The 72,089-nt window shown below is 40.7% G+C and overlaps 3 protein-coding genes across 4 annotated transcripts in view; 2 read left to right on the top strand and 1 right to left on the bottom strand.

The window, feature by feature from the left end:
• Positions 1 to 1,604, top strand: part of arsb (arylsulfatase B) — an 18,440-nt gene extending 16,836 nt beyond the window's left edge. The window contains exon 8 of the mRNA XM_079256638.1: positions 1,317 to 1,604. Within this exon, the coding sequence (XP_079112764.1) occupies positions 1,317 to 1,582 (266 nt within the window). The 3' untranslated portion in view covers positions 1,583 to 1,604. The remainder of the gene's footprint in view (positions 1 to 1,316) is intronic.
• Positions 1,605 to 14,325: 12,721 nt separating this feature from the next.
• lhfpl2a (LHFPL tetraspan subfamily member 2a) lies at positions 14,326 to 62,524 on the top strand. 2 transcript variants are annotated; one of them, XM_079256499.1, is made up of 4 exons: positions 14,326 to 14,531; positions 32,599 to 32,686; positions 49,706 to 50,488; positions 61,426 to 62,524. In XM_079256499.1, exons 3-4 carry the CDS (start codon positions 50,068 to 50,070, stop codon positions 61,680 to 61,682), a joined length of 678 nt encoding a protein of 225 aa, XP_079112625.1. In that variant the 5' UTR covers positions 14,326 to 14,531; positions 32,599 to 32,686; positions 49,706 to 50,067; the 3' UTR covers positions 61,683 to 62,524. The 2 variants fall into 2 exon arrangements, with proteins under 2 accessions (XP_079112625.1, XP_079112626.1); XM_079256500.1 differs by lacking the exon at positions 32,599 to 32,686.
• Positions 62,525 to 64,881: 2,357 nt separating this feature from the next.
• LOC306768727 (secretory carrier-associated membrane protein 1-like) overlaps positions 64,882 to 72,089 on the bottom strand; it is a 15,336-nt gene continuing 8,128 nt past the window's right edge. The window contains exons 6-9 of the mRNA XM_079257146.1: positions 70,439 to 70,598; positions 70,255 to 70,356; positions 67,597 to 67,714; positions 64,882 to 67,512 (exon numbers count right to left, since the gene is read on the bottom strand). Coding sequence (XP_079113272.1) covers positions 67,363 to 67,512; positions 67,597 to 67,714; positions 70,255 to 70,356; positions 70,439 to 70,598 — 530 coding nt within the window. The 3' untranslated portion in view covers positions 64,882 to 67,362. The remainder of the gene's footprint in view (positions 67,513 to 67,596; positions 67,715 to 70,254; positions 70,357 to 70,438; positions 70,599 to 72,089) is intronic.

Below are 72,089 nucleotides of genomic sequence, written 5' to 3'. Positions count from 1 at the left end.
GCTACAAAATTGTCTCATAGACATAAAGACTTGGATGTCTAGAAATTTTCTCCTCTTAAACTCAGATAAGACTGAAGTAATTCTCGTTGGATCTGAAAAACTCAGAGCTAAATTTTCCGGTTTTGTAATGAACCTGGATGGCATTACTTTAGCTTCCAGTGCTACAGTGAGAAACCTTGGAGTAATATTTGACCCTGACCTGTCCTTTGGCCCACATATTAAGCAGGTTACTAAAACAGCCTTCTTTCATTTACGTAATATAGCCAAAATTAGGGACATTCTGTCTCAGAGTGATGCAGAAAAACTGGTTCACGCTTTTGTTACTTCGAGACTAGATTACTGTAACTCTCTATTACTGGACTTTCCTAAATATGCCCTGAAAAGCCTTCAGCTGATCCAGAATTCTGCAGCCAGAGTCCTGACCAGAACCAGCATGAGAGATCATATTTCTCCAGTTTTAGCCTCTCTTCATTGGCTGCCTGTTGAATCTAGAATAGAATTTAAAATCCTTCTCCTTACATATAAAGCCCTCCACAACCAGGCACCACTATATATCAAAGACCTCATTGTTCCTTATATACCAAGTAGAGTACTTCGTTCGCAGACTGCAGGCTTACTTGTGGTTCCTAGAGTCTCAAAGAGCCGAGCAGGAGGCAGAGCCTTTGGTTATCAGGCCCCTCTCTTATGGAATAAGCTCCCAGTTAGTGTTAGGGAAGCAGACACCCTCCCCACCTTTAAGACTAGGCTGAAGACTTATCTTTTTGATAAGTCCTATAGCTAGGGATGGTTAGCATCCCTTAGTTATGCTGCTATAGGTTTAGACTGCTGAGGGACATTTCCTGATACACTGAGCTTCTTTCTTTTTCTCTTTATCTCTTTCTTTTACCCCCCCCCCCCCCTCCCCCCCCATAACAGTGTTGCATCATTAACATGTATGTTTCCTGTCTCAGCAGGTCTCCCTGGCCGGGAGTAGCAGTTCCTGTTGTCTGTTGTCTTTCTGTCCTCTTCCCCCCACACAGCAGAGGCAGATGGCTGCCTGTCCTGAGCCGGGTTCTGCCGGAGGTTTCCTTCCTGTTAAAAGGGAGTTTTTTCCTTCCCACTGTCGCCAGTGTGCTTGCTCAGGATGGGAGATTGAGTTGGACTCAACTCAATCTGTTGGTTTCCTTATATAGGCTGTTATGAATTGGCCTTCATTATGTTTTCCCCTCTGTCTGTAAAGCGTCTTGAGATGGCATTGCCGTGATTTGACGCTATATAAATAAAGTTGAATTGAATTGAATTGAATAGAATTTCCCTTCATCTTATCCGCCATGCAGGCTGCGACTTCTGGTTCCCCCGGCCCGGCCACAACAGCTCCGAGTCCGGCCCCTCTCAGATGGACCCTGTGAAGTCTGTGATGCTGTTTGACGTAGAAAAGGATCCAGAGGAAAGGAATGAAGTGTCAGCTTGGTTCCCCACAGTAGTCGAGTATCTCCTCAACAGACTCCAACACCACCAGAAAACTGCTCTGCCCATAAACTTTCCCAGTGATGACCCCAGATGTGACCCGGGCCCCTCTGGAGCCTGGGGGCCCTGGGCTTAGAAAGAGGAGGCACTGACATGATGAAGGGTCTTTTACTTTAACTGTGAATAATAATAGCAGGGAGTATTTTAAAGATAAATAAGTTTTTATAGAGATTTTACTATTTAATAAGAATTTTATATTTGTATATTAAAATGATTTTAATTTGGTTCATAATGATTTAAGGAAAATATTTAAATTCAGGTTTTTTGTTACTGTTGAGGCCGAAACTCTGCTATCACCATTGACCTCTGATTTGCAGTCCTGTTGGGCGTTTTCATTTGTAAGCTGCACATGGGTTTGATTTGTAAAAACTATCTTTCAGGTTTTTGCACGTCATTTATCTGCTGTTGAGAAGCTGCAGGCCTGCATATGTTTCACAAACAAAACCACACAGAAGGCATGTTTAACCTGGTTAATGTTTCACTGATTAAACATAGCTGTTCATTAATGTTTAGGTTAAACATTTTCAGTAATTCTACTGTGTGAGGAGGAGAAAAAGTAGGTGCACATCGTGCCAACTTTAGCCACGTTTGTTAATCCATCTCAGGGTCTATTTTTATTTTATATCCATAGTGAGATGACTAGATTATAAAAGAGGCGGTGGCTTCATATGGCCAGGTTCCACAGAGCAATCGTGTCTAAAGAGCATTTTAGCCTCTTTTAATTTTGCTTCTTGTTACTTGGACTGTGACATCAGCAGTTTGTTTTACTCTTGAAAGTGATTAAATGCCTTATTCATCCCATTTTTTAAAATCTTTTGAATAATTGCTTGTTTTCCAGATGTAGAGCCATAGCAATTTTCTTTCGCTTCCGGTGGTTGTTTCCTGATCATGTTATGAGTCTTGTGCAGAGAAATGATGGAACAGGGATCCCCAGTCCTGGTTCTTCAGAGGCGGAGTGTTGCAGTGTCCCTGCTGCTTCCCATCTGACTCAAATCAATTGGTTATTGATTGTAAAAGCTTGACATCAAACTCTGTACAAGTCGCAGTCTGAATCAAGTGTGCCGTTGCAGGGAAACATCAAAAACACGTAGGATATTGGCCCTGAATGACCAGGATTGAGGATCCCTGCAAAAGAAGCTCAAAAGCTTCAGTAAACTGGGAAATTTGTAGTTTTAACTTATGTAAATTGGATTGATGATCCCTGATCTAAAGAAAATGAGATGATAACATCAAAACTAGAACTACCTAAAATAAGTCATTTATTGATTAATAAAATCAAAAAAAAAAAAAAAAAAAGGAAAATGAGAGCCTGAAGAAGCAAAAAAACAAAACAAAATTACAACGTTGAAATCAACCAATCAGCAGTTGGTCTGACTAAAAAAAGAATTTCAATTTACACAAAGGCACCGTAACTACAGTAACTTAAAGCTTTCCACAAGTATTAATTTACCCAGTTAAAAGACCAAAGTCTTCAGCTAGAAAGCTGCTATAGTTCACCTGTGATGTCTGCAGCACAGATGGGATCAGTCAGTCAGTCCATAGCCCAGGGTTGAGAATGTCTAGGCCTTGAGATCTATTATCCTGCAACTTTTAAATGCATCCCTTCTCCAGCACACGTGAATCAAATGAACAGCTCGTTACCAGGCCTCTGCAGAACAGGATGACATACAGATGAGGGAATTCAGTCACTGGATTCATGTTTGTGGAGAAAACTTGGAACTAAAAGTTGCATGATTGCAGTTCTTGTAGACCGGACTGCAGCCAATCATCAGTTTCAACCTCACTAAAACTTAAAATGTGCCTCAACCAGGGACCGTCACCCAGTTTACATGAGCAATCACCTGATCTGCTACTGCAAGATACATATATGTTCTGCACATGCATGAAAGAATCATTACAGCACACAAAGGAAAAACTAAAGAACCTCAAGACCCCATGATCAATCTTTCTTACCTTCATGTTTGAGATACTGGTTTAGTTTGGGTAAACGTGGAGGAGGGAAACAAACTTTAACACATTATTTACAACCACGGATATTGTAACAGGAGTTGCTGAGAAGCTAAAGTTTGAATTATTTTCATCCTACAAGCACAAAAATATAAACTAAACATAAAAAAAGTAGCATGCCGACTCCATAATGAAGTTCACCTTTAATGTCAACATAATTATGTTATTCTGCTTTTGCTTTTTTTAGTTAATTGTTCAATCCAACTAAAGGTTGGGTCCCGAGGAAACATTGGATTTATGGGAAATGGACAAATGTACAGATGCCACAGTGGCTGGCATTATCACACCAATTATTTTTACTGCCTGGCAGAAGGCAAGACCTTAGGGCTCCTGTGTGGACTCGTGTGACTGCATGGTGGAATAATGGTCAGCACTGTGGCCTCACAGCAAGAAGGTCACTTGTTTGATCCTTGGCTGGGAAGGGGTTTGGTCAGTGGCCTTTCTGTGTGGAGTTTGCATGTTCTCCCTGTGTGTGCGTGGGTTCTCTCTGGGTACTCCGGCTTCCTCCCACCGTCCAAAGACATGCATGTTAGGTTAATTGGTTACTCTAAATTGCCCATAGGAGTGAGCATGAGTGGTTGTTCGTCTCTGTGTGGCCCTGCGATGGACTGGCGAGCTGTCCAGGGTGTACCCTGCCTGTCGCCCAAAAGCCAGCTGGGATAGGCTCCAGCTTCCCCGCGACCCTGAATTGGATTAAGCGGTTCAGAAAATAAATGAATGAATGAATATTCATTGAATCACACAAACGTTTATTAATATTTACTGATGTATGTAATTTGTCTGTGGAAGAAAAGAATTGATGTTTAATAACAGATATGTGTAAATGTGAAGATGTGGTAGATGGTAAAATGGCATTTAGCCATTCCCCAAGGACACTCTTTAAAGGTTCCAGGAGAGGCCATAAGACAGATGGGTGGGGCTTAGACGAAGGTTCGGGGCTTTAGGTTGGGGAAATGGTTTTAGGTTTAGTTATGTATATTTGTATTATGTGTGGGTATTTTTTAATATATTTATAAAATCTGTTTATGGAGTTATTTTTATAATGTAATAGAATGTAGGTTTTTTTTTTTTTTTAATTTTTTTTATGGGAAGCACCTCTGTTGGGTGGAAGATGGTTTGACCCAATCAGCAGCAGAGGATATAAAATGGGGCCATTTGCCTCATTGGTGAGGGCTGCTGGTGGAGGCTAAGCTGCTCCATAACAGTCTAGTATGATCCCATGGTCTATTACTGACCCCTGCACAAATGAAGACTTTCGGATTGGAGTCTTCGCGTGGGTTACACTGATTCAAGCCGCTCACACAAGCAAGCATTCTTCACAGAGATCTTAAGAGGCACAACTTGTTATTCCCATTTTATGAACTGAATTAGGAATAATCTTATTCACTGATACAAACACCTTTAATGATAAGCTGGCAGAAGTCAAGAAATACAGCTGTTTGTTATCACAAACCAATAATCAGATGAAGAATTTGTCAGTTGAAATTATTAAGTACACTTTATTTTAGATTTGTAGCTGTTTTGAATCCTCTCTAAGGATTGTCATAATCAGCCAGGCATCATTAAGATGCTTTGTTTGGTGGGAGGAAATGGTTAAAATCTTAAACTCAAGTCATCATTTTTACATGATAATCTGTTTTATGACATGCCCTGTTATTTAAAATAATTGTAATTCATTTAATTTCTTTTGCAAAATGTTACTTTTTAAAGATATCATTTTCTCTTTAATTTGCTCCCAAATGTAATGAAGCGGTGTCATAAAACACGAGCAATCTGTTTCCACTTAGATGCTGCCAATGTGAAAAATTTCATCTACACTTTAGGTTTTTGATAATGTGACTTCAAAAATAACCTCCACATACCACACATTCATGGATTGTTACCCTGGAGATAGGGTGATGTTGCCTTTGGGTTGTTGTGAAGTATTGCTCTATCCTATTTTTTTTATTAAAAAAATAATTTAAAAAAAAAAAGATGCTGAAGGATAACAAGGAGATGAATGTAAAAAAAAGGGGGATAATTAACATACGTTGAATGTGATGGAAAGAAACTAATTTCCTTAATTCTTACACATTTTTTGCCCTTTAGACCTCTGATGTTTGACCTCCCATTGGTAGCAGCATGCAGGCTACCACAGGAAATGCTCCCTGCGGAGAGTGGGTGGCACCGTCCTAATACAGACTGTGACCTATTAACCTGCCATGTGTGCTGATTGACAGGAGAGCAAGTTAAGCAACAATGCTTCTACAAAAAACAGCAGAGATGTGGAGTCATTAGTCACATTACTGAAACTTGTTTGCTGCTGAATGCATATTATCAGACAGATCACATTTAGCTATTTGTTTTGTATGAGAGTACACGTACCAATAAGTCAGTTTTGTGGTAAATAGTTTTCTTCAAACTCTTATAGTTAGATGAGGAGGCTGACAATTCCCTCATGTTTATGTAGAAGCTTGAGTCACTAACTGATTAGCTTAGTTTAGTTTAACACAGCTGCTGAATTAGAGATGTTAGTTTAGTGCAGTCACTGGTAAACTGAGATGGTTAGCATAGGTTAGCTTAGATCAGCACAGTTACTGTGCTAAACTGAGATGGTTAGCATGGGTTAACTTAGCTCAGCACAGTCACTGTCCTAAACAGAGGCAGTTAGCATGGGTTAACTTAGCTCAGCACAGTCACTGAGCTAAACTGAGATGATTAGCATAGGTGAGCTTAACTCAGGAAAGTCACTGCTAAACAGAGACAGTTAGCTTAGCTTAGCAGTCGCTGCTGAATTGAGCTGGTGAGCTCACCTTAGCTTAATTTAGAAATGTAAGGGTATCACTAACTTAAATATATATATATATGTATATATATATATATATATATATATATATATATATATATATATATATATATATATATTTATTTATTTATCCTGGAGGGAATTTTGGGACTCAGTTGAAAATGATAAAGACAATAATAGATACAGAAATCAACATAAATATAAAAATGGTCATAAAGTGGAAAAAAGTGAAGAGAAATAAAAGTTAGATAAGGTAAAAAAAAAAAAAAAAAAAAGGAAAATAAAAAAGTAAACATAGTGACTTGATATTAGGCGAACTGAATGTTACAGCAAGTGGCACAAGTCTATGTAAAGTGACTGGTTACTATCATTACCAAGTACTACTCAAAACGGACAGGATTGCTGGAAAGCAAAAAAGCATTTTTAGCAAATTCTCTCTCATGGAATAATTTTTTCTTGTTGCATATGGGCTCATTTTCAAAATTTTGGGACTTTATACTGACTTTAAACCAACATGTCTTTTCTAACAACATGACTTCAGTCATTTATTGTTGATATCTTTCAGTTACATCACATAGTTTTTCTCTTGAAGTTACCCTTTGACATCAGGTTAGTTCTAAAAACTAAAAATTAGAAAAAGGGATTTATAGTGGTAAAAGTTTAGTGACCTTAATATTTAAAGCTCTAAACTGAGCTGGTTCCTTGTTAATGTGCAGCCTTTGAGGTTTGAGGCCAGAATTTAATTAATGATTTATTTACTAACAGGCAGTGCATATGGTTTGCCTTTGGCAAATGTATGATGCCAATTACTTGCTTAAATTTCAAACTCATAGATTATTTGCATGCTTGCATGAAGAATATTTCTTTCCAATGTTATTAAATGTAATTTAAAGAGACTTTTTCTGTCTGAGTGGCTGTGAAATGAGTTTTAATTTGGGAGTCAGTAGCAGTGAATACCAGAAAACCACACAATTATTTTATGTTTCTGAGAAAGGCCTTTCCAGTTACTGTGAATAAGACTATGAATTTATCACTTGCCTTCGCTGTTAACGTACCCTACAATCAAAATGTTGGAATTTCAGGATGATGGAGTGTTTCATTTAATTAAAAGTTGCCATTCATGTAAAACAAGCACATGTACTGTAAGTTTCTCCGGTCTTTTGCACTTGAGATGTCTTTCCTGTGATGAATGGAACCTCCTGTGAAGTTACTCCATGTGATTATGAGCATCTCACTTTTTACTCTTCAAAGTGGTTTTGATGTGTCTTTAGTACTTGACTCTGCATTTTGACTCATCCCTATCATACTCTTTGGCTCTGAAGTCCCTTTGCTGAATCAACACCAGATTTGGTGGGCCTGATGTCGTCCCAGATTTTTTTTTTTTTTTCAGCCTTGGAAAAACCTATGTTTGACTCCTGCTTGATGCTCCTTAAAGATTTGCCAGCGTAGGCCTACCATAACCATCATGTCACTTGAATGTTTTCTGGTTGAGCAGGTCATTGCAGACGTACAAAACAGCTGCCATCCTTGATTCCCTCTGGTATGTCCACAAGGAGAGACATTGAAGGTCTCAACTCACAGTGAAGAGGGACTGGAATTCCAAACAAGATGGTGTCTGTCTGTGCCGCCTGCTTGTGAAAACAGATTAAAATCATACTGACCACTGCAGCCTGGAATGTGTTGAACCTTGAGCCTTGAAGGGGGAAATCCGACAGCTCATCACACCTCATAAAAATTAAAATCCCTGACAGCTTTTGACAGTGCTGGGAGACCACCTCTGAGCAAGAACTGATAAAGCACAGAAACCACCGCAGAGCAAGAGCTGATAAAAAGTGCAGGAGGCGTTTTTAGACTGGACCTTTAAATTGCTATGTTAATGAAATAATGAGGCTGTTATGTAGCTGCATGCAGACAAAGAAAACCCAACCCACTGCAGTTGTCTTTCTCGTTGTTTCTACTAACAATAACAGATTTTTTACATAGGATGTCTTTTAGTCATTTAAATACTATAGAGAATGGAAAGTTGATGGTACTGGTAAGTTTAGTCTCTCCTTGAGCTGTGTTTTCTCTGAATGTTGACTTCAGGATCCTGAAATTTTAGGATAAATCTCTGAAATACATTACAGTCCATTTCCACCCTTTAAAACAAAACACTAAACCGGACTAAAACAAATGCACTTTCTGGGTATGACTCCATTAAATAACCATTCTACTGAATGGATATTGGTGTGTTATAATATGTTTCTGTTACATGACAGCTGATCATCCTGAAAAAAAACATCTATGTTAAATGAATTTCATGTAGACTTGAAACTTTGTACAGCAGCTGTTCTCTGGCATCATATTGACATGAGAACATAACTTCATGTTTACTGCTGCAGCTGCAGGCTACAGCTTTTTGTAAAATTGCTTAACTGTAATCCAAGTCCACAGTGAACACCACAATGATGATTATTAGGCTTAATCTTAAAATGCCATCAAAACATAAAACATACGTATTAGTATGTACACATCTAAATACATTTCATAAAAACATTTCATAATGAAAATATTTTTCTGTAATCTTAACTTCTTATCTGTCCCATTTTTACACTGTTCAGTTTTTTAATCAAAAGCCAATATGTGCTGACTAAATCAGCTCTAACCTTGTTCGGTCTCATTTGAAAAGAAAATATCTTAATTTAACTTGTTGATTTTTTACCTGAAAGTCAGATTTTGCACCAGAAAGACAAAAATCCAGTTTAATTCTCTTGATCTAATGCTGCAAAAAATTTGGTCATCTTTTAAAAAACAGCCATGACGCTTTAGCACAAACTCAGATATGACTTTGGACAGTTGTCCACAATCAAATACACATAAAAACACACACACTCATATAATTGAAAGATAATTACCCATATGTGTAAAATGTAGGCCTGTAGAACAATTCTACAAAGTGAAAATATTCATTCACTATCCTAACCACTTAATCCAATGAAGGGTCGCGGGGAAGCTGGAGCCAATCCCAGCAGTCTTTGTGCAAAAGGCAGGGTACACCTCGTTCAGCTCCCCAGTCCATCGCAGGGCCTCACAAAGACAAAAAACCACTAACACTCACACCTCTGGCCAATTTAGAGTAACCAATTAACCCAACATGCATGTCTTTGGATGGTGGGAGGAAGCCAGAGTAGAGAGAACCCACACATATACAGGGGAGAACATGCAAACTCCACACAGAAAGGTCACTTTCTGTCCTTGCCCCAGCCAAGGATCGAACCAGTGACCCACAGTGCTAACCACTATTCCACCGTGCAGCCCTGTGAAAATATTACTGTGGACAAATGCACCAAAAATAGTGAGAAATCAAACTATAACAGAGGCATTGATAAACTATTAAAAGAAAGAAAATGGATGATTATTTCTTTGTTGGAACACAAATGTTCTTACTTTTTGTGCTAAATATGTGTTAAGGGATTTTAGCAAAGGAAATGTAGCACATTTTTTTTTAAACTGAAATTATATTATTTGAGTTTTAAAAATGTAATATCAGATGTTTTCTACATGTTGTATCCAGACATAAGGTCATGGTACTATAAACATGACATGATCAGCAAGGCTCACTCAAGACTTGACAGACTCCAGAGGTTTAAACTCCACTTTGATCTTGAAGAGAGAAGCTAATCTATAGCTTTAATTACATTTGTGGGATGAATCATCCATTAAAAGCAGCTTAAGTATTACTGCTGCAGACAACTGTGCTTTCAGTCTGGCCATCAAACCGAAGGTCAGTCAGGGTAACAATGATCCGAGGAATTGGGTGGATAACATCAGGGCCGCTGTTATTGACAATAACAGTAATTATTCAGCCAGAAACTCCACAACCAAGTCATAAGACTTCCCTTGTGTTTCCACCCCATACAAGTCTCAGTTGACGGACCAAGAAGCGCGTACAAGAGGGCAGTGAGGGCCTGGCACCAGCTGCTCCCTTCCTAGTCACAACACTCTCAAAATACTCCATTCACACTCCCTCTACGCTGTGTAAAATGTGCAAGAACATACAAAAGCTGTTGTTTCTAACCATTTCCATTCTTCTAGTGAGCTGCTTGCACATCCTGATGAGCAGGCGCCATGTAGTTCTATTGAATTAGGCTAAAAAAGAGAAGTGAGATGCATAGACACATGTCTGGAAATAAAGCTAAATTTGGCTTTCTCTTTTGCAGACAGACTCAGACAGACATGTTGGACTTGAACAGATTGTTGTATTGACAGTATGTGAACAATCTGCCCTGGCTGGTGTTGGGTCTTTATTTCAGCTGTTAGATTCCCAATAAAGGATAAGACTCAGGTTTAGAGAGAGAATGTGACCTGAAGCCTACTCCGATTTTCATGTAATACTGCATAAGCAGGTTGTCTCGACATTGTGTGAGTGATGATGATATGCAAAGTAACATGTGGGGACAACTGTTTCACATAGATTAAATGAAATTAGATATTGATGATTGCCTTGCAGACACAATTCAAACTCCAAAGAGAGAAAGTACTGGACTTTAAGTCATTGGACTGGGAACATCCTATCCTGCGTTAAGTCTGTCATGCCGGTGACAACATGATGTGTTTTTCCCTTCAGCTCAACAAATAGCATAGAGGTGCAGATATAAGCATTTTAAAGAACATAAATATCTATACAAATGGTCATGATGTGGACACCACGGTGCAAAAGACAGTAACTACCTCTGCAGGTTTACTGATGATGATTCAAAGACACTCAAGAAGTCGTGAGTTCAAGTTCAAGCATAATCAATGAGTGGATTCTCTCATCTCTCCAAGGGGACAAGTGATGGTTTGAATTGCAGACTTAAGGTAAGTTTGTAATGGAGGTGGCAACCTATAGGCCTGATGATGCAAATGTAGAAGTGCATTCCTTAAACATCCACAAGAGGCTGACTCAAAAGCAAGCCAATCTTCATAAACTCCCTCCTTAAAGCAATAATCATTTAAAACTCATATGTATTTGACTTATTTTCCATGTACAATCCTAAAGCTGTCATTGCCCGTCACCTTCCCGAGGCTGAAAAATGGCACTTTAAAACCTTTTTTTGAAGTCTGGGGCAACATTTGACAGCTGTGTTTTGCTGTAGGACAGTGCATCACATACCAGCAACTGAATATCAGCACACTGTCGGGTTTGAACCGTGACTGATTTAGCAAAGCAACCCAAGAGAACATGACTGAAGGAAGCATGGTGTCACGGTCAGAGACCGGGGTGGAGGGGTGGACCCAAAAGCAGAACGTACAGATGAAGAGGTAAATGAAGTATTTATTTAGTACTCAGATCCTGTTGGTCTGGTCCAGGGAAGAACTTCTCAAATAATTGGAATTCTGATGATAGTGGAGGTTGCTGGGGGGGTGGCCTCTGGTTGTGGTGGTTGGCCTAGGTTTGAGGCAGAACAAGCAGGCAGGCATAAGCAGTTGGTGAAGTTGGCTGAGGAAAAGGATCTTGATCCAGGAGGATGTCTGTAATGGTCTTGACATGCATGCAGTAAAGAGAGACAATCTGGCGAAGACTGGAGCTCCAGCTTGTCCTTAAATAGCAGGATAAATCAGGAAGATGAGCTCCAGGTGGTTGTAATTGAAGCTCCAGACTCCGCCTTGAGTCCCCATGGCAACCTGCACAGACTCAAACAGCAAACCATGACACATGGAAGAGAAATACAGACAGAAACCGAGCAAGAGAAAAGACAAGAATAGAGATCAGACTGACTTTTACTGGCTGGAGAGCTCTCACAGATGAAACAGGATGCAAAAATCTGCTGAATTTCAGCAGTGCAGCTTTAAAATGTATAGCAAAATTAAACATATTCATAACAACTTTGTTACAATTGCTGACGTTTCCTGTTGTGATAATTTTTTAATCACCATGTTCAATTTCATCAAAGGATATTTCTGCATTATTAAGCGGAGTTGGATGACTGATGGATGAGTGGTGATACTGCTTCACAATGAGCATTTACTGTTCTCAGACTCTCAGTGAGATCCATCAGTTTCATAGTATCGATGGCCATATTTACCTCTGAAGGATAATTAATAAAGCAGTGGCTGAAAATATAATGATTACACCCCTATTTTATATACAATCAATTGTGAATTCTGAAAGTTTTGAAAAAAGTACAACATTTAAAAATGACTTAATTCATACAAATGGCAAGATTAATATTATTAATGTTATTTCTTTTTGCATTGATTTGTATGTTTCTGTTGCTTCTACATTTCTATCTAATAGAATAAAACTTGTTCCTCTGGAAGTTCTTTGAACTTTGTAAAAGAGAAACAAAACACCAAAAGTAACTCATTTTAAATGCTTTTTATTAAAGTTTTTCAAGCCTGGCAAAGTAGTTTTTAATTCTAACATGGCAGCAAACTGCTATTTACTGACTAAAGACATGTTGGTGTAACTATGACTTTATTAGAGCATACATCATTCTTTATAATATGTGTTGCATGTTTTCTTTATTCTGGATTAACACACCTCCAAAATCTATTTACTTATTCATGGACATGTACTTATATTGTCATACTGACCACTCAAAGTACTTTACACCACATGTTACATTCACAAGCACACTCATGTCCCAACAGGCACATTGGGGGGCAATGGTGTCTTGTCTTGCCCATGTAGTCAAGTGAAGCCCTGAATAATTCCACTAACTTTCCAGTAGAAAGACAACTGCCCGTCTTCCTGAGCTACAGCTGTGCAAATAAAAAAAAAAAAAGCTGCAAGGACACGTTGTAGTTGGCATCTGGTTGACACAAAATGGAGGAGAATGTACAAACTGGTTTGAGATTATAAAAAGACAACAGGGACTCCATTAAGCACTGGTTCCAACTGCTTGCAGATTAGCATCTCAGAACACACAACACGTCCAACCTTGAAGCAGATGGTCTCCATCAGCAGAGGACCACAGCGGGTGCCACACCTATCAGCTAAGAACAGGAAACTGAGGCTACAATTCACACAGACTCACCAGAACTGGACAATAGAAGATGGAGAAACATTGCTGGTCTGATGAGTCGTCATTTCAGCTCCATGTTCACATGGTAGGATCAGAATCTGATGGAAACACCATAAAAGCACTGGTGTAACAGTGTGGCAGTGGGCCTTTTAGTGCATTTTGCCAATAAAGGGAACAATTTCTACATCACAGCCTTCCTGAGTATTGTTGCAGATCAAGTCCATCCTTTTTATGACCACAGCGTAGCATCTTCTGATGGCTACTTCCAGCAGGACGATGCACCGTGTTGCAAAGCTCAAATCATCTTCATCTGGTTGCTCAAATATAATAATGCGTAACTTTACTCCAATAGCCTCCACAGTCGCCACATCTCAATCCAGTGGAGGCCATTTGGGTGGTAGAACGTGAGATTGTCATTGTGGATGTTCAGCCAACAAATTTGTAACAACTGTGTGATGCTATCTTCTCTGAGGAACCTTTCCAACATCTTGTTGAATTCCTGAAGAATTTAGGTAGTTCTGAAAGCAAAGGGGGTTCAAATAGGCAATAGCAAGGTGGACCTAATAAAGTAGCCAGTGAGTGTTAAGGCATTAATATTAATGTGGCTGAACTGTGTTAATAATTTATACAGTAATTGGTAATGCTATGTATTAACCCCATTATTGTAACCTGCTTGTATTGGATTATGATCAATTTAACAAATGCTGATTTTGCTACAAATTCTTTCTTGATTTTATGTCCTCCCCCTGACCTCCCACCCAATATTTTTTCTGTTGAGTTATGACTACATATCCTCAAACTGGAGAAGTTTTATGCTTGCAAAAATAGATAAATGCACTGGTTGGATGGTTTTTCTTTCTCTGCACCGCCTTTTTCACATGACACAGCAATAAATCAGTGATTCAATAAATAATTGATCCCCATGAGTCCAGGTCGAGGCTGGGCAGGAGAAAGGGAAGGGTCTGGATGGGGGGAGGGCGCAAACGGGGCAGTCACTCCCATCCCAGCCGAGCAGAAGTCTGTCCGGGCTGAGAGGAGGCGGACGGAGCCATTCATTCTTCTGCGTGCCGGAGAAAACGTGGAAGAGGATGAACAGACCCCGAAGAGAGAAATAAATAGCCGAATAAAGCAAGATCGACATCAGTAGTTTAATATAAAGCTTTCAAAGGGGGAAAAAAAACAGCAAAAGAGTCATCCCACTCAGGATTTCAGCGCGTCACATTCCGCACAGCCAGCAGTTCCACGTAAGTATCTGTGCGTAAAGGAAAACGCTTTAAAACTTCTTTTTGTGCAAACAATGGAGGACTTTATTCCTCACTGAAAAAAAAATCTCTTCAGCTGTGTCAGATGTGAGTTCACACCACATTTCTTCTCCTGTCTGGTTGCTTTGCTCTCACTTGGAGCTGTGCAGGGAAACTCGTGGCAGGAAAAGCCAAACAGATTGATGCTTTTGCCAAGCAATGCAGAGACAAACACCCTGAATATGTGGCAGTTTATTATATTTATGTGTCTTATCCGATCTACATAAACAAAACATTTATGTTTTGTCCAATTAGACCATATAAAAACCTCTTTGATTATACACTTTATAAAGTTATTGCGCAAAAATTAATCAATGAGGGGTTAGTTTGATTAACCTGCAACTTTTCGAGCTTAAAAATTAAACCTCAAACACATTCTCTTTTTCATATAGTTTTACATTTTGGACTGTTATTAAGTGTGATGAACAAAAGACCTATATAAAACATCTAAACTTGCGTATGAGTGATAAAGTTTATGATGACGATTAGAAATGCCAAAGCAACACTAATGGAAACAAGCTGAATGTTTCCATAAGAACTTCCCATCAGACATTATTTACCTGAGACACCTGAGCTTGGCACTGACTTCCTGTGTTACAGGGAATATCCAAGGTTTAAGGTTGCTGGGCTGTTACGACTTGAGGAGAAAGCCTGTCAGCACTCATGACAAAGTGCAACACAGGTTCTTGTCTTGTCCAGTGTTGAGTTTCAACATTAAACCTGAGAACCGGTTTTCTCTAAACTGGTGTTTGTGTATGACAGAGAAAGAGGGACAGGCACATTTTTTAAAGTAGCCTTTACGAATAACTACTGTGTAACAGTAGAATGGATGGATATGGTGCCTTCTAGTAAAAATGCCACCCTTTGTTGTGATTAAATGTGTGAAATAGTTGCTTTTTTTCACTGCGTCGTCGTCGCTTTCACAGCTGTGAAGTTGCAGCATTGCAGCAGCTGTGTGGTCTTGAGTTAAAATCTGCAATTAGCAGCACACAATTAGTAATTTTTCATTTTAAAGGCATGCAGCTGAGCTGTAATGATGTTTAGATCATCACTGAGTGGGCGAAAAGCTTTAAAGATAGTGCTGTCAGAGTTTACCAGTAGTTGCAAGCCCATGTGTCAGCACACGTGGAGCCTTAAGGCTCTGTTTTTGACCCATTAAAAAAAAAACCTCATAGCTTCATTCATTACGACCACGCTGAGCACTCCTCCATTTTAAGCCACAAAAAAAGCTAAAGTACTTGCATTTTTCTTTCCCTCAGCAGCCTGGAGGTGCAGATGCTTTGGAACAGTCCTTTAAACTCCCCCTTTTTTTCCCTTCTACTTAACTAAATGGTTCAAAGCATGGAAAAAATATTGCCATCTTCTCTTTTTGCCCAGTGCAGACGATGCAGTTGGCAATGCTTTTAATGCACGTTACAAAAACATGAAACAAAAGTTTAACTGCTAACCCATTCGTTCAGACCACATCTTCTGCCTTTCGTGCCTCCCTGAGCTTTGGTGGCAAAGCTGTTGTCATTAGTCCAGGATCCTGGTTGCAGTTTATGAGATTGGTCAGTACATGTCTGCAGGAAAGGAGGGGCTACTTTTAATGGAGGATTTGATCCACGTCTGCATTTCTGAATGCACACTTACACGTCTACAATACTAAATATTATTACTGAAGGAAATTAGAGCTGAGCATTATCAGTGCCTGCTTGAAACCAAAGTCAGAAACTGGGTGTCTCCATGACGTGAGTGTGAAATTCACTAATTGAATGGCTGCTTCTGTGTCAGAGGTTAAACCAGATGACTCTAGGTGGCTTGGACGAACATCTGGAATACAGTTTGCAGCAAAGTCCCACAGTGGATATCTTCTAGTGTAGATGGTCCAGATTACTAGGATTCTTTATTTACATTGTACTTCCACAAACTTCTGCTCCTGCATCTGTACATAAAGTTGGATCATTGACTCTCACATCTGGTTTTCACAATCAGCACTTCTTTTGGTCATTATTTCACATTTGTGCCTCAGCAGATGCAGTCAATAAAATTTTAACAGGCGTAAGTCCTCTAAGGAAACAATCATATCACAGATTTTATTTAATATGTGTGACCCTGGAGTTTGTTTATTTGGCCATAAAAATTGACGTGATGCAAGGAAGACTTAAAATCCAGACAGTTTCTAACTGGGTCACATTATGATTCTGGGTTTTCCATTCCAGACTTCTAAGAAGAGTGTTTGAGTAGTTTAAAAGCAGTCTTTTGTCTGAATTTGTGCCTTGTTTTGTGAAATGGCATCATAGATGGGCTGTTTGACCAGTACTGGAAAAGTCTGTCTCACTATTTACATGGAAAAAGAAGATGAAAGCATTGGCGAGGCTTTGTTACTGGATAATATAGGATGTCTTAAAAAAGTTTATAACTAATATTTAGTTATGTCTGATAACCTAAAACAAACAATTAAAGATCCAAATTCAGTTTAATCCAATGACAAAGTAACATTGAGCTGAAATAAGAGCTTGGCTGATGTTACTATCAAGCTAATGCTAACTGATCAAGCTAACTGCAAAAAAAAAAAAAAAAAACTAAAGCTAAAAGCTAACTGTTATGTTGAGTTTTAAAATGGCTTTTTGTCACAATGTGAAACGTCAGTGTCTCAATAACTTGTTGTGTTAGGTGTTGTCTTGGTCTGGTGATGATTGTGAACGGTATGATGAAGAGGACGGATTGGATCAAGCGGTAACCTGCGGCAGTTAAAAGTGAAGCCAATATGGAAGTGCCATGAATGCAGTTCTCTCCTCATCCACTAGGGGCTCCAATACAAAGCAAATCACCATAGAGATGCTAAAAAAAAAACCAACTTCACAGCAGAAATAAACATGTTTACAACCTGGTACAAAATAACCGTTTTACATGACTTTCTGATAATACACTGCCCAGCAGCGTCTCAAAACTGAAAAAACGCACTATGCAACTCTATCATCTGGGACGCTACATGAAGTTGCAGCAGAGTTTCGCTTCATGCTAGAAAACGTAATGACTGCTCTGAACATGATTCAGCAAAGAAACACAAGATTAAGATTAAAAGAGAGAAAGGGACAAAACAAGAGTCATCATAATATCATCTTTTGCTGGCTGGAGAGAGCTAACAGGTCAGGTAGGATGCAATATGGATACAGAATTAATCGTCGACAGGTGGCGCGTGATGGAGAAAATGCTAAAAGTTCTGCAGTGCGTCTTTAAGTTTAATAGGTCAGGTGTACATTCATGACAACTGTGAGGGGAGTGACTTGTTTTTTTAATAACTCATCCCTTTAGAATTAATTTAACCTTGAAATTCTGCATAGTTAGGGATGTTTCCTTTTGATTGACAGGTGCCTGATATCCGGCTGCACAAAGACAGAATGAAAACTTGGCATGAGACAACAGCTACATTAACAGGAAATTTGCCAAAATTAAATTTACAAGACTTTGACCTTTTCTGTTGCATCCTCCTTTAATGTTCTTGCTCCAAATAATCTCTCCAAAACCTCCAAATGTTTGACAAAACTTTAATACTTTCAACCCCCCCCCTCTCCTTTCTCTCCCTCCTTCAGTGCTCCACTCCAAGGCAGTCATGCACACTGATTAGATTAGGCAGCACTGGAGCTAATCACCCTTCTCTCTCCTCTCCCCTGCCATTCTTTACTCCCTTGGTCACTCTTTTTATCCTCAGACTTTCCATGTCAACCGGACCTCCCTCTGGTTTCTAGAGATGAACCTCCCCTGGGGGTACATCTGCTTCCAGTAGCAATGCAGCCCAGCGTTTACTAGGAAATCCGCTTGGTGGGATCCTCACAATAACAAAACCCTCGCTCTACACTTGTCTGGAAAGAAAGACTTCCACAGAAATGAATGACTTGTGGAGGGAGGAGAAGAGGGAGGGGTGGGGGATCGGACCCTCTTGTCGGGTGAAATGAGGAGAAAGAATTTGCAGTGGGTTTTGTTCATTTGTGGTGAGCTGGGGGTCAGTCTCAGGGGAATGGACAGCAGACAGACGGTTGGTTTTGCAGCTGCATGGCCTCCAGCACTCCCATCTAAATCCCTGAGCAACAGCAGACTCATTAAACTGGTTGTGTTCAGCATTTAGTCCAGTTTATGTCTCCGGTTTTCCTCCCTGTCATCCATCCTTTGTCTTTATTGGCAAATGTCGTATGAGACATGTTTGAATATTGATTAGGCGGGAACAGCAGCCACTCGGGGATCCAGCCCTACAGCTGTATGCTAATGATGAAGGCTGTGACCTTGCAGCACACGCAGGCTACATGTAGTGTGTGATAAGGCGATAAGTTCTGCTCACTTTGGCACAGGTCATGGAAAAAGCTGTAAGGCGAGAGAGATAACACCAGATTGAGTTGTGTTTGTGTGACAGATAGATGTTAGATTGCTGTCATGTTCCAACTGGTTTCCAGTTCAGAAACAGTATTATATTTTACTGGGACAGTTGCTGCAGCACAAAGTCATTAACACAACCTAATTATTTTGTGCAGGAAGGTGAATGAATAGCTGGTAAAAACTAACTAACTAAAAAAATAACAGGCTCGATAATGGGTATTTATTTACCAATATTTCTTGCATTTTATGTGTTTGTGTTTACAGAAATGAAAAGAAATGTTGGTTTCACTTATTGGACCTGCTATTGATTTTATTATTAATGCCAAACTGTTGATAATAACCAATAACTTATTTTGTGACTCACAGTCTCTTTGGCTTTTTTGAGAGACATTCAGTGTGTTTGCATGGGAGATTTAATTCCTCTTTAATTCCGAATAAAAGTTAATTCCGCTTTAAACTGATGAAAAATTACCATGTAAACACCAAATTCCTTATGCTGATTTTTATTTGGAATCAAACTAAATTTTGATGTAAGCGGCTGGTTTATTCACATTTTATTTCCAATCTATTTAATTCCTCTGTCATATAAACTTTAATTCCGCTCTAAGTTAACTCCGGTCGTTCTGAGCATGCTCGTTACCCTGTCCTGTCCCGATGACGCACGTTGTTTTGCCTCCCGTGTTCGGTGGTCTATCTTTCCTTTTCTTCTCAGTTGCTGCAAAAAGTGAAGTAGTATGCTCGTATTGAGCTGGTACTTCAAATTTATAATAAAAATAGCAGCGAAACTGGTTCTTATTATGTAGTTTTTACAAGTTATGACTGAGAAGACGAGAAGCAGGGAGCTAACTTTGTTTATTTCTGGTATACGTCATACGTCATGTGCACCCTCTGTCCAATCAGAACCCTTCCCAACCCGCCGCTCTAAAGAGGAATTAAGTGAGGACGTGTTTTATGTAAACCTTCATTGGGAATTATTATCTTCATGTAAACTCGTAAGAGAGTACCTTAATTTCGAATGATTTAATTCAGAATAAAAAACATCATGTAACCATACCCATTATCCTTCCCTTTCACTGTCTGTGTTCTCCCTTAGGACACAACAAACTCCTGACTGTAATTTGCAATAAGATGCAACGTTTGTTGAATGTTTGTGTCGTCCGTGAGGAAGGCATGCTTTGATTTATGGCTGAACGGTTGTAAAAGTCGACGTTTCTGACTGTTGTGCTTTTTGTTTCTCCTTCTGTGTTAAGGGCACAGTTTGTTCATGCTTCCTGAGCACGTTGTTTGGATGCATATTTCCCTGCAATGATGTGCCATTCATTCAAATACAAAGCAAACATTTCCAGAGATTAGAACCAATAGCAGCTATTTCCCAGTTTATAAAAACCGATTGATTAAAGACTGAATAATCCTTGTTATTAGGTCATTAGGTTTCATTCCTGTTCCAGCTGGTTTCCAGTTCAGTTTAAGGCCGGCAGCTTGTGAAGTCAGTTAGCTGAGCATCTCCATCGTAACCCCGCTGGAATTTTTCATCACGTCACCGGACTTCATCCTGTTTCGTTTTGAGCTTTGCTCAGAATTTTCCCAGCTTGGCTCTGACACGATCTGGTCGACATTCCTTTCAGTTTCACTCACATTTACTGCTAAATCCCAGCACAGCTGAAAGGTTGTCCAGCCAGTCTGAGGGCAAGCATCTTACAGCTGCAGGTCCTGCTTTCCTTGTTTGAGTCCTAGTTTCCCTAGCACCATGGTAACGGTGTTTTGGTTTGGACTGGCAGGCGGTCACCCATCATTATTGCCGCTGCATGCTGGTGCCAGACTACAGTAGCTTTGTAACGCTCTTCCCCTCTGCAGCCGCCTCGTCAACCTGATTTTAATAGGGGTGACTCATACCACGAGGCAGGTCACTGGTTTGACCCAATGCTGTTTAACTTTACCAACTGTACTCACAAATAAAACCATTCCAGTCTTTTATAGCTGTTAATGTGCCTAAACTTTCCATTTTATCATGGTAATTTAGCATTTTACAGCAATTTACCACTTTAAAGTTTTTACACAGTAACCTTTTAAAGTAATTTCCAGCCAGTAAATCTGTATTTTTGCCAGGTTTCTGCACCACTGATGCATATGTAGCACTTGTAATGATCCAAACATTCAGGAAAGAGGTTAAAAAAATTCAGTGAGTGGACATCATTGACAAACACAGGCTGATTGATGCTTCTGTTGAAAGGCTGAAATAGGCATTATAAAATAAAAGGGAAATATATGGTAAATTAGCTTGGCCAACATCCTTTTTTTTTTTTTTTTTTTTTTTTTTTTTTTACAGTGAAACAATCATTTAATTTGTGTGTCTGCTAATGGAAATGTTAATGGAAATGCCTGACAAAAGAAATAAAAAATAGAAGATTTAGATTAACTTGATGGTAAATTTTGTGCAAATTTTGGAACTTGTCTGACTGTCATCACTTATCTTTCCGGAGACCGACAAGCCCTGCTCACCCAGCTGACGTCAGCCTAATGATCTGTGCAGCTGTGAATTGATTTGTAGGGTGAAAACTCTGCAGGTGAAGGTGACTACTCTGCTAGACTGCAAGGGGGATAATATTACAGCACCTGTGGGACTGCACAAGACACGCACGCTTCGGTACAAAAAGTTAACCTCTTCCAGGGTTGGTTTTTTTTTTTCCTGTCTCAATAAATTTGTGGGTAACTTAAGAGATTTTATCCAAAGAAGAAAGGCGCAGTCAGGATATGACTTCAGACGAGATTATCAGCATACCCTAAAGTTCCAGCCGACGTCCCGAACTGATACGAACAGGCTCAAGTGAATCTAAGCCAGGCTGGTTTTTCTAGCCGCAGGCTCATTATCAGATGCATCCTGTTAGATTCAGTCTCAGGTATGATTAGCAGTGACATGGCTTTGGTTAAACAAACACCGACACAGTCTGGGGTTCAGATCAGAGTCAGCTTTTCCACTCATTTCTCCATGAAAACACTTTTGCAGCATACTTTGCAACCACTTACAGGTTTAAATGAGTTTTATTTTAACCCCAAAGCCAGTGTACAACATGTCAAGCTTTAGAGAAAGCAGAAAGGATTCAGTGCATGAAGCATTTCTTTGTTTGCTGTTGTCATTTGTGACGCGTCACCACAGCTAAGTGGTATTTACCATCTTAAGATAGAAGGGATCATTTTCTCGCTTGCTGCATGGGGAGAGTACAAGTAGGAAGGAGAGAGAGGAGTCAGAGAGGCATGAAGGGGAAAAACTGTTTTAAGAATAGGAAAGCGGGTAACAAAAGGGAGCACATCGAGGAAAACGATGTTAAAGCTTGTGTTTCAGTTAGACTGGTCAGACATCTGTGCTCCATCTCCCAGAGGAACACGCCCCCACCAGTGTCCTGACTTCCCTCTGAAAACCCCACTATCTGTCTCAGAGATCACTGACTGAAGGGTGCCTCTTTTTAATAGCTGCCTCTGACCTCCATCCATTCACCCGTCCATCTGTCAGCAACGCTAGAGATGCACATGCAAATGAGCTTAAGGAGAAGCTTTTTAAGTTTAAGGAAAAACTAAGCGGACATTTTTTATTTACCTTCCAGAGTTGATGCTTTTTGCAACTTCTCGCGTGTCGACGTGGCACAAATCAGGCAATGCAAGTGCAAGGAATCACTCAACCCGATCATGTAAACACTTAACCTCCTCCCAGGTTGGTTAGACACATTAAAACTGCTTCTGTGGCTGCTGAACCATCAGATTCCAGGTGGTAGATGGACTGTCACGCTGAGAGGAGCCCTGTCACTGCAAGCCAGACAGAAAAGATGGTGGCGCTTTAGCTTTTAGACATAACACAATTTGCTGAACATAAGCTGGGCTGCTGCTTGCATGCAGTCATGTGGGGAAGCCAAATGAATGTGTGTGCCTGAACTCTTGCACCCATTATGTCTGTCATCATGTCTGGAAGAGACCTGGCTCGCGTCCAATCCAGAGAAATTACCCTCCTCTCCACATTAAGAGGGCACTTATTACACCTGTCTTTTATCATGTAGAGAAACCTCAGTGATGACTTCACCACATCTGAAAATAAAAGACACACACACACAAACTCATAAAGTCCTAACTTATGCTTTGTTTAAAGCTTTAGTAATAATTACACACAAGCTGAAAGGCTGTATGATGGAGCTGCAGCTGTCTGTGATGTTTTACACTGATCGAGTGCTTTGAGGTGATGTCATCTGTGTGTGGTGTGTCATCAGCGTGCAGCTGGGACACACAGGCAGACACAAACACACACATGCATGAAAGCAGGCATGCATATACGTGTTCACACACAAGGAAATTGGATAGAGTGTGGATAATCGCTACATTAGTGCAGTGTACAATCACCGTGTGTTTGTGGCTGCAACACACACCTTGAGTTTTCACTTTACAAGCCCAGTGCTGGCTGTAATGGCTCAGCTTGACTCAGCAAGCTGGCACTGGGGAGGGCTGGATGTTTGTGTGAGGGGGATATATGGATTATTTAAAGTGTATCTATCATGCACATTTCAGTCTAATTTATTTTAATACGCAAGTCCAGAAGGGTAAGAAATAATCATGCATTTTTCACAAACCCCTTTAGTCATTTTGTATTGATCTTCTCAGATCATCTTCTACCAGAAACAAGCGAACAGAGAAAGCTCTGCCCTCTATCTTGCCTGCGTCTGATTGGTCAGCTTCGAGTAGTCGTACTGAGCAGTGAAGGTGGGCGTGGCTTTCTTTTCGTGAACGTGCACAACCTAGAGAAGATGACCAATCCCAGAGTCCCTCCGCAGGACGTCACTAAAATTTCAGAGTAGAAAAAACTTTCTAAAACTAATCGTTTCCGTCGCCATGGAAACCGAACGGATAGAGTGCTGGAAAACACACGCGTTTAGGTGATAAAATACGGCACCGTTCATACATCTGATGAGTTTTCAACACTATAACACTGTAGAAAGCTCATAAAACTAGAAATAGAATCATAATGAGATGCCATCCCAACAACAGCTGTGTGATGTCGCAGAATTTCCATGTTAATATTTGTTTTAAGGAACTCTACGAAGCAGTAAATGATTATAATCTACTTTTTTAAAATTATTTTTAATGTGTGTTAAACTGTCAGCAAGCACAGACTACTACGTTCAAAGCAGCTCTAATGATATTTGGCAGATTTTTGTACATAGTTCCATCATGCATCCAGTCTCTTCTTTGAGCTCTGTCTTGTCTTGACTTCCATGCCATCGCCCTATCATGTGATTGTCTAGTACAGTGAATTGTGTAAAATTCAGTCACCAGAACATTTAGTTGCCTACCATAATAAATCCAGGATTTTTCAACCTCAGTAATACTTGTGATGTGTTTGTTGGCATTGATGCCAAGATGCCAATGTTCCAGTATGAGCATGGGTCTTAACTAGCAGTTACCAGCGCCATCGTGGTTACATTTGCATTAGTCCCATCAAGGAGCATTTTCATAACCTAGCTATGTTTTAAAGATACAAGTCTATATGTTATGTATGACTGAAAGCACCAATCCCACCTTTGGTATGGATATCTATTGATAATAGTTTCAGCTTCTCTCCTCTACCAGAGAAACGCTGAAGACGAGACTGAGGGAATATTTCCTTGAACTCTCCAGTCAAAGTTAAGAAATCTTTTACTTTTTCCACAAATATTTGTGTGTATTTTGCTTGAAAAGGAGAAAATGTAATCATTTTAAGTTTGAACACACAGTTTAATGATTTATTTAGTTTATTTAATTCCAAAAGCTTTGGATGAGAAGCTTGTGCTTTCCACATGCAGCATTTGACAAACCCTGCCTGGATCTTGACAAAGGATGGAGTGCAATGTACATGATGAATTGCATTTTTCTATTTGGTAATATTAGGAACATGCGTATCTGTTGTTTGCTGAAACATTTACATCATTTTATTACATCTCACTGGTTCAGCATTTCAGGAATGACAGAAGATTTAGGAGTTGAGCGCATGCCGAGTTGCAGATGTGCAGCTGTCATTGTGGTCTGCTGGGCATAAGCTGCTTTATGAGGCTCGCTGTGGAAGTCAACCGGCATTCTCTCTTTTCGGTTGCCATGGGCAGGAACTTGCACCCAAACCCAAAGCGGAAGCTGCACAGGCACCAGTTTTCCTTCTTCTCTTTGAAGAACTCCTGGCAAAACTTTCAAAGCCCCGTCTTTCTCAGAGCAGGCTCCTAAAATAATGTGCGGTAAATGGAGTGCAGCTGCTCAGCTGAACAGCCACAGACAATCCTTATGATTCTCAACAAGTGATTTTATAGATCCTTTCATGTGTTTTTACCCTTCCTATGTACGATCAATGTCCTTTACACAACCAAAGGTCCCGTCATCAGCGATGAAACGTGTTTAACGCAAGATTCACTGTGCTGCCACTGAGCGTTTCTGAGATGCTGATGCAGCATCAGTTTCCTGGTCATGTAAAAATGTTCCAGTGCCACACACACACTTCTACACATACACAATGATGAGGTCATCGTTTGTTAAATCTGTTTTGTATTGTAAAAATAAGACAGCTGTAATGCCCATTCAGTTCCAGTTTTAGGATGGGGGGGGGGGGGGTGCTGCTTATATAACCTCTGCCTACACTGACAATATGTATTGTGTTTTTGTAAACTCCAGAAACAGATGTTCCTACTTGCTTAACAATTGCAAATGCAGTTTTTACTGTTCACACACACTCAGTATAAACAGGTTCTGTTTGACCTTCCAGACGAGATGAAAGCGGAGGTGCAGCTTCCAGTTAGAGACCAGTCTCTTTAACTGCCTGATCTTTGGTGCTTTCTAAACATTTGCTTGCTGACTCCCTCAGCGATCTGTCCTGATTGCTTTGCAGAATCAGTGCAGCACCATGATTATGTGTGAGGAGCGTGAATATGGCTGCTTCCTGACACCTGTGTTGTGTTTACCTGAAGGATGAAGCTTCCGAGCTGGTTATTTCAATGAGAGCGCTCTCCTTCCAGCCTCACATGCCTCTCATTACGGCCCACAGGCCGGGAGAATCAGCAGAAGAAGACAGGATGGAAGGGCTAAATACATAACAGCTTGCCCCTTTTTTTCTTTCTACATGTCCAGATACAGTTAACCTTTGATTTCGATTAAAGTAATCCACATTTGGCTCCTGCGTGTGCATCTACAGTAACATGCGAGGAACAGATTTACAGCTTGTTTGTTGCTCAGGGTTAGATTGGAAAGACTTAACCACCCTCATACCTTTCTGGGAAATATAAAACTTGTGCCAGTAGAGAGTTGCTTAGTGCAGCAGAATGACTGGAAACGGAGGGAGAGGACTTGCATGGCGAAGGCTGGAGAAGAGGAGCAGCTAGTTGTTGATTAATATGGTAATTTCTCCTTTTTTTAATCCGGTATTCTTTGTAAAATATCAGAATGAATGTGATCACAAGAATATGTATTTTCTTCACATCATTAAGACCCTTTGCAAGACATGAAAAACCTTCAGCACAAACCTAAAAATAATAAACAGCAAGGTAAGACTTAGTATATGCAGAGAAACTCAGTACCTGAGTGGAAAACAAAGCCACAGACCCAAATGTTGTTTCTCTTAACTTATTTCCCTAACATACCTGAAGTAAATTGACAAAACCACATAGTAAATGTTTGACTTTTTTCCTTACTTTTTGGCATTTGTGATCCATTAGGTGGAAAACACGATCAGACCACAAGCTGAACCTGTAGCAAATCCCAGTCCAAATTGATTTTAAAAAAAAGAAGAAAAACAACCAAAACAAAACAAAATAAAACGAAAGTTGCTCCCTTTGCTGAATAAATTCTCCCTAAATTCTTCAATGTAAGAATGGCTGCATGTCTCCTCTTCATCTTACTGTGTAGATTTATTCTTTCTGAACATTATGCCATCTCAGAAACTTCCAGAGATGCTTTTTATGCCTGTCAGACACAGCATGCCAAGTGGGCTTGTTTCTTCAAGCTTGGCATTTATTTCAATGTCTGAAATGATAAATCCATCATGTTGTTGTTTTAGACTTTCATTGGCTGGTTGAAGAAGCAGGTGAGTGTGCACATGTCAGAAAATAAGCGCATGTCTTTTCTTGTAATTTCAAATGATGTGATGATCAGAAGCTGACTGAACTGAACTTCTTGTAACACTGATCTGAAGGATAGCTAAAAGTCTGACTGGATAATTTGGACTCTTCTCAAAGGAAAAAGATTTTTTTGTTTTTACCAGAAATATGTTGATAAGTCAACCATCAGCTTTTAAATTTAAGAGAAAACCATAGACCATATATAAAGCCTCTGTGACGTCACCCGTAGGTTTCTGAAGAGCTGAATTGAAGCTCGGTGGGCGGTTCCTACCGTCGCCATGTTGGCAGCGTAATACGCGTCGTCTCGTCCGGAAAATACAAATATGGGCAAAGAGGCGGAGCTGAGAGGGCGGCTGTGAGCGTCATGGCGGATGATTGACATCGAGCGAACTCCGAGCTTTCTGTAGCTAAAAGCTAACCAACCTAACCCCGAGATATTGGGAGCTAACCAGCTAACGGAGGTAAGTGGGCTAAAGCTAAGTCACGTTGTTAACCGGCTAAAAACCGCGGTTGTTCTACGTTCTTCTTACTTGAAGCCGGAAATCGCTACCTGTCAATCAAAAGGACACGCCCCTAAATATGCTGAATTTTGAGATTAAATTACTTTTAAATGGGCGAGTTAGAAAAAAAAATTCACTCCCCCCACAGTTGTCATGAAGGTAAACCTGACCTATGAAACTGACAATGGATTTTTGAACCAGGCTGTAAACATGTTTATTTCTGCTGTGAAGTTGGTCTTTTTAACATGGGAGTCTATGGGGATTTGCTCTGTTTTGCAGCCCCTAGTGGATGAAGGGGGAACTGCAGTTTTATGCACTTCCACATAGGCTTCACTTTTTACCGCCGGAGGTTTCCGCTTGGTGTATATGTAGGCTATGTGTTTATGCACTTCCTTTTTTCTTTTTAAATACACGGTGCCCCTGCCTCGTCGCGCCGGGTGGCGCCTGCCTGGAGGCTTCCACTGCTCTGGGCTCGGGGGACGGAGGCTCTCTCTGCTTTGCCTGCCCAGGCTCCGTGCGCGGTGGGCTTGCCGGGCCCTGGGGGCCTTGGGTTCCTCCCCTACACCTCGGGTCGTGGTCGTGTTCCCCTACAAGCACTCAGCTGATCTTTGATTGCATGATCACAGGTTGAACAGTCACACGTGCACGCCCACAAAGCGCTCATCTTCCCATCTGCTTCCTACTAAATGTTGCTGATGACTCTCTGTAGGGATGTTTAATAACGGTTGGTATTGTAATTGTTATTTTATTCATTCAATTACTTTTTTTACTTTTATTTTTCATTTTTTTTGTCTGTTTTTGAATATTGTCACTATCTTACTTATGTCTTGTTGTATTTTTTCAGTACTTTATATTGTTTTGCAAATACTGTAACTTTAGCAGCTTAGACACGCCTTTCTTTTCTGTCTCTCTTTTTCCTCCTTTCATTTCCTCTTTTTTTTTTTCCTCTTTCCCTGCCAGGTCCAGCTTGGCCATATCAAGACTGACGATGATTGCAAAATGATAAAAGGAAAATAAATAAATAAATAAAATAAAATAATTATCATAATAATAAAAATATTCAGATTATCAAGGGCAGCTATTTACATGAGATATCTCCCTTGACAGAGCAAATCTGTCTGGCAAAAATATGGCACGCAGATTGTTGTTCTGTATGCTGAGATGCTGGACAGGACAGGTTAAAAAAAATAAATAAATAAAAAAAGTTTTATGCACTTCCACATAGGCTTCACTTTTAACTCCCGGAGGTTTCCGCTTGGAGAAAACCTTTATTAGTTTTTCATGATAAAATCTATCTCTTCATCTTTTTATTGGCTAATTAAGGATCAACAGTAAAAGCACATGAAAGGTTCATGAATTAATTTACTTCATCATGTTTGTGTCTAAAAATAACAATCAAGTTACCAAATTTAACAGGCAGATGGTCAAAACAGTCTTGTATAACTCCACAACTGTTCGTTCTTCTAATCTGACTATGCGTGATGACACAACGACCACAAAAACGTGGTTCCACTACTGTTTCACTGAATGAAACCCCTTCCAACATGCACCCCTTCCACCCAACTCCCCTGTTCCCAAAGCCCTTAAATACTAAAAGAAAGACCCTTTTGTGGTGTGCCTGGCTGCAGCGAACATACCTACAATCGCCACATAAAAGCCTGCCCCCCAGCTGTGGAGGGTCTCAGCAGCTGAACTCTTAACACTGGCATCTAACACTGCTTTACTTGAGAGGCATTACCAAGTTTAATGCACTTTGGGGCATTTTTTGGCATCACATTAGAGGACAAAAATAGTAGTTGGATTGTAACATTTGGGGAAAATCCTCTCAGCTGTGGCAATTTGGAAAATAGCCAACACGGATTTACACTGCTGAGGTTCCCTCGAGGACAAACGTAAACTTGGAGCACAATGCGTAGCCTGTATTTTTTATTTTTTTTTTTTTTTAATGCAGATGCTACAGCTGTGTCCATCCATGGAACAAATAAACTAGATCACAGCCAGGATGATATAAGTGTTCGTACAATTGGTGCATGATTACAGATTTTAAAGGCCGACTGCTCCATGGTTTATTAGTAGTTGAAATCACAGCGATCCCACCGAAGCTGCTGGGTAAATCATGTATTATTTCAAGCTTATTCCAAATGTTCCTGCTTGTTTTCCAGCTATTCATGCTGCTGATTTTAGTGTCCATTAGATGTTTTTCTGGTTATATTTGCTAATCAGAGAATCAGGTTAAATAGAAACACAGTTTTGACAAACTCAAGGGAGTTTTCCTCTCTGTGTGCTGCTGTTCAAGACCTTTTTTACAACAAAAAAGTTTGTAAGAAATGTAAAAATATTTGTTTTTGAAATTTTACACGACCATGTACTAACATAAGGGACATTGTCATGCAAACCTCTTGTTAAAACAACCAGTAAAGATGGTCTTTACATTATGGTAGCAATGGAAATCAAACGCATGCATTGCTGCAGAAACACAAAGTACTGTTGCAGCAGGAGGAGTGTTTTCCTCTGGAGAACTTTTTAAATAAAGTGCTTTTAAAAGCCAAGAACCCGTCTTTACCGTGCATTAACTTGTTGGAGAGTCCATAAATATTGAAGGAAGGAATTTGCCTTTAGCTTTGTTGTCTTGAACAGTTTTCACAGTTGCTGCTTTGATGCTACTTGGGAACATTAGTGTGGCTGGTTCATCCTGTGTTTTGCATACACACTTCATTTGCACATGGTGTGTGAAAGAACTTTTAAATGAATGCTTTTGTGGGAATTTTTGTCCATTGAGCCTGAACAATTCAGATGTTTTATCAGTTGGAATCCAGCAAACACAAAGTGGATTTACAGGCCACTTTAAGGATCACAGACAGATTAAGAGCCTTCACCAAATAAAGCACTTGTCACTGTTACGTCTCGTTCTCCTGTCTTTATAAATGTCCTGAAATCTGTAGCTTTGCTTTAGTTACCTTAATCTATTTTAGGTAAGCAGACATCACCATCGGATCCGCTGCACTCATGCCGTGAAGTCGGATTATTGACCCGATAGAGTGCTGCTCTCGCTGGACAGTATGCATTAAAAGGCCTGAACAGAGTTAAAGGGAAGCGGTTCGGCCATTAGTTAATTATCTACAGCTTGACTTATGTGTGCCATTAGTTTGAAGCAGGCAGAGTAACCTGAATCTGCTACTGACAGCAGAAACATGTTGACTTGTAATTTGTCACTTTATACTGGTGGTTGGTTTAATGCTGGATTGACCGATTAATAGCTTCATCACACGTATCGTATTCCCGCTTGCTCTGAGGTTCAGACTAAACCTGAAATCTTACTTCAGGACTGTCTGTGTGCTCAGAGCTGAAGAATCATCTGAAATGTCAGCCTCTTGAATCCTTATCAGGAAAATATCAATATAGTCACTAGAAAAAAACCAGTTGTCAGAGATGACGAGGTCATTTCTGACATCAGGCGGGGATTTTGTCCCAACATGCAACTGTTACGGTTTAGGAAGCCAGAACTCAGCCAACAAAGAAGTTTAAACAGATTCATTGAAATAGTGATTGTGCTGACGATGGTCTTGCTTAGTCTGATCATAAGGAAGTCTGGAGCACAAAAAAAAGGGTGAGATGCCTCTGGAAAGGCCAAGAAATGAAGGTTTACCAGGAGATGGGAAATAGGCAGCATCAGAGTAGTCCTCCAGAGCAGGGAAACAATCTCCATAATCCAGAATCTCAAGGTCCAATAACAGTCCAGGGTCCACACCAAAACACACGAGCAAGCAGGAGAAATCTGAAGAGCAAGCAAGAGGCAGGGTCAGAACCAGGCGGGGTTCAGCAACAGGTGATCAGCTCATACCAATAAGGGCGTAGCAAAGACGGTGGTCGGGGACAGACAGAGTCAAACCAGGTTTTCTCTCAGAGTCAGGTACATGAACAATGCTTGAAAGCTGTGGAAAAGACGGACGATCTCCCACTGAGCAGATCTAGAGCTTGTGTTTAAATAGAGGGCAGAACAGGCGATGGTAATCGGCAATCAGGCCAGGGAAGAGTGCAGCTTGTTACGGGCAGAGCAGAAACCATGACAGCAACATGATGTGACGTATCTCGTCTCTGAATATAAGGAATAAAGACTTTTTCATTTAATTAAATTCTGTGTTGAGAAGGTTTAATCCTTAGCAGAATCATGTAAACTTGTAAACTTCCAGCGGATCAACAGCAACATTCCTAATGGAGTCATTTTTCTGCCACTTAATGGACCAAATCCACTTCTTATCCTTCTGGAATCACTGGGAATAACATTTATCTCTAAGCTGCTGAATGCTCTACAACAAGCTGCTAACTTCTTTTCTTTTTGAGGGGGGGGACAGCTGCCTGCTGTGACTGGAAATGATGTGAGCAGAGATAACTGAATCCAAACTGTAAAGCTGCGTAGGCTGTAAAGCTGAAACGCTCCATAAAGCAGAGGGGGGCTGCAGAGACAGGTGGTGATTCTCTGTGGGTTTATCACCATGGGCAAGACCCTTTTAAATGACCTGCAGCCATTTCATTCTCTGTTGGTCTAAATATTGATTTGGTGCTGCTTTAAATTTAGCAAGGAAAAAGCAATTAGATAAATAGAACTGGGCTTGGTTTTGTGGATAAATACACACAACATAATACAGAAAATCTATCATCATTGCAGCAGCAGCATGCACAACATGAATATTATGAAGAAATTCCATGGATCTGAAGTCGGCCATCGAGCTGTAATTTACACCTTGCTTTCGTTTTTAATCCAAAATGTTTCTTGTGTTAATTATGCACTTTGCCACTGTTTTCCTAACGTTGGATGCAAACATCAGCGTCTCTTCCCGTTTTTATGAACATGTGAAACCATTTAGGTCTCTTCGGGTGCAGCTGCTCTGCTGTCTCACGTTTAGATGGAAAATACCAATGAGGAATGAGAAAAAGATGCTCATTACTGCCGGAGAGCCAACGATGACTGAACTGTTGCCCTCTGGAGAGGGTATGTTTTTGTGATTTGGACTCAACGCTGCTCTGGTCTTTGCCGTTTCTCCACAGGTTGTGCGGCGTCGAGAGAGGAGCCTTACATCATCTGGCTTGAACCGAAGACCTTTGTGTGCGTCCAGCTCCAGATTCCACACATGAGGTCGGTTTTGTGCAATCGCAGCTACACTTGTTAATCCACTTCACATGTGGCTCCAGACTGAAGCTTTTCCTCTGGAAGACAAAACTAACAAGAACATGGTTCCTGTTATTCTTAAGACGACATCATTTAACTTTGGTCCGGGAGGAAAAACCAGTTGTTTGAATGAATAGCTCAAGCAGGTGTTGAAGATCCTGCCAACCTTTACATGTCTGCTTCTTGTCAGCAAATGACTCCAAACACACACTTTTGCTGAAGTTCAGTTATTTAAGTTCGTGACTTAAATAGACTTTAATCTTTCCTTTTTGGTTTTGACACCTTTTGTTCATCATGCCTGATACAGTTTTTCTGCTAAATAAAAGCAATATTTTTAAGATTTTGACATATTAGTAAATAATGTTTAGCGCATACGCTGCAGTTACCCCCGTCAGCCGAACAAGATACCCAAGACTTGTTATTTTGAGGTTTTCTACTCACTGCAGATGATTTGTTGTGGCTTTTCAAAGATCTTTTCCCTCTTTCCCATTTTTATTTGCCATGAAATTATGCATTTTGCTGTTGCTTGTTCCATCTTTACCAGAAATACACTGGTCACATGACACCTTATGTGACATCTGGGGACATGTAAATGCAAAATACGTGTTTTCATTACACTTTTTTATATGATTTTATATTGAAACATCTAAAAAAAGATGAGAGTAAAATATTTCCAGTGTATTTTTTCGAAATGTGAGTGTTTGTGTTACCAATTTTTTATCACAATATTTAAGTTTTGTGCAGTTCTAGGTGTGATGGAAACACAGCCATGGATCTCCTTCACCTTTCTTTACCATGTCCTTTAAGTAAATAGTGTTCGCCAATTATTTGCACAGGTGAAAGATAATGATCATCTCAAGGGAAAGTTTTCCACTGAGGATATTGTATGGCTTTGGTAATAAAACTAAAATATTGCATTAGTCTGACCAAGATCAGACTTTTCTGAAGCATCATCTTTTTAAAATCATAAAACATCCTGATAATGTTGAAGGCTGAATAACTGAGCAAGGTTTAAATTGTCCTATGTAGGTGCAAGTCCTCCAAAGTTCCATCTTTTGGTCAAAAAAAGCCAAGTATATGCGTATATTAATACAGCAAAGTTTACAATAGTTTCTCTTATTCAGATATTTTTTAGTTTATTTAGTGAGCTGGCAAGATGCATCAGAAAAACAGCCTATAAAGATCCACCTGATGACATGATAATTGTCTCACACCTGTGCACACAGACAATGTGCACAGGTATTTAAACTCCTCAATGAGGGATGACTCTTTAAACAACACTGAGGAAGGCTCTGAAGGGCAACAATGTTACCACAAAGCATTAGTAGTTTTAAATCATACAGATTTCCCTTTTAATTTTATTTTTGAAATGTTTTATTCTCTTCTCCACGATACAGCAACAAATCAAGAACAACAAAAGAAAATATACAATAGAGTTACATCAACTACAACACAATAGTTGTGGTACATTTTACATGTTCTACATGTAAAAGAAAAGAAGAGAAAATTGGAGTAGGAAGAAGAACTTGCAACTCTTGGTAGTGTGGAAACCTCAGTTGGTCTAAATGTCTGATATTCCTGTAAAATAAAAGCAGAGTGTTTTTCTTGCATTCAGCTTTGATTTCTCTGGTTCTCTGTAGCGGAGCAAGTAGCATGCAGCGTCAACTGTGAGTCAGCCGTTGGTGCATGCTGCGTTGCTCTTGTGGTCAGTCAGAGGGGCTGCGTATCGTGAGGAAAGACGAGTACGATGACATTCCGACTTTCTGTCAGAGAGATTATTTTGACTATAAATAGTACAGAAATAACTTTGCAGTTGGACGAGGAAAAAACTGAGTGTGGTTGACATACTGTCCAGTATGTTATATAGAGAAATGTTTCCAATATGCAGTTAACTTGATTTATATGTACAGTCTTTAAAGTGGATGTTAACACTTCAGTGTGTTTGACTGTTTTGTTGGCATACCACAACCATGATTCCAAAAAGATAAAATGTAAATTAAAAACAGATTTGTAAATCTTATAAACCCCTATTTTATTCCCAGTAGAACAGAAGAAACATTTTAAGTGTTCAAATTCAGCGATTTTATCATTTCATGGAAAATATTAACTCAGATGTTTACGTATCTAACACAAACTGTGTCTAAAACTTTTAAAACATTCATGTTTGTTTGATCATTGTGTGTGATTTTAGTTTTCTTCTAGAGATTGATAAAGCATTCTGATTCAGATTCTGGGTATCATCAGAAAATCAGATAATTAGGAGGAATCTCTGTGCGCAGGTCAAAACTCATGATCGCCAAGCTGTCAAGTGCATTAAATACAGACATGAGTCTCTGTGGGAAGTCGTGGGATGTGCCGAGGAACACATCTAGAAATTACTGTGAACACAGTTTGTTATCGAGTATCTGACCTGGGCGTCTCTGGTTATGTAATCAGATCATTAAAAATTTAATTTGGAAAGCGGTGTCCCGCGGACCGAAGAGGAAAAGAAGTATTCAGCTTGTTCTGGGATTCTTCCACATCTACAGCTACATGAATGCTGAAAATCACATGGAGGTTATAGAGCGACATCTGCTCCCGTCCAGACATCGTTTCTTGCAGGGAAGACTTCAGCAAGACAAAGTTAAACCACAATCATGGATTTATCACAACACCATGGATTCACAGGAGAACTGGCCCGCTTGCTGTCCAGACCTTTGACCAACACATGTGGAGCATCATAACAGCTAAAATCTGGGAGTGAAGGTTCAGGACTGATGAGCAGCTAGAATCCTGCATCAGACCAGAACAGGGTTAAGATGACAGAAGACTGGACGCTGCACAATGATAAACATCACAGCAGAAATACTTTTTACAAATGTGTTGCGAGCATAAAGACAAAATTTTCCCTGTGATGGACTGGCAACCTGTCCAGGATGTACCCTTCCTCTCATTCAGTGATTGCTGGGATAGACTCCAGCTCTCCTGCAACCCTTAACTGGACTAAGCAGTAAGGCTGTGACGACACGCTTTTGTCTCAATTTGATTTTTCTCATTTTTGTAGATTAAAAATATAATAAATGTATAAAACATTTTTTCTTCTCGTCATTTTACTTGATTTCAATTAGGAAAAAAACAACACAGTAGCCAGATCATCATTCTGCTGCTATAACACCCAAGAAGACAAGTAAAAAGATCAATAGAAACAGTAAAAAATAACCAAAATTTTATAATGGATTATTTTTATTTATTTGCAAAAAAATTTTTTTAAACAAAAATTGATTTTAAAATTATGAAGCAAAGCAATCCCGATTTTCGACTTTTCGATTCGATTTTCCCACCCCTACGAAGGGTTAAGAAAATGAATGAATGAAAAACATATTTTCCATGAAATGGCTACATGTTTCAGTGTCAGCATCTGATTTCTTGTTTATGTTCCGTTGGGAATAAAATATGGGTTTACAAGAGTTGCAAATAATTGCATTATGTTTTTATTTACATTTTACACAACGTCCCAACGTTTTTGGGATTGTCATTGTCATAAAATCTAATTGCTTTAGTTTGATTTCAACCTAAAACCATTGAAGTGTCAAAAACATCAGTTTTCTTCCTTTGTTAGCACGTTGATGTGGAGCACTTCACATCAGACGGTTAAATATTGTGATAATCTCTCATCGGCCATGAACACCTTTCTGACTTGTTCATATTGAAATGAACAAAGTTTTCAAGACGCTGTAATATATCATGGAACAGATGCAACAAATCTGACTCACTTTATTCCAATGTTTTCAGCTATTTTAGACCATGAATCATCCGGCGACCTCTTTACCGGGTCAGCAGCTACTGCTTTAAATCATTTGCTTCACGCCAGCTTTTCTCTTTACTGTAGGAAACTGAAGGCGAAACTTCTTCTGTTTTGCTTCACTGAAGCTTGAAATCTTTCCCGTTTATTTATCTTCTGAAGTAGGAAGTTGGGGGTGTTGGAGTCGAGACGGGGGGTGCGGGCATGTTTTTCAAATATGGAGGAAAACAATGGGGTGGAAGATACTGAGCAGAGCCACTTGTGGAGGTCATTGCAGTGGAAAGCCCCCGCTAACACAATAAACAAAATAATAGTTTGTCACTGCTTTTGTAATGTAGGGAAACTTCATGTCAGCGGCTCTCTTCCTGTTATCTTACACTTGTTTATCCTGATATTAAAGGCGCAACCATCAGGTTTCATCTTTGTAAAAGCTGATTAATTTTAAAAAATCCATTTAATTTATGGATTACATTACTAGACGAGCATTGTCAGCTGTATTCAGGCTGTGTTTTCTTTACTGTGTCTGCAGGACACTGTGGCCGTATAATCCAACACTTGCAGGTTTTCATACAAAAAAAAAAAAGCTTTGTTCTTTAACACTTGTCTCTTTGTCTTCGAGTGAAAGCAGCAAACCATCTCACTTTACGTCCCCAAAAACCAGCCTGACAATAGCAACACACTTCATCATTTCTCAGCTTTCCATCTCTTCTTTCTTTCCACTTCATCTCCTTTTCTCTCGCCTCATTTGTCCCCCTCTTGTCTCTTCGTTCTTTATGCCTGTGCGGTTCGCTGAAAGCCCGAGAATGATATCACTTGATACTTTTATTGTCCAAAACTCAACGGAGAGAGTGCGCTGCCAGTGCTTCCCAGCAGTGCTTACTTTTTGATTTTTTTAGCAGAGTATCAGGTTGAGCCGAGAGTGCCCACAACAGCTTCGGCCCTGCCCCCGGGGGCCTTAAGATAAAGCAGCCAGCGAGGTCTCAGTTTGCAGGGGGAGTTGGTTTGTGTGCTGTAGTGGGAAACTGCTGGGAGCAGCAGGTCAGCGCCACTGGGAAGCTGGGATTAAACTGCACTCATCCTGGGTTCAAAACTCTGGACAACAACGCATCTAGGGCCAAACACTGTCCACAAAACTTAAAGAAGTGACTGATTTTTGAGGTTTAGTTTGGAAAAGTGGGTTTAAGGGATTGTACTCCTGGAACCTTTGTTTGTTTGTGGACCCCCCCCCTTGGGGCTGTATGTAGGGCTAAGGTGGGGCTGGAAAAGGTTAAGCATAATAAAGACAGTTCAAGGCTTCAAACTCCGCCTTCCAGAGAAGCTCCAGTCAGTCCAAAGTCAGTGTTGACATGGAATATGCTAATTTTTCAACTTCGTTTTATTGATTAACAGGCATCTGATCAGAATTTATTGGTATGATATAGCTCAACTATCCAGAAATGTACTTTTATGAAACTTTCTAACCATTATTGCAACATATAACACATTATTCTTTGGATAAAAACGCCTGATTTGCTGAACAATGAAAATACTCTTTGTAATGCTGCAATCTCAATGCATTTTTGTGGCAAATAAATAATTGGAAAAAATGTAAGTTTTTGTTTTTAAGTCTGAGTACATGGTCTCCTGTCGGAAAAGGGTGGACTGCCAACTCTGCGTTGGGAATGAGTAGTTGGCTGGAGGAGAAGAGTTTGTCTCAGTTCATCCTCTCTGTCTTCGCAGATGTTTATGGCAGTAGCAAGTTAAAAAATGTGTTACCACATTAAGTATGAGGTTAATATAATTACATACAGATGACCTTGCTTTAGGTTGCTTTTGAGTGATCCTTTAATGTTGAGAAAAACCCCTGGAGGTTTGCTGGTGGGCTCGCTGCTCTGTTGAATGTTTTGGTTTTCACTGTTGTTCTGTTTTGCCAGCACTGTGACGGATGCTATCTCTGTTTAGTTGCTGCTTCTCAGCCTCTTTAACCCTCAGCTCAAAGAACTGATGTTTACCTGCGAAAGCATTGCATACGAATGAAGTCGGAGTACAGACAAAAGACAAAAAAAGCCTGTTGTAGCAGATAGAACAGAATTATCTCATCACTAGAAGCCAGTGAGACCCTCCCTGTCTGGCCGGCCACCCACTTGCAAACTAGCCTGTGATATGTCAGATGGACTTAGTTTTGCATCACTTTCCTGCTCAGGCTTGCCATAAGACCCTTGTAATGGTCAGCATCAGAAGAAGAGGGATTGCTGTCTTTCCTCCACAGGGTTGGGGAATTGCCTCATTGTCCTACCAGAGTGACTCCTGCCCTGTTTCAGCCCGCAACCAGACTGACATACAGTCCTCAGATTGCAAAAACAGATGTTTCTAGGGGGGAAACGGTCACCACTCACCCACAGATCAAAGAGATGTGTGCAGGTTTTGTGTGCCTTCATCCACATGTGCTTACGAGTCAATGCAGCACTTTTATTACGTTCCATCTACATATTTGGTGTAGAAAGAAGGGGGAAAAAAGGCTCTTGGGATAGATGAGTTTTTCTTTTTCCCCCTTTATGTTGCTTGTTCCTGCATCTTTTCCTCTCATTCACTGATGGATTTTAACGTTGGCATGTTAGCTCTGTGCTTGTGGCAGGTGAACTCCCTTCTGGCCACAAGTTGTAGGTCTGTTTAACACTCTGGTTTCTACACCATTATTCTTTTTTTCCTGCATCTTTCTTTCCCACGCGTCTGTCTTACTTCCCCCCGGAGCTCAGTGCTGGGATTTCCTCACCTTCAACACATCCGTGTGTTTGTGTTCCAGCCCTACTCCCTCCCAAGCTCGTAAATTAACAAATATGCCACAGAGATAACACTCCCACATCAAGATACGGATGAACTACAAGTACTGCTGACACGTGCATCATGTGGACAATGTGGCAGCACCTCGTAGGGGGAGATATATCTGCCTCTTGACTTTAGCTGTCACAATACATCAACAGATCACTGTCAAACGTGTAAATAAAACACTGAGGTAGAAAGTGAACATCTGCTTTATCAAAGTATTGTATGTTGCTTATTTGCAGAAATTCTCATTATATTAGCAGGATATTGGACCTTAAAAGGATTTTGCATTCATCAATAAGAGGCATCTTATATGCTCAGAAATGCATTCATGTAAATCCAAATGTTTCCTGATTTAAAGATTTTTTTTTACACTCCATGGTAACTATGATAACTATTTCATTCAATAAGTAAAACATGTTGATTTTGAACTTTTTGTATTTGAGCAAGAATCTAAACATTTCAGCATGCAGCTCAACCCGGACTGTGGTTTTAGTAGATGCTGGCCTCCCTCCGGAGAATGTTCATGTTAAACATCTGTCTCCATGTGCTTGTTGATGGGCCACTGAAGCAGCCAGATGGTCGTAGCTGCTCCCTTTGTGGGATTCAAAGTCGACTCAGACTTCTCTAATTGCACAGAGAAGCAAAAGTGCAGCGGGGAGGACTGAATTTGTCGCTCCATATCTGCTTTTAAAGTTTTCAGGGGCGTAAAATGCCTGATGTAATTGAAAGCAAGCATGATAAAGACCAACTGTATCAGACACCATTGTCTTGTTTTGGTCTTGTAAACTTGATCTGATTTCACCTTGCTTACAGTTTATCTTTTCCTTAAGTGGAAACTTCATAAGCTCTTGTCACAGCCAGATATTTCCATCTGTCCATCAGTCGCCTCCATCTTTTTCCATATGTCTTCCCTCCTCTGCCATCTCTTTCCACAACCCTGCTAACCCTGCTTAGCCTCCCAAGGGGTGGCTGGACAGAGGAGTGATGCAACATGTGCAGGCGCAGCTCCAATTGAAAACACATGGAGATAAAAACCTCAGTGAGATGTCTAAGGCATGTCCGGGAATCATGTGTCGACACGAGCCAAAATAAAGCATTTGGTTGCTGTAGTATGAAATCTATTCCTTCCGGGCTCTTTCTTTACGGCTTTATCAAACTTGTGCTTTGGCACAAGTGAATATTAAGGTTAAAGTTATGTGGACACAGAATTTTTAGTATTTGTGTTGCAGTGGTATTAATAAGCCACAGTTTGGGTGGATGTGTTGCATCCAGCTCTGAAAAGTGAAGCCAATGTTTAGGTGTCTTATGTTAGACCCTTTCTCCTATAGCCACCAGGAGGCAACTCTGCTACTTGCAAGTTAAATGTACTCAAAAATGACTAAATTTCCAACTTAAATTTTTACCTAGGTAAACTTTTCTATAATTTGTAGTTTCAAATCTACAAAGCAGCATGATTTGTATTTAATTATAATACAGTTTGGGGTAAAGCAACTGATAATGCAAAAAAAGAAAAAATGAAAAAAGGCAAGTATAAATATAATCCCAATATTCACTTTTAAAAAAAGACTGTATGTCCTTAATACTCTAACTAAAAACAAACAAGAGCAAGAAAGTTTCACTGTTCAGGCCACCCCATTAATTATCTTAATGAAAATTTAGCTAAACTGTCAGTTTGATTTCTTTCTTGTGCCTGTTATCTGTTTTTGCCCTGCTTTGCTTCACAGTCATCTTCTTTCTTTAGATCTACATGATACTACTGACTGAAACCTGACAAGGAAAGATGAATGACCAGCAGCTCACAGGAGGACTACAAGCTGCTCGGGCAAATCTGTATGAATGATGCTTTAGCCTGGCATGTGTCGTACATGTGGATCTTTACTCCCTTTAGATCCTCTGGTCTTTGATGTGAATGTCTGTTCTGTGTCTGAGCTCCCATTACTGCAAACAGAAACCTCCCAGATCATCTTCACTCTGGTTGCAGCAGTGCAGATGGCTTTTTCTTCATGATTTGTGGTCAAATCATTGCCTGATAGTGTGTTTAAAGCGCATAAATGAAATGTGAAGGATTGGTCTGTCAGCAGATAGGTATACTTCTCATCAGACTGGATATAAACATTTTTCATTTGTCCTCAAAGTCTACAAATACCAATTGAGGTTTTCTATGTATGAAGTAAAACTCCTAATGCCTTACAGTTTAAGTTGCACATAACCAATTTCCAGATACCCCATGATATTCCATGTGAAACCAACCCGTGACTCCCAGCTGAAAATTTTACATATAAATGACATAAAATTTCCAGGTAAAGATCATAAATCAGCGTTTGCTGTCTAAAAAAATTAAGAAAAGATAAAGAGATAATTAAATTCACAACTCAAATCAATTACTTAAATGAAGTAAAATGGCCCTGCGATGGACTGGCGAGCTGTCCAGGGTGTACCCTGCCTGTCGCCCAAAGCCAGCTGGGATAGGCTCCAGCTTCCCCGCGACCCTGAATTGGATTAAGCGGTTTAGAAAATGGATGGATGGATGGAAATGAAGTAAAATGAGTCATATCCCCATGTCTAATTAATTAGAAAAAAAATGTTTTCTAATAATATAAGAGCAAAAAGGGTCAATGTTTATAAATGTGAACACATTTGTGAGCTATCTTTTTAGCCACATTGGATTAGTCACAGTAGATGTTATTAGCTTGTGTTAGCTTAGCTTCTAATGAAAGCATAAAAGAACTCTGAGTTCACCAACTTAGTCTTTAGTTTTTTTTAGATTTAGGTTAAAAAACAAACAAAAACACAATATAAAACAAAAATGTGAAACTATAACATGCAACACACATGCTATAGCTAATATTAGCTTAACTAGCAAGCTGTAGCTGCAAACTATAAACACAAACTATGACTGTCAGATAAACTTTTTATTTTATTTTTTAGAATAGAATTAGAATCAGGAGAGTCAACTTTACTGGTGTTAATTTAACCTGCTTGGAGTGTAGGAGTGAAATGCGTGACAGTCATCAAGAGGAGAAAATGAGCACCTAATGAGCAGCCAGTGGTTGTTTTTGTTGAGAAACAAGATTTTGTGATATCCTAGACTCTTTAGTGAGAGTTAGTGACTTTTAAGTGGCCCATTAACCTCTTTACATACAACTCGCAACCACAGCATGAGGATGAGTCATAAGGTTTTATTAGAAAGGGGTCAAAGTTTTACTGCACTAGCTTGCGTGCATCTGCATGCTAACAGTTCACATGCTAACAGCTTCAGTTTAGACTGATTAGACAGGCCTATTTGTTGGGCTTTCCATGGTGCGTTCAAGGGCCTGACTGACCTAACGGCTTCTCTTCATGTTTGAGTTGGGTCTTTTTGCATTGTTCATATGGAACTCATTCATTAATTTATTCATTATCCTCACTGCTTAGTCCGATGAAGGGTCGCTGGAGCTTATCCCAGCAGTCTTTGGGTAAAAGGCAGGGTACACCCTGGACAGCTCGCCAGTCCATCGCAGGGACACATTGAACTAATTTCTGAATAAACACAAAAGTCAGTAAAACACTGAAGCTGACCAGGTGTTGGCTGAATGCACTTGGTGCTGCTGTTAGCAATCCTGCTGCCATTTTCCAATGAGGCAATGCCTTACTCAGATGCTAAACCATCTTCTCAGCCTGTCACTTAAACAACCAGGTGGTCAGATGTTAACTCTCGACTGAAAATAGATGTAAAACTATTTGTTTTATTGGTTATTAATGACAGCAGGTAGACAGGTTTTCACGAGCATTATGTTTTTTTTTTAAGCTCTCATTGATTCAATGACATAAATAACACTTGTAAATTGGTGGGTTGATTTAGAATTTCGTGCCACCATAATGAACCAAAAAGTGAAAACAGCATCATGTTTACTGCTATACATGATCTCTGTTCTTTTCTTTTTTGTGTGTGTGAAAATTAATTGTTTTTTACCTCCTCAGAAGTTTGGGACATAATTTGTAGCATTGCATGTTTGGTAATTTAGCAAAGAACTTCAGCGAACTACGGGACAGGAATGCAGGCAGGTCAGTTTAGCACCTGTTAGTTTTATGACAGCATTATCTTGCTGAATTAAGCAACAGAAGGCCATCTCTGAAAGCCATGTCTAGATAAACACATGTTTTTGTTTTTTTTACATATTTATACATAAATTAGTTCTTATAATGAGTAAAAAATTAAGTATTGCATTAGTGTATCTGACAGTATGCTGACATGCTTATCTAGAGTGGTGCATTTAATGGGATGCTTTCTAAGATTGAAGAAGTGGAAATGCAATTAAAGCTGATAGCAAGATGTTGGCTTTGGCTGATTGAAAGGGTGAAGAGAGCAAAGAAAACAAAGCATGAAGGTGAGAGAAACTGAGACTAAGAGAGAAAGAGGGGAGAAACCTTCTGCAGCTCCAGCTCTTGTTATTTTAACCCAGATTCAGCACTGAAATGTGGCCAATGTGGACCCTCTCAAGAAGTGTGGCTCCGCTGCCGGCCTGGCCAATCAGAGGAGGCTTGTTTGGCCGGGAGGAGGGATGTGGGGAGGGTCCGGGAGTCAGAGCATGAGGCAGAGATTAAAGAGTGTGAGCAGAGGAGGCGAGACGAAGTAGAGAAGCCACATCTCTGAGAGCTGGACTGTCTGCTGACCTATGGAGACAGGTTGGACTAGATTTTCTTTTTCTTAAATATTATCCTCATCAGATGGCCTTTTTGGGTGGAAACCTACTGATAGGAGCTGTTCGGTTTGTGTACTAGAAGTAAATATTGTATTTGTGCAGAATCGCAGCCTCTTAGTGGTATCTGAGCTTCAGGATGTTGAGCAGATGTGCCGAAGTGTTAGGAAAGCCTCACTCCTTTACTGTGGAAAACTTGACATGGGGTTCCTTTGTTATTGTCGGCTATTATTAACATTACACGCTGTAATTTTCCTTAAATAGTGTCATGCCATGGACTTTTTCTGTCTTCATGGAATACACAGGATGATGGATGCTGTGTTCCAGAGAAAAACTGCCTAATGCCTGATTTTATCCATGACCCGGGGTTTGTAATTACAAGGCTGTTCGTAGATTTGTCTTTGCGATTCATCTTGAACAGATCCAGTTTAAGTTATTTGCGCTCCCCTGTGTCCAATCACTTCCTGCGTCCCTTTTCAGTAGCTGCGGGGCCTCTCATTCAAAGAAATTTTTCACACTTTATAAGCCTTCCCTTTGTCTTACAGTTGCTTTCCTGGTTAAAACGAGGCCAACAGCATGTGGGCTGGAGGTGCAGGAATCCAGTCTTTGTGGCGATATTAGTTTGAGTCCTCTGCTTGGCGAGTATACTCTCTAACCCCTCAACAAGCACTAAACAAACACTCTCCATGGTGACGCGTGACTCCAGTTCTGACAGGTCCATAGATATGTAGATTGCTTCCTGTCAGTAGCAGCGTGGAAAGGCGTTTCCTGCTGTTTTGTAGCTGTGAAAAGAGGAAAGCTGAGTGGACACACTGGACAAGACTTGTCCTCCCAAACCGTTACAAGCAGCTTGGCATTTTTGCTCAGGCTGAAATCTGCAACAGTCTTTGAAAAGGTATCTTTGATATGTTTTCTAGACATTTATACTCTCCAGAAGATGAATCCTGGTAACTTAGATGATAATTGAAGTTTTTCTCAGATGCCACTGAATGAATGAAGCTTTTGTCAAAAAATGTGATGCAGTTTTCTGGTGAATCAGTTTGGGAAACCTCTGGTTTTTCTTAGCAGTTTTTCTTTTTAAACATATTAGTTGAAGCTGCGAAGCTATTTTCGTCCACTGCGTCATGTGAGGACAAAACATGTCTATGATGTGAAACCATAGATTAAAAAAAATAACTTGAAGATACTTGATTGAAATACGACGTTTGTTTTTAAAGAAAGGAAATGGTTTCCTTTCCACATCATTCAAATATGTTTTTAAATTCATTTTTCTCTCAGAAATCAAACTTGTGATGCTGAATTGGCATGTCTTTTTTGGGAGAAAATGGTTTGTTTGTGAGGTATGCTTCTAATGTTTACCACACAGAAAAAAACATTTATCAATATCTGAATATTTTTGCCATTTTCACAGAGTTCCCACAAAGTGCAGATATAGAGGATAATGAACTCAAAAATATAACAAAATGTTACGTTACTCTAGTTTTTGTTGTAATATCTCAACGTTAGCTTGTTGGAGATGCTGTGAATTAGGTGGAAACTTTTGCGGGTCACAGAGGATAAACTCCATTGTCTCTGGAGTTCCTGTTACATTTCCTTTTGTTCCATTTTTTTTTCTTTGTTGTTAACTACATCTCCATTGCTTTGGTATACAGGTCACCCCTTGGATAAACTGCATGCAATTTGGTTGTCATCATCAGATCAGAATCTACATCCGCAAAAACAACTTCTTCATTAATAAATAGTGAGACTGATCTAAATGTTTGCACTAAAATCCACAAATGCAGCTCACTGATTTGCAGTTAAGTGCATGTGAAGCCATTTCCGTGACTTTATTATAGGAAGCAGGGTGCTCCAATGCCTGAATGAGGGACTTCATCCTTAGCTATAGAAGCTGCCACAGATTTTGTGATTTGCTTCCATGTCTGCGTTGGAGCAAAAAGCAGATAACAGCGCCTTAATTCCTACCTTATGTGATGGGATATCTGTGTTCCTTCAGGTTGTAGCGGTTATGTCTGAGTAAAAATGGCTACCATGCTTCTTCACATCACTTCAATTTGCAGAAGTCTTTTATTCTTGCATTCCACTAAGTTCATAAATCCAAAGTGTGCCCAGATGTCGGCTTTCAATGGCTCGCCGCTGATGTCTTCTGCCCTCCTTCACTCTTGCACAACATGTAACTTTCATATCAGGATGACAATTCAGTCACTAACTATGCAACATACGTTTTATGGCTGTTAAACATAACGTTACGAAGTCGCTGCATCTTTTTCCTTCAACTGATGCCAGAAAATCAGCTGCTGATTATATTCTTTCATCACAACCAGCTGAAGTTTTCTTTCAGCTTTTGGGTGCACATGTGTCAGTAGATGGGAGTGTCATATGTATTGGTACTCTTAGGGATTAGTTCTTGGGGTCAGCGGGGTGTGGCGGGTGCAGTCTAACAGCCGTAAACTCTTCTTTCATTGTAAGCTGAGCCTTGAATAATCCTCCATCTTCCCCATGGTCACTCACACACAGTATTGGAGAGCATAAATTCCCCCCCTAAGGCTTCACATGTATGAACAGCGGGGGCTTCGCTCTATCTTGGGAAACTTGAGTTCATGGTAACGGCTCAAATCTGTCTGTCTGGAAAGACTGGGCAGACGTCTGGGCTCATGTTGTCACAAATACCAGGAACAATAATAGAACCAGACTTGTTTTACATCGACTAACTTGCATTCAAGGCAACTTCAAGAGAATTTGAGACCCAGTTGGCGCATGATTCAAACACTGAAGCTAAGCAAGGTTAAAGGTTAAGTATCCAGGTCGTCAAAGCTCCGCATCCCTCCAGCTGGTTCGGATTGTTTCAGCTCCGGTGTGTTTTCCAACAATATTCCTGTCAGTGAGGAATTAGTCCTTTGCAACAGGCCGGCAAATGTCTGACCCCAACCCTTCGAACGGCCTGTCTGCCTCAAATCCTAACATCAAATATCTGTCTTGTCAAAACATTGCTTGGACGTCAACTGTCTGTGTGCAAAGGGGGCAAAAAGAAGTGCCATTTGTGACTCTACATGTGTTCATAGTGAGGCAATGAGAACGCCTGTGATTCATGCAGTTAACTTCCGTCCAGCTCTACAGAGGCTGCTGTCTGGGCGCACTCTTATGAGCTCATCTGTTTTAAACAGTGTGAACATACTCAGCGTTAGCTTGCACACACACACACACACACACACACACACACACACACACACACAAAGGCAGACACTCACACACCGCCCTGCAGCAGACCACAGATCTGGGTCATTTTGTCCGCTGGAAACAGGGACAGAAAAGGAGGACTGTTGTTGATATCTCAACTGGATGACGAAGATCAAAGTTTGTGTAATGTTCTCACTCACACACACACACACACACACACACACACACACTGAGTAGGAGTCTCTGGGATGTGACCAGAATAAGACAAACGTTCCCTCCATCCCTTGCTGTGACGGCATACCAGGGACTGAGGGATGGAAATGTTATGGTGCGGGCGGCACACGTGTCAACAGTGGTCCCCAGTTCCCTCTGCTGCGCTGCCAAGATCTGGTTGGAGAATGACTAACAGACTCCCGGGAGGCAGCGGGGAAACTGACACAGAAAAAAAAACCAAAACTAAAAAGGAAGATATTTGGCCCAGAGCTGTATTTATAGCATAAGCACAAAGACTTGTATAAGCACCTTTTAATCTTCTCTGGCATTCCAACTCCTGCTTTAACGTATGCTCAGCTTACGTTTATTAACGTCTGTCGTAGATAAAATCTCAGACTTTAGTTAAGTCACAAAATTTGTTTGTTTAGTCCCCAGAGGTCTTCTGAAGTTCCACAGAGGAGCTTGAAAAGACACCATAATTAAAAAAAAGTTCTTTATTCTTTTATAAAGTAGCATTTCTCGTTTTAACAATCTGAAAACATTTTACAGTTTTGTAGCGATTTTATTGTCAGCTGAAACTATTTAGGGGATAAAAATCCCACACAGTGTGATAATAGCTCACCTTACTTTAGCACAAAATCATGTTTCATTACAAAGCTAAAATACATCGATTTTCAAAGAAATTATTTTCATCTCAATGTTTTTAATGATTTATTTGCTTTGCTTTGTCATAATCTTCATTCAGAATCACTGCAATTTATCCAGAATATTCTAAAATGACATCAATGACCTTCTTTTAAACATAATATGATGTGTATTGATATTAATAATGATTTTAAAAGAATGAAATATTGATTTCCTGCTGTTAAAACAGATGTGACAACACTGTGATTTAGTTTCAGCTTTGTTTTGTTAGTCGTTTTATTTTAAGCCTGTTACCTCCTGCTGAATGTAATTAAATTTCAAGAAGGAGATACAGAATTGTGGTTTACAATCTTTGAAGCGTACAGCGTAACATCACCAATGAAAATGCAGCATCAGTTGAAGTAAGTGAACCAATCAAAATGTCCCTACATGAAAAGGGAGTTTTTTCCTTCCCACTGTCGCCAGTGTGCTTGCTCAGGATGGGAGACTGAGTTGGATCCTCCAACTAATCTGTTGGTTTCCTTATATAGGCTATTATGAATTGGCTTTCATTATGTTTTTTTTTCTGTCTGTAAAGCGTCTCGAGATGGCATTGCTGTGATTTGACGCTTTTTAAATAAAGTTGAATTGAATTGAATTGTCAGAATTTCTACAGCTAATGGCTGAAAGCCACTTGGTTGTCAACCCCAGCTCACGTGCAAGATGACCAGCATAACCAGTTGAAGCAAGCTTCATAGTAATCCATTTGGTTTAAGAAAACCCTACAGAAACCAGCTTCTGTGTGAGTCAGTCTTCTTGACTCAGATGGGGAGCGGTCTGACCTTGAGTGCAGTATTATGAAGCATTTTAAAGACCCCACAGAGCATCTTGACAGCCACGGCACATGCAACCATCATAAAAAGCTTCTGTAATGTCTTCAGTCATGCCATCCTAGAAAAGCTTTTCAGTTTCAGCTTTGGAAGGCAGAAGATGGATGATTTACATGAAATGATGAATAATCCCGCGCAGTATCGGCTGGAAGACTAATCCAGCTGTGACAGATGTGGCTGCTACCTTCCTGGCCGTCGTGTCACTGACTCAGCAGAGCTGATGTGACCGAGGTTATCAGCGGTCATTTGACAGCAGGGCGGCCGGTTTGTTATCAACTGCTGGCTGACCCCAGGTCAGCTGTGTGGGCTGCTTGATGAGAGGCCTCCGGCTTGTTTTTCCCTCCGTCTGCATCCGCTTTTCATTCCGCTCTTTCCACGTCTATTTTAACCTTCCCATTTCTTTCTCCACAAGAAAACACAGGCGGACATGTGCATAAATTTTCCTGATTCTCCTTTTTTTTTCTTTTTTCTTTACAACTTTCAGTCACGATGATCCACAGGGGACTGGAGAGCAGTCCAAGTGGCCTGAACACAAATCCTTAAACATAAACACAGTGAAAAGGGAAGAGGCCCACTTCAAACAAACACATCTCTCCACAACTCATTAGACTCCCTCTTAAAGATCAGCAGCCTCCTTTCCTCCTCTCTCTGCTCCCCTCTGCACACCATCCTCATCCACAAATATGACAGGAGAACCAGGAGCGTGACTCCCTCACACACAGCAGGAATGACTGCTTCTTTTATACGTGCAATTACATCTCATGCATACAATTACGGTGCTGACTTTGTTCTTGCGTCTCTCTGTTTTATCTTTTAGGTGTGTCTGATGTGACGCCAGCGGGCTGGCTCAGGGAACACCACTTCAGTACAATGTAGACACCAAAAACCAGGAAGCAGCAGAAGAGTGTGAAGAACGAGCCATCTGAAGGAGGGCGAGCTCAAGGAGGAGGAACAAAAGCTGTAACAGAACAGAACAGAAGATAAGACGCGACCCGAGTGGCGAGGAAAAGGGGGAAGTCGACCACTGTGAATCATTGACGTGAACTTTCTGTGTCGCCGTGTCATCGTGTCCTTCCTGGGAAGGCTTCACTCGCTCCCACGCCTCCACCGGAGAAGGATCACAACCTCGGCTGTTTTGAAAGCGTTTCTACCCACAACCCTCCTCTTTCGGCTCTCAGCATGTGCCATGTCATTGTCACCTGCCGCTCCATGCTGTGGACTCTGCTTAGTATTGTGGCCGCGTTCGGAGAGCTCATCGCCTTCATGAGCACTGACTGGCTGGTGGGATACCCCCGCACCCCCGATGCTGTCATCGGCCCCCATGGGGCCACCGCAGCCGGCGAGGCCTACAGACCCACTTTAGGCATCTACGGCCGCTGCATTAAACTGCCCCACATGCAGCGGGGGATACTGTGCGGACCGTATGCCGTTCACTTCGGAGAAATCGCCAGCGGGTTCTGGCAGGCCACCTCCATCTTCCTGGCGGCGGGCATCCTGCTGCTGTGTGCCGTGGCGTTCATCTCGGTCTTCACCATGTGCTTCCAAAGCATCATGAAGAAGAGCATCTTCAATGTGTGCGGACTGCTGCAGGGAATAGCAGGTGAGAGGAAGGTTTCAGCGCTTAACGCTGACCAAAAGAGTCTCAGTTCCTTTATTCTTATAATGTTGAAGTCACGTGAGCTCCTGGTCAGATACAGAAGCATGACACTGACCTGTCAGGACAGTCGTTTTAACACTCTGGGGACGCCGGCATCGTTGGCGATGCCAGGGACCATGTTGTGTTTAATCGAGCATATCTGTCAAACCATAAAAGATAGAAACTTACTTTTTCCCCCCTCTTAATCGGGAGACTCCTTTCAGACGGTAGTTCCGGCATCACTGTAGCCCATTCATAAGTGATACAGTGTTGTGTCAAAATAGGTGTTCCAATCAGAGCCTTTGTCTTTGGCACATGACACGTGTTTTTGTCCAATCAGAGCCGATGATGCCTCAGGAAACGCCTCCAAACGGTGTCAATCACTCTGCATCGTGTCATTAGCAGTCGGATAGCTGCTTTCTGTATTTACAAGGCCGATAAATGATGAAAACAACAGCTTTTACGCACGCATACCATGAGTAATTGCTCAAACAAACATTTGCATTACTCAAGTAGTTTATTTCAACATTAACGACACAACGGTGTCGTAACAGATGTATAACTTGGTAACAGATACAGTGTGTGCAGCTGACAGTGATTTCGGAAAGCTGCGGTGCTTCAGTCCCCTTCTGTACCTTTAGTCATGCTTTGAAATTATAATACTCTTTATTTCAAGCAAAGGAGCCTCATTTACATAGCAGTTTATGATACTTCAATTCAAAATAAGAAAAAAAAACCCAATAAAAACAAGGTATAGGACATTACGGGGCATTGAAAGGTGGTGTTTATTAGCATTTAAACTAAAAAAATAGTCAGGTTTATTTCTCTAAAATACCCTTGGTCCCCAGAGGGTTAAGTTCCCTTTCATGTAAATGACCAAAACCAGACAATAATAATAACTTGAGTGAAGGCTTTTCTAAATCAGTCATCCCCTCAGACAAATCTGGGAAGACGTGCTCCTTATTTAGCCCAATCACGAGACACTTACAGGACTCTTGTGATCATTTTGTTTTGGACAAGAAAGACACGCTCCATAATAACATGCTAGCAGGTCTATCTTAAGAAATGTATTGTTTCGAATCTGAAGAGTTTCTACTTGAAATTATTTTAAATCTCTTTTCTGTTGTGTAAAAGGTCTTATTGGCTGATTTTACTTGACTCGGTGGTTACTTCAGGTCTCTTGTTTTATATTATTCCTTTTGCTTTTTATCTGTTTAAAGTTGCTTCAGTGTCTTTGTGGTCGTGTAGAGTGTCTGTCATGTGTGATTTTTGCATGTCTTTATGGCCGTTTGGGTTAGTTTTGTGTGTATCTGAGGTCATTGTGCAGGTCTTTGTGGTTGATTTAATTTATTGGCAGTTGTTTGGACTGTTTGTGGTTGTTTTGTGTCTTTTGTGTTCATATCAACAGGTCAAATCACACACACTTTGCAGTGAATCATCTCCTTAAAATCACTAGCACATGTTATCCTTTACAGTTTTCATTTGCTTTTAAGTGGCCGGAATCGGAAAGACCTGCGTGTGTTTCACTCTCTGATGTAAATACATTCACCTTCATCCAGCTGTATTGTTTCAGTTCATTCCTGCGGCGTCCTTCATGCATCAAGGTAAATGAAAAGCTCTGCTCTCAGCTGAACACATTCATTACGGGCACCACAACTCCCAGCGCTAGAATTATGTGTTCTTTTCCTGCAGAGCCTTCAACGAGCTTTTATCCAAGCCGAAGTTATCTTTGTTGTCATCACCTGGAGCGACTGCTACCCAAATGTTTACCCCGTCAGCTGGAGTCCTTTCTAATGAAAAGGAGAAAAAAGGTCGAGCACGCATGCGTATCTGTGTTTATATGCGAAGGGTGTGTGTCCTGGGCTTGTGGTTCAGTGTCTGAGGCCAGGTCTTGGGCCACTTTGACGCACTGTGGTGAATTATGGAGGCGAGGAGGAGGCTGTGAAGTCATGCTCGCTGAGCCTCCTCTCTGCTCCCGGCTCTCCGGTGATTATGGCCGTCCTCCCCCGCCGCTGTTTATCTGGTGCAGGGCCAAACAGAAAAAGGTGGGCGGCTGGTGAAGGACGTTTTGAGCTGTAAACTGAATGATGAATGGATGCTTTGAAGGACTTTTAAACAATAAGCTGGAAATAGTTTCATTTGAATGCTGTTTTTAAACGTTGGTGTGTTTCTGGGATTTTATAAACATCCATGTCTGCAATATTCTTGATCGTCATCTTGAATAAGATCTTTCTTGTAATCATGATCTATTCAATCCTTTTAGTTTCTCCTACAGCTGCTGTTTATCAAAAGCTTTTTAAAATAGGTTACTCGAGCTCTAGTTTGGGGGGTAAAATAGCTGATATCGTTGCTTTTTAATGGAGAAGGTAACCGTGTTGCGAACATGCAGGCTGACAACAAGGATGTATGAGAGGTTTCTGTCAAGATCGAATCTGAGCCGAGTGGTTTCTCAGGAAGCAAAGTCCAGTTTCAGACCCACTGTTGAGGATGACCGATGATTGGGAAAGATTTGTGGAGGAGTCTGACTACAACTTAATAATAATTAATCATATTTTTTTGAACGGTGGCCTTTATGTGTGGAATTTGCATGTTCTCCCCATCTCTCCAGGTACTTCGGCTTCCACCCATGGTCCAAAGACATGCATGTTAGGTTAATTGGTTGCTCTAAATGTGTGTGTGTGAATGGTTGTTTGTGTGTCTGTGTTGGCTCTGTGATGCCATAGCGACCTGTCCAGGATGTACCCTGCCTCTCGCCCAATGATTCCTGGCATCCCGCCATCCTGAACTGGACTCGGTGGTGAAGAAAATGGATGAATAGATAGATATTCTTTAGAATCCACAACTGTGTTTGGTGTTTCTATGTCCATCTTTACTCCTAGATGTCAGTATCTCGAACACACTGGCCCTTTAAGCTCATTGTTCATGAGAAGTCCTTATGATGGAAAGCTACATTTTAAAGTTTGTTCACAAGGAAGCACAAAAGATCTGGTTTCTTGTAATTCTTCTGGCTGATTAAATGTAAAGACATGTTGCTACCAAATGAACTATTAAGTAAAAATATGTAGATAATAATAAAAAAAAAAAAGGACAGTTTGATGGGAATCCCCAGCCAGCAGCTCAGCATCCGCCTCTGTTTGAATAATCACATGGCATCCTGACTTGTGAGAAAGGTTTTGAACGCACCACGTCACTACAGGATGCCTCACAGTTTAGAAAGTGTAGAAAAGATCTGATGCAATGTTAAAAAATACCACTGGATTCCAGATATTTCTGCTTTGTTTTTGTCAGTGTTTCAAATCAGTTGCAGATTAATTTTCCAAACACGTCTCCCTTTCACTGATCTATAAGGAACAAGTTCTACAAATCCAGTTAACTTTATGTCTTTCTTTAATTTTAAATGTGGCAGCAGCTGCTGAATTTGCTTCAAGTTTACTGTAATAAATGTTAAAGCCTGTAAAAAGACTGCAGTCAGTAACAAGCTATAGTTTATCAAACAAAATAACAATTTAGAGGTTTGATTTCTAATCAAAATGAGGCTTAAATTCCAAGAGCATTTAGATTAAATCAGCAAAAGCAAGAAGAAATGGAAATGAACAGCTTTATTTATCAAACTTCATAGTTTTCTCCTCCATGTTTATGAAGCATTTGGATCATATTGCTACTTTGACACCCGATCATCCGTTCCTCGCCCGAGTTTTCCTGCCGAAGAAGAGAAACAACAAATCTTTATACACTGAGTAGTTTGCCTGAAGTCACATGAAAGCACCTCAAGCATGCGGAGATATAAAGCTGCTACGACCAATTGTGGCTCCCATCTTTGACTTGACAGCTGCAGATACGGAAGTAAAATATGTACAAAACATTTAGTAACTGTTTGTGAACAGATTCAGTGATAAAAGTAAGGAAATGCAGCACAGAGGTGAAATGTGGAGAGGATGAGGATGCGGATGAGGAAAGGGGGTGAGAGGAGCTTCAAAAAGACTTTAAAGGCAGGAGAGTTTCCTTTGCAACCCTGCAGCTGAAGTCTGACCACTCTGGTTTATTTATCTCACCTGCAGCCAGCCTTTCTTCCTGCAGAGGAAAAGCCTGGCTGTGATGCTTGTGTGTGCCAGAGTGTGCTGCCTCTCCCTGACGCTGGTATCGCTCTCGCTCTCGCTGACATCCACCAAAACGACTTTCTACTAATCATTATTTCCAGAAAGCATGCCGAGAAAGCTGAACCCGAGTGGCAGATGTTTGGGGAAGAGATTGACCTCAGATGGGGAGATTGTGATGCTGCTGCCAGAGATGCTGGCGTCATTGCTCTGGAGTGACTCCCAACCTAATTAACCTCGACTTCGCATAGACTGATGTCACTTGGACTTTTTACTTTTTGCTCTCTTTGTGCCCTCGTGACACACTTTCTGATGGCTGCACGCTGCTGCTGCTGATGCTTCGAGCTTAGGTGGTTTTCAGATTTGAGCTGAAGTTGAATTTTATGTAACAGAATGGCTAAAACAGACTTCTGCTAAGGGTCAGTCGGGTAAACTTTACATCCTGTCTGTGCGCGTTTTAAGGCCCCTAAAGGATTGTTATACGCCAGTTAGACTACCTATAAGTGAATTCTCTGTACGTTTACTGAAATGCCCTCATTGCTCAGCGTCACTCCCATCAACCTTCAGCAAAAAAAGGATTAGAGACAAGATGCCAAACAAACTCAGCTGTAAAACTGTCTCCGATTCTTGTGCGTCCAGCGTCGTATGCCTTTATTACCCACCATAAAGTTTCATTCCAGCCGTGAGTCACAGACCTTATTATAAGTTGTTTAACCATAGACCATGACTAAGCTGCAGACTGGAAGTGATGAAAACGAAACACTTTCTTACAGGAATCTGAGCCGCGTTATTGAGTGATGATAATTCTGACGGAAGATGTCATGTATTGTGCAAAGAAGGGAAGCAGACCTGTTAGCTGTGACTAATAAGAAACAGGATTCCCGAGGATTTAATAGATTTTTCCTGGCTAAATGTGCTTACACAGGACGTGTGGCTGTTTCATAATGATGACATAAAGGAGTGCAGTGGAAACAGGAACAGACTGGAAACCTTTTTAATCATTGAATAATTTTGAAGCTGTGGAGAAATGCTATAGCATGTTTGGACTATTTCATTTCATTTAATTTTTAATTTCATTTCATTTCATTTAGTTTTTATTCCAGACACATCGGTCCATATCAGCAATTAATAAGAAAAAAAAAAAGAAAAACCACACATGTTTAGACACATAGCCTACATATACACCAAGCGGAAACCTCCGGCGGTAAAAAGTGAAGCCTATGTGGAAGTGCATAAAACTGCAGTTCCCCCTTCATCCACTAGGGGCTGCAAAACAGAGCAAATCCCCATAGACTCCCATGTTAAAAAGACCAACTTCACAGCAGAAATAAACATGTTTACAGCCTGGTTCAAAAATCCATTTTCAGTTTAATAGGTCAGGTTTACTTTTATGACAACTGTGGGGGGAGTGAATTTTTTTTAACTTGCCCGTTTAAAAGTAATTTAATCTCCGAGTTCAGCATATTTAGGGGCGTGTCCTTTTGATTGACAGGTACCGATCTCTCGCTTCAAGTAAGAAGAACGTAGAACAACCGCGGTTTTTAGCCGGTTAACAACGTGACTTAGCTTTAGCCCGCTTACCTCCGTTAGCTGGTTAGCTCCCGTTTTCTCGGGGTTAGCTCGGTTAGCTTTTAGCTACAGAAAGCTCAGAGTTCGCTCGATGTCAATCATCCGCCATGACACTCATGGCTCCCCTCTCAGCTCCACCTCTTTGCCCATATTTGTATTTTCCGGGCGAGATGACGCGCATGACGCTGCCAACATGGCGACGGTAGGAACCGCCCACCGAGCTTCAATTCAGCTCTTCAGAAACCTACGGGTGACGTCACGGAGACTCCGTCCATCTCTTTATATACAGTCTATGATATACACACACATAATTATAAAAACATCCGTAAAGACAGACATTCATTCCAGTGCTTCCAGAAACAGGAGAAATACCTTGTGTCACTTCATTTTGGCTCAGTCATAACTATTATTCTATTCTATTCTATTCTATTTTATTCTGTTCTATTCTATTCTACAGTCATTTAGCAGACGCTTTTATCCAAAGCGACTTACATATGAGTGAGAACAACACAAGCACAAAATCAAACAGTAGAGGACATCGTAGGAAGATGCTAGTGGACTGTCCAGCTGGACGCAGGTCCTTACATGAAGTGCTACAGGCTTTTTTTTTTTTTTTTTTTGTTTACTCCCTTCCCACCCCATTATATCACCTATATTATAATACAAAGAATTAATACCATAAAGTTTGTTGCAAAGGGCTGGGCTAGGTTCTCCAACTTTCCAATAAATATAGCCATACAATTGCATTTGTTGACTCTCTTAATTGACACATAAATCTATACATGAAATCCCTCAGCACAGCATGAAAGGTAGGAACGTTGTTGGAGACAAGCATCTGACTTGCACAAAATCATCTCTTTATTTTGGATTTGAAGCTACTTTAGCAGGTGACTTGTAAAACATCATCGTTTGTAAAACCTGAAAGGATTTTTCAGTGCTAGCAGAGTTTGAGTTCAGTACCTTAGTGCTAAGTGCTAATTGTAACAATCAAATTAGCTAGCAGTTTGGGTTAAAAGATGAAAAGTTCACAAGGAAACTTCTTATGAAGTGCAAGAATTGCTGAAAGTCTGACTGCTTTCATAGATGACTCATCAGAAAACCATTTCCTGCATCCTTACAACAAAATTCTCCATCAGAGTCTTAAAAATACCTGAAGCATATCAGAAACGACGACTAATGACTTTTTCAGCCACGATGAGGAAAGGTGTGTTTGGAGAAAACCGGTGCAGCTTTCATGAAAGAAAAGCCCCCACCCCAGCTGTTCAGCACATGGTGACTTGATCATGATCTTTGCTTGTGTTACAGGCAGCAATGCTGACAATTTTCATTGAGTGATTGATGAACAGATTCACCTGCGGATCAGAAAGTGATGAAATGGGATGAAAGGAAGAAGGCTTCCACAACAGGATAATGATCCGAAGCTAACATCATTATATGATGGAGTATTTCAAGAAATGGAAAGGCTTTACAATGACCCTTGCTGTGAACAAAAAAAAAACAAAGAAATCTGGGAAAAATCCGTCTTTGCAAGAAAATTCAAGAATCTTACGGAACAGTAGAAACAGACGGGTTGATAGCGATTAATTGTGATTTAATACAGTTTTTCCTCAAGTCTTTCTTGAGGCTGTGCATTGATTTCCAAAGGAGTCATGTCTGTTTTTAATTAGTGCCACTTGAAGGCCCAAAGATCACAGTCCAGTTTTGTCCTCCATCCTTGTCCTTGGCGCACAGAGATTCCTTTTAAATCTCTAAATCTTTGTTTGATCAGTCGTCACCAACTCCAGTCCTCAGGATCAATTATCCTGCAGGTTTTTAGTGTTTCTCTGGTAAAACACCCCTGATTGAAATGAAAAGGTTCTCCAACAACTTGTCAACTTCTGCAACAGCCTGTTTATTAGCCACTGATTTGATTCAGGTGTGCGGTAAGAGGGGAACACTAAAACCTGACGGCTCTCGAAGACTGTCGACCACTGCTGTGGATGGGGGGATCTTTACAATCTTGAAACAGTTTTTTAAAGATCGGTGAACCTCTGGTCACCTTTACAGCTTAGAGACCATGCTTCTAAAACACCGACCTGTTGCCAATCCACGTCATTAGTTGCCAGATTCTCATTCACTTGTCTTTTCATCCGTGCCTCCTGCTTTCCCAGCCTTTGTTTGCGTCTGATCCAACTTTTTTTTAGATGTTTTGCAGCCATAAAATTAAAATAAGCTCATATTTTTCATAATTTTGTCTCAGTAAAAACATCTTATTTATGAGATTTCCAAGTTGTTGTATTCTGTTTTTATTTATATTTCAATAAAATCCTTCCATTGTTCTTTTTTTAAACGGGGATGTATTTCCTTATGGATACCTGGTATGCTTTTCCATTTCTAAGCTACCATGGACTAAAAAGGATTAGATAAGTATTTAAATTCATCCTGTAACCTTTCCAGACTTTGAAAGCTTTGATTTTTGCATGCTCAATGTTGAAATGTTTGTTAAAAAGTTTTGTTACAAATGGAATAAGAGAGCTAGATATTTGCATGCCACTGTGAAACAGGGTAAAACCAGACTCTCTTGTCTGAAAATCCCCACTTTTGCCATCATTTCCTCTTTTCCTTCCTCCAGTGGTGGAGCTGCTTCTTATTTATTTCCAAGAAAGGAGAAAAGTTGCCAGATTTCTTCGAGAACAAACCTGCAGCATCGCAGGATGGAGGCTGCAAGGGGTTGGACACCAGAAGGGGGAGGGAAGCATCCAGTAACGGATTGATGGTGCAAATTTGACTGTTTAGAAGTTAATGCAGAAAAGTGACGGTGCAGAGGGGAGCGGTGGAGCTGAATGAGGGTGGAGCTCAGCCGGATGTTGGGTTGTAAGGCAGTAAGGTGGAGGAGATGGAGGGTCTGGGAAAGAGAGCATGTGTGGAAGAGGAGGTGAAGGAGGAGGAGGGGGTTCTTCAAAGGGGTGGGGTTGTGAATTAAAACCATGCCTTCAATCCATCACGAGAGCCGGTCTGGACGTCGGGACACTGCAGCAACATGTGGAAAGAATTTATGACCTAGTTTTCATTTCCTTGTTTAATACGATATTGGGTGCTTTAAGAGGGAGGAGGAAGAAAGGAAGTGAGGAGAAAGGAAGAGAGATCAGGGGAGAAACACAGTTTCACCTCCTTGTTGTTACGAAGCCCACTCAGTGAAAGAGCTGGGTGAAAACATTACAGCTGAAATCCTCATTCCCAGTTCGGCCTCATTTATTTTCTGCAGTCGTGTTCCTGTAAACGTTTCCTCCTGAGCTCTGATTGGCGGCCGGCTCCTCGTCTGGCTGGCCCAACCTTCAGCTTTGTTTATAATGACGTTACGTTGAAAACAAAGCCCGCTCTGCACGTCTAGAAGATCAAGTAGAAGCCGAGTCAGCAAGGCAGAAAGTGTTGGAAGTGGGTCACAGCAACACAGGAAGGGACCCCATCCTTCCACTGAGACGCAGGACGCCAGGAGCAGGCGGGAAAGTCCACCAGCACATCGGCTACCTTTTCCTGTTGTTCTCTCGTTTCTGCCCCAATGGGGTTGTGTGTCAAGATTCAAGCCTGGTTGCTCTTTCCTTCCTCACTTGGGTCCTACTCCGTGCAGGAAATCAGGAGGTCAAATCAACTTGATGTAACTGTTTTTGGAGATGGCACTTCTGCAGGAAATATTGTCTGTTTTTTGAAAATGATTGTCATCGCTGGAATGCTTGACTTTTAGCTTCCACTCTGTACAAACAGCACTTCTTTTACTGCTGACTGGACGGGAGAATGACAGAAAAATTACTTACATGGATTCCTCTTATTTGTTTGTGCAAAATTAGTGCCTTAAAAGTAAAAAAAAAAAAAAAAAAAAAAAGGAAAGAAAAAGAAAAAAGAATGATTATTTACTCCATCAAGGTGCTGCATACATATACAAGGATATGAATGCTCTCAGACCTGAACAGGTTGTTCTATTTGTTGGGTTTCATTAGAGAAAATGGTGGGAACTGGTTAGAATGGTAGTTGTTAGAGCTGTTCGGTGTTATCAGCCAATATCTGTATTTTCAAATGCAATATTGAAAATTATCCATAATGGTTTTTACTTTCTAAATGACACAACCTTTACTGTGTATGTACAAATTATAAAGCAAACTGCTTTGTCTTCTTTAACTCCAGATGACCAAATATAAGAGATGTCATGTTTCGTTTTCCAGATATCTTTGTTTATGTGACACATCCATCTATCCATCCATCCATTTTATTTACTGCTTGTCCTAATTAAGGGTCACAGGGAAGCTGGAGTCTATCCCAGCAAACACTGGACGAGAGGCGGGGTACAACCTGGACAGGTTTCTAGTCCATCGCAGGGTTGTTCGGCACAACTTACACCAAAAATATAGGTATCGGTTGATATGGGAATGACAAAACCGGTATATTGGATATGGTTAAAAAGCCAATAACATCCTTCATAGCTATGGTGAAGCCGTGCTGTTGGTGTTGCTGCCAGGATGCTGCAAAGATCCTGAAACAGAAAGAAGAAAAAGTTTTATGTGTCTGGAATCAGCAGCAGTTCGTCTGTAAGATCCTGTAAAAATTTGTCTTCATGCAAAGATCATGTTCTTGATAATGACAGAGATCCCAGTGGGCTGTTTAGGGTAAACTACACACTGTAAAGCAAAGCATTTACACCCCCATCAGTCAGTGCCGAGCGGATATTTAAATGCTTTTTAAGCTGGGAGACCCAACGCGCATCTTGAGCTCATCTGCAGCTGAATATAAACTTCAACGTCAGCTGTACTCTGCTGATTTGGAATAAATTTATTAGTTTTTTTTACTTTTAAACATCAGTTAATAAATGTCAATTGTGTGTCTCTATTTGATTTATTGACTGCAATATAAAGATATTCAATTTAAAATTATGCAAAAAAGATTTTTAAAAAATCTGAATTTTTTCAGTTTTTGCTTGGTAGCTGCTCATGTTTTTAATCATGAGACCAATAATTTCAGCTTTAATCTGGTCCAGTTGGCTAACAGCTTGTTTCCATGCGGGTTTGCTTGCTTTGCTAGCTGCTGTGGCCAAAACCCCCTCTGCATCAGCTGAGAGTGTAACGCTGTGATCACATACAACATAAAGGACTTTGCGCAGAGCGTCAGCAAACACACAACTTGTGTTTTTAGCAGGAAACTTCTCTTCCATCCCAGCATCACAAAACCGGTCATGAATGACATGAATCTGTGTGTTTCCCCTTCTGGCAGGTCTGTTCCTGATCCTGGGTCTGATGCTGTACCCTGCTGGCTGGGGTTCAGACAAAGTCCAGCTCTACTGCGGTCCAGACGCAGCTCCGTACCGGGCCGGCCTCTGCTCCATGGGCTGGGCCTTCTACACCGCCATGGGCGGCACCGTTCTCACCTTCATCTGCGCTGTCTTCTCCGCTCAGGCTGAGATCGCCACCTCCAGCGACAAGGTCCAGGAGGAGATAGAGGAAGGCAAGAGCCTGATTTGTCTCCTCTGAGGCTCCGATACACGGAGTGTGTGTGTTATGTGTGTGTGCGGAGAACGAGAAGAAGAATGAGGCAGAGGCGGGCCAGTGAAGATCAACCCCTGCCCTTCTGTCGCTTCTCGTGAGGCTGCCCTGTGAAGCGGAGGCCTCTGCCTTGTTTACCACTAAAACTGACTTGTTTGGTCTCTGTCTCGTGTGTCTGTGGGAGAAATCTACAAGTGCCAAGTTTTTTCTCAGTGTCGCCTTCGTCTCTTCGACACAAGAGGTGCTGTCTGTTATTCTATTCATATTAAAACACGTGGGGGGCCACGATGGTCGCCACATGCCCTGTAAATAAATGTGATATGTATTTTGTATATAGTTATGATTGCAAAAATGATGGTCAGCTGATGATGTCACTCTTGCCACTCTTAACTGGTGTTTTTGTCACCAGACAACAACCAGTAAACCTGGATTTTTAACTATTTACCACGTGTGAGTATTAACTCAGCAAGGGAACCACTAGTCAGTCAGAATAAGCAGCCTTTTAGCTCAGAGCGGATGTCCTTTAGAGCTTACAGAATGTAATATTTGAATGATCAATGTGTTTTTTTTAGACCTTTGAAATGTATTGGTGGAAAGGATTCTTCATCTGGACTGCACGGCGACACGCAAAGGAAGCTCTGTAACATGAAGCGAGCTCAGTCCTGTGAAATGTCTGGTCCTCTTCCAGCAGACATCCTGTAATCTGTGCACAAAGACGTGGACTGAACAATGGGGACGCTCGATTATATGAAGTATTGCTGTTGCTAGTACCGTCTGGTTTCAGGGAGTGTGTTGAGTCATAGATAGCATCCTATCTGTTGTGATTTGTTTCTGCCAAACAAATAAAGAGAAGGGAAAGCTAAGGAGGCTTGTGTCAGTTTTTTTTAATGCTGTGTGAGGGAGGAGGGAGGCGGTACAACAAGTGGAGCAGCCGGCTTGGTGCTGAGACCTCGGTTTGGACCTGGAGGAGGCGGTGTGGGGGCGTTCATCCATCCAGCGGGTGATCACTTTTTCCACTAATGCAGAACCAAACTGAATATTCAGCTTAAGTGCATTTTACTAAAGTAAACTTTTACTTCAGGATCTTACTCTGGATTTTGCTAATGTACTTCAGATGAAAAATGTCAAATAATGTCCTATTTAGGAAAAAGGTTTTATGCAACAGGATATTTTTAGCATCCCAACTTAGATTCTATGAAGTAAACTTTCTACATCTGAAGAGAATAAGCGTAGTTGTTTCTCAGGCAGCTACAGCAGCATTTACGTTGCTACTAACATCTAGTAACGTGCACAGTAAAACCAAATGCCAGACCCCACCCCTCCCTTTCACCTGAATTTAGTTCAGTGAGGGATCACACACGAGATGAGTCCCTTCGCAGATGTTCTTCCCTCTGTGTGGACTGCAGAGAAGCCGCTGGCACAACCCTGTGGCTGCCTTCCTCCACCACAAGCTGAGCTCAAACCAAACACAGCGCCTGATGGCTTCCAGATTAAGCGCATGACAAATGGTGCAATCTGAAGAGCGCAGCAGAAATTCAGGCCCGGGTCAGTGCCAGAGACGTTTGGCTTTTCCAGGTTTGAGAGGACCACAATGAAGAGACAGAGCCTCTGAGGTTTGTTTCCTCTCACACCTCACATGGGGGGGGACATGTTTTCTCTCAGGGTGATAACAGCAACTCATTTTAGGGAATAAATAATATAGTGTCTAATAAATCATAATGGTGAAGCTGCACCAATCAGTTTATTGTGGTAAAAATGGATCAAATCATTTTAGTTTAAATAGTTTTAGCCCATGTTTCTGACATGAGAGTTTTTTTTAGAAAAAGCAGTTCTGATAAACCCACCAGCCTGAGTAATGAGCATCTAAAACAGGTGTTTTTTTCAGCTTTTGCTGAGAACCAACCAAACAGCTTCACCAGGCGGCAAGTTAAACAACCACATAATATTCTTGTCAATGAGTTTAATTATTTAAAAAGAAAAGTAGAGCCTACTAAGCCGACATCTTAACCCTCTAAAACTCAGCCTCCCACATGTCAGTTGCTGAGACGAGATGACAAAACTGTAGCAAAATGGTCACGTTGGAGATCTCACCTAAACTGTTTGCACTAAATCTCTCTAATTTAGCTCTTTTTCACTTAATCAGGATTGTAAATGATGTTCATGTGCTGTTTTATGATTTGATGGATGTTAAACGCTGCAGCTGCACTACTTTAACTTTCATCCTGCAAGTGTTGATTTTCAACCAGGCCTGAAACTTTTCACATTTGTGCCATCTTTATTCTTCACCAGAAACAGATGCTCTGATATCTACACATCTTCAATCTCCCTTAACTTTTGACTCATAAAGTGCTTAAATCAGCCTCGGGGTGGCAGATACTCATTTCAGTATGGGTTGCAGTTTTTTAAGCAGAAGCTGAGAAACTTGACACAAGGATCGAAGAGTTACAGCTGCTCCTTGTCTTTAAACAAACTAAAATACATCTGATAGTTATTAATAGATGAGATAAGGTATAAATTTCCTGATCAAAAATGAGTAAATCAGATGATACAGTGACCAGTAGGTACACAAATTGAGAAAATGTACAGTGGAGAACAAAACAAAACATTTTATTAATCAATTTTGTCTAATTTTCTTGGTTTTTTAAATGTAGGCTTTTCTGCTTAACTGTTTTCCCGTTGTGATGTTACCTTTTTTTAATATTTAGTATTATTTTGAGCTTTTTTTTTTTTTTAAATCATACTTTTCCCAGACATCTTAATTAACACTTCGTCCCATCGACTGTCCCTATGTAGTAGGAACAAAAAAAGAGCATCTCAGACTTAAAAAAAAACATAAATAGAACAGAAAAGAAAAAATATCTGTGAGGACAAGAAACCAGTAAAAAAAAAAAAAGAAAAAAGATGAATACAAAGCGTCTGCAATGGTGCAGTGGTTGTGTTGTATTCATTCTACATTTATTTATGCAAATGTTTCTATATAGAGTCATCATTAAGGTTTCCTCACACTGCAACTAGAAACGATGAAAATATGATCTAGATTTTCTTTGCCATCTACTGACCTCATCTGGCTTTTAGCTGAAAGTCCACCTTCGTGTTTTTACATTAATCTTTCAAAGCAGAACAGACAAGATGTCATTTCACACAAGACGCCATAAACGCATACAGAGGAACTTTATTCAGTGTTAATACAATAAATATACAACTCAAACTACTGAACATGCGAATGAAGGTCAAACCAGAGAGCATCTTAAAATGACACCAAATAGCAAACCATCTTCAAATCATACAAAATATACAAAAAAAATCCTTCATGTTTGTCTTCAAATGATTGATTAAAATTCATCATCAGTCATTAGATAGGGTCACGGATATTCAGATTGGACTTTCAGTGTTTCTACCGTACAACATGTTAATTATGAAACAAAATCTGAAGCCACCGTCCATCTAGAACATCACACTTCACGCCTTTCTGTTTTTCACAAGTCAAAAATATCATTCTAAACCGGCACATACGCTCCAGTCCGATTCTTTCAGGAATAACCTGATTATTCTTTCTACAACTGTACAAGACATACACAAGTACAGGTCCAGACTGAGTTGGTTTGAAGTAAAACAAGGCATGTTGCAGAAAGAAAGTCAGACTCTGTCCTGCACTTTTAAGACTTAAAGGCCCAATTTGTTTCATTTACACCCATTTAAACACATACAGATAAAGGCTTTATCACTGGCTTAAATGCAACAGACATTCAGATTCTCAGAAGCTCTTTGCAGCTCCTGCAGTATGTAGAAAAACTTCAGAAAATTCTATAATCTGCAATTTTTTATGTTCTATTTAACATGAAAGTAAAGAAAATAACAGACTTGGTTGCTTTAACTGGAGTTCAGTGATGATCAACATTTTTATCCAACAAAAATTGAGAAAGCAAAAATCATATTTTACAACTGGCCCTTTATTTTGTCTTTTAAGCAATTGTTATTGAATTACATTGACTGACTTACAGTAGATGCAGGTAATAGCTAGCATTTTTATCATCTTGAACGACCTCAAATGTTTTCATGGTGGTAAAGAGCATCCTGAGTAAAGCTGAGGAAAACCTGCAGCATAGGAAAAGCTGGAGACAAATTATACTTCATGCACACATACCTACATACGCAAAGGAAAGCGGATCATTTACCGATTCTGAAATTTACTTTTGACTTCTGGAGGAAAAAGTTAATCTGCTGCATGAACAAAAAATCTGCACGAATGACCACAAAGTCATGAGGTCATTGTTAAAAATATATGCACAGACTGCAATGTGCAGAGACTCCAGAGGGGAGATTTAAAGTGCAGCTTGCTGGGATTTCACAAAGGATGCGCAGCTTAAAACAGGCAGAAGTTGCTGATCGCCCAAGCACTGCCTCAAAAACAACAGCTGTGATGGACATAGCTGGAAAAAAGGATGAAAATATTTTCGTGCTGCATCTGTTTGTTCACTGCTGCCTAAATGTGGCCAGAGACACCACCTCCAGCTGGTTCTTCTTTAAGTACAACAGACAACTAAACCCAAACTGGACTGTGGGATTCTGCATACACTGATAGAAATGCTAGAAAAATAATAGGAAATACTTTTAATCAATATTTTATTAATAGATAAATTGAGCTACTTCTCACTCCAATCTTACCTAATTACTCCACTCAAAGTGCAGCTAAGGCAAATTTTTTCATTTATTTTTTTAATCATGTATTCAAACTCTGGTCTGAAGGCAAGTTAAAATGTTAAGGATTTATACTGAAAGAAAAAAAAAAAGAGAAAAATATATGGATATTTCACCAGAATGATCTCTTGGAGGCACTAAAAGAGAAGTCAAGAGGCGCTCATGTCTGATACTTCAGATGTTTCAGATCAGCCAAACCTGTTAGCTGAGCAACACTGCCACCTACAGGACAACGCAGCCACTACAGCTTCAGATAGCACATCTTTTACTGCTGCAAGCTTCTTCCATGCAAGTTAAACTGAGTATTTTTTTTATTTTCTTTAACAGCTGGATAATGTAAAATACTCAAATGTACAGTCTTTAAAGATAAGCTGTACTTAAACATGAATGAAGTTGAAATTTTAGGAGAAACACCATTTTAAAGAAGCTAAGACTGTTTTACAGGATCAAGAGTCGCTTGGAAGCAAATGCACATGTATGAACTGGTTTTGCTTGATAATAAATAAACTTTAAAAATAAGGAACAGAGATTTAATTGAAAAGAAGCCACAAATGGCTCACAGGGAGAAATGCTTGGGCGATTGTAGAGGGAGTCGGCTCAGTTGCATTACAACCCGTTGACAGAAGACAGCTTGTCTGAAGGCAGGAAAACATTTAAAAAGGCACACAAGCATTCATGAGCCAGGCCACACACATATACAGAAACCCACACAGAGAAAGTTGAGCACGCTGGTTGATCAATACAAGTGCAGAGTCGGTGAGGGGTCCCGGAGTGCGCAACGTTGCCAGAGCCGGTTCCAAGTGGTTGCTTTCTCTCATTCAGGTAACAGATTACAGCTGACGGATCAGTCAGGTGTAGCACGCTCATTAACCACCTCAATACGGTCAGAAGGCTGCAGGACTGTCCATGTGTTCAACAAGGGATGGGGTCAGAGGAGGGGAGAGGAGAGCTGCATGGACAAAGGAAAGACTCAGACCTGCTCCTTGAAGGTTTCCTGTGCAGCTCTTGTAGCAGCGTTAGCAGCAGCCGTCTGGACGGTCTTGTTGGACATGACGCCTGTGGCAAACTCCTGCTGGGCCTTCTCGAAGCTGGCCCCGGTGGTGCGGTACATGGCGTGGACCTGAAATAAAGACAGAAACGACAGGTTAAATTAGGACGGCAGAGAATATTTCTGAAATCGTTTACAGATCTGTGGAAGTTTTACCTTTTTGAACATGATAAGGGACAAGACAGCCAGAGAAGTGAAAAGAGCTGCAATGAGGATCATAATAATGCCCACTGGGATGCTCTTATTCAGGCCAGTCAAAGCAGAGATCCACCCACTAAAAAGAAGAAGAAGAAGAAGAAAATAATCACCAACTAACAATGAACTAGTCCCTTTACATCTCATCCCACTCTGAGCTTTTTATTGTCCAAAACATACCACTGAACACTGGAAAACATACCGCTGAACACTGGGAAACATACCGCTAAACACTGGGAAACATACCGCTAAACACTGGGAAACATACCGCTAAACACTGGAAAACATACCGCTAAACACTGGGAAACATACCGCTGAACACTGGGAAACATACCACTGAACACTGGGAAACATACCACTGAACACTGGGAAACATACCACTGAACACTGGTAAACATACCACTGAACACTGGTAAACATACCACTGAACACTGGTAAACATACCACTGAACACTGGTAAACATACCACTGAACACTGGTAAACATACCACTAAACACTGGAAAACATACCACTAAACACTGGAAAACATACCACTAAACACTGGAAAACATACCACTAAACACTGGAAAACATACCACTAAACACTGGAAAACATACCGCTGAACACTGGATAATATACCGCTGAACACTGGATAATATACCGCTGAACACTGGATAATATACCGCTGAACACTGGATAATATACCGCTGAACACTGGATAATATACCGCTGAACACTGGGAAACATACCGCTGAACACTGGGAAACATACCGCTGAACACTGGAAAACATACCGCTGAACACTGGAAAACATACCGCTGAACACTGGGAAACATACCGCTGAACACTGGGAAACATACCGCTGAACACTGGGAAACATACCGCTGAACACTGGGAAACATACCGCTGAACACTGGGAAACATACCGCTGAACACTGGGAAACATACCGCTGAACACTGGGAAACATACCGCTGAACACTGGGAAACATACCGCTGAACACTGGGAAACATACCGCTGAACACTGGGAAACATACCGCTGAACACTGGGAAACATACCGCTGAACACTGGGAAACATACCGCTGAACACTGGGAAACATACCGCTGAACACTGGGAAACATACCGCTGAACACTGGGAAACATACCGCTGAACACTGGGAAACATACCGCTGAACACTGGGAAACATACCGCTGAACACTGGGAAACATACCGCTGAACACTGGGAAACATACCGCTGAACACTGGGAAACATACCGCTGAACACTGGAAAACATACCGCTGAACACTGGGAAACATACCGCTGAACACTGGAAAACATACCGCTGAACACTGGAAAACATACCGCTGAACACTGGAAAACATACCGCTGAACACTGGAAAACATACCGCTGAACACTGGAAAACATACCGCTGAACACTGGAAAACATACCGCTGAACACTGGGAAACATACCGCTGAACACTGGGAAACATACCGCTGAACACTGGGAAACATACCGCTGAACACTGGGAAACATACCGCTGAACACTGGGAAACATACCGCTGAACACTGGGAAACATACCGCTGAACACTGGGAAACATACCGCTGAACACTGGGAAACATACCGCTGAACACTGGGAAACATACCGCTGAACCCTGGGAAACATACCGCTGAACACTGGGAAACATACCGCTGAACCCTGGGAAACATACCGCTGAACACTGGGAAACATACCGCTGAACACTGGGAAACATACCGCTGAACACTGGGAAACATACCGCTGAACACTGGGAAACATACCACTGAACACTGGGAAACATACCACTGAACACTGGAAAATATATCACAGCTGAAACAGAGCTAAATTTAGTGACTCATTCACCATATTGGTACTTTAAATATTCACTGGAGCACCAAAGCTTAACTAATATACAGGAAAATATAGTACTTTAGTCCTGAGCTGCTAAAAATCTACAGTTAAACTGTAATTTAAAACAAAATTACTTGAGGCTTATTAGATTTACTCTTACAAGCGGAGCAGATTAAGGAAAGAGTAGATATTTGGCTGCTACTGGCCTAAACTTGGTGAAATATGTATTTTTCAGCACTTCATGTGTAGAAAGTAGAAGAGGATCACACAATGGAGCCGTAAAGTAATTTAAAAAAATTAAATAAAAAAAAGTAATTTATTAAATAAATTCTGTTTAAGTTGTGCCAGCATATATCAATAACTGAACACAGGACAGTTGTGGACAGATGCAGCTGCAAGTGATTAGCAGTCAGCTCTTTTCGCTGTCTTTCACCTTGCTTTGGTACAGTCACGTTTTCATTGCTCGGTTTGTGGATACATTTTAGGTCAAATCAATATCCTGAGCAGAAAAATCTGATGTAGTAATGGAAAGAGAAGCAGAGGTCAGGTGACTATGCAGAGGAATGAGCCACCACACACTCCTGTTGGACCATAGGGCATAAAAGAGTCTGTGTGTTGTTCCTAATAGCATTATGCTGCTCACTATGTCAGATAACCTGCTTGATTTCATTTCCATTGTTAAAAAATGGCAAATTATAGGATTACATACAGGAACCTCTACCACTTTATGGCTGAAATAAACCTTAAATCTGCCTTGAAATGTTTATTTTTCCTTCTTGTCTCACCTTGCGCCCCAACCACTGATTCCAATGCACTGGATAACATAGATGCCAAACTGGCAGAAGTACACAAAGAAGAAAATGAAGAATCTGAAGGAGCTGTCACTCCTGCAGAGAGGAAAGAAAAAGAAATGTAAAGCCTGGTGAGTTCAGTGTTGTGCTTCTGCATGATAACGTTGGTGTCGTTTACCTGAAGGCTCCATAAAGCGGTCTGTACCAACAGACAAAAGAACATGGTGTAAAGAGCAAAAACCAGAGGATGGACAGGCCGAAGTCCACTCCACGTCCTGGATCCACACAGAACCAGGCCAGGCAGCCCACCATGTTGGCCAGCAGAGTCCCACTGTGAACTAAAAGAAAAGTGGAGCAGTAAGTAATCTGGGAGTCTTTACTGTAAGTGGGACAACACAGCTGGACCAGGGTGCAACTGTACATGTCAAGGCTAGGTGTGTATGCTGCAGCAGCGTCATGCCGGGTCAAGCCCACCATGAAGGTGGAAGAAACACTGATGCTTAATGTTTCCACATGTAATACTGTGCAGGACTGGAAACAGAACTCACTAAATAATTCATTATTACCATTTATTCCTGGGGTGTTAATGGCCACTGCACGGTTAACGTTACTGTTGAAGAAAAGCAGCAGAGTGTGTTTGACTCCAGGGATTTTACAGCTCTGTGTGGAATATGGCATCAGGCTGACGGTGCTCAATAAAAAGCCAGCTTTCTGGATTAGAAAGAAGATTTTAATCAAACAATAATCTCTGTAGAAACTGTTTCTTTTCTCTGAAGTCTATCTGAACAACTTTCCAGCAATCATCTGACAAAGTCTCTTCAATGAGCCACATGACTGAACCACATGTGTTTGTCATGTGGCTACTGAATTCCTATTGAAGCTATTCATTCCCTGACACACACACACACACACACACACACACACACACACACACACACACACACACACACACACACACACACACACACACACACACACACACACACACACACACACACACACACACTTGTGTTTTTTCTTCTTCCTTAAACCACTATTGGAACCAAGCAGAGAGAGGAAAAACAGCTCTGGAAAGAAACAGTTCAGCAGAATTCATCAGAAAGTTCAGCATTCAAACTGAGCTGGTTTGCTTCTTTCTGATTTTTCCACTGACATAAAACAAGTAAACAATAATCTAGTTCACAAATAGGATCTTTTCATCTTCCTTCTCTCAGTTGAAGGAGTTTCATTTGAAGCAGCAGACATCCCAATGGATGCACTTCATGTTTGCTTATAAATGTGTGAACTGAAAAGAGACTCACAATGTTCAATATCTTATCTGCCAGTCGTTAAAAATAAGCAGCACAGGTTGGCTTCAGTTCTCTGCAGCTAAATCAGATTACCCATTAACAGCAGTGCAAATGATGAGTGAGAAAGTCAGATGGTTTCTCTCATTGTGGATTAGTTGTAAAGGCAGCAACAGCAGAGCAAACAGGTCAACAGAAGGCACCATCATGAGAAGTCCTACACACTTCTATTGTCTAGTTTTGGTGAGTGTGTGTGAATCGTAGCCTCAGTTTCCTGTTCTTGACCGACAGGAGTGACACTTGGTCCGGTCCATCTGCTGTGTTGTGCTATTCTGCATACTTTAGTTAGAACCAGTCATTATTGGACTTCCTGATGCCTTTCCATCGTCTCCCTTCAGTCTGCCTGTCGTCCTGACATCAACAAGACATCTTTGTCCAGACAGCAGCTGCTCACTGGATATTTTCTCTTTTTCAGACCATGTTTTCTAAACCCTAGAGACGACTGTGCACCAATAGAAGAACCCCTTTCTTCCTCATTCTGGT

The sequence above is a fragment of the Telmatherina bonti genome (genome assembly GCF_933228915.1).
Source record: "Telmatherina bonti genome assembly, chromosome: 17".
Taxonomy (NCBI): Eukaryota; Metazoa; Chordata; class Actinopteri; order Atheriniformes; family Telmatherinidae; genus Telmatherina; species Telmatherina bonti.
The sequence above is the reverse complement of the archived record's forward strand: the minus strand, read 5'-3'. Positions and strand labels throughout refer to the sequence as shown.

Coding starts and splice junctions, on each gene's coding strand:
- lhfpl2a (XM_079256500.1), top strand. CDS start 50,068: ATGTGCCATGTCATTGTCACCTGCCGCTCCATGCTGTGGACTCTGCTT. Junction 50,489..61,425: donor ACTGCTGCAGGGAATAGCAG/GTGAGAGGAAGG, acceptor CCCTTCTGGCAG/GTCTGTTCCTGATCCTGGGT.